The 72089-nt window shown below is 32.3% G+C and overlaps 4 protein-coding genes across 4 annotated transcripts; 1 reads left to right on the top strand and 3 right to left on the bottom strand.

Moving 5' to 3' along the window:
• Positions 1-12517: 12517 nt before the first annotated feature.
• LOC139482588 (toll-like receptor 6) lies at positions 12518-34521 on the bottom strand. Its single transcript, XM_071266501.1, has 2 exons — positions 33778-34521; positions 12518-14959 (listed from the first exon to the last, which is right to left on the bottom strand). Exons 1-2 carry the CDS (start codon positions 34519-34521, stop codon positions 12518-12520), a joined length of 3186 nt encoding a protein of 1061 aa, XP_071122602.1.
• A 1437-nt stretch (positions 34522-35958) lies between these two features.
• Positions 35959-38571, bottom strand: LOC139482748 (putative leucine-rich repeat-containing protein DDB_G0290503). Its single transcript, XM_071266817.1, has 2 exons — positions 37672-38571; positions 35959-36840 (listed from the first exon to the last, which is right to left on the bottom strand). The coding sequence occupies exons 1-2, from the start codon at positions 38561-38563 to the stop codon at positions 36458-36460; spliced, it is 1275 nt and encodes a 424-aa protein (XP_071122918.1). The 5' UTR covers positions 38564-38571; the 3' UTR covers positions 35959-36457.
• A 10405-nt stretch (positions 38572-48976) lies between these two features.
• On the bottom strand, positions 48977-51451 carry LOC139482586 (toll-like receptor 4). Its single transcript, XM_071266500.1, has one exon. It carries the CDS (start codon positions 51443-51445, stop codon positions 48977-48979), a length of 2469 nt encoding a protein of 822 aa, XP_071122601.1. The 5' UTR covers positions 51446-51451.
• An 8345-nt stretch (positions 51452-59796) lies between these two features.
• Positions 59797-62301, top strand: LOC139482585 (toll-like receptor 2). The gene has a single exon (XM_071266499.1). It carries the CDS (start codon positions 59797-59799, stop codon positions 62299-62301), a length of 2505 nt encoding a protein of 834 aa, XP_071122600.1.
• Positions 62302-72089: the final 9788 nt, after the last annotated feature.

The following is a 72089-nucleotide window of genomic DNA, read 5'->3' as shown; positions in this document are numbered from 1 at the left end:
AGATTATTCATATAATGCTGTCAACTATTTCATGGACAATTCTGTGAATTCTATTTTAGAGAAAGAGAGTTTTCATGGCAGTTATGTGACATTACCAAAATCACTAGAAATACTAAATATGAGTAACACTATACTCACAACATACCCTGCAATATTGATTATAATTCCTCTAAACAACAACCTCAAATATTTAGATATATCTTATTCAAGTACAAATATGCCATTAGTATTTCGGGAAATTCGAGTTGAAACATTTATATCTACTGGTTCCTACGAAACTCCTTGGAGCGAAATAATGCGTTTTCCTGACCACAACTTGAAAACAGTTGTATGGAATGAGGCTTATCTTAATGAAGGGATAGAAGAAAAGGGAAACCAGTTGTTCGGGGTATTAACATCTGTAGAGTCGTTGGATATATCTCGAAATAATATTTGGTATTTTCCAAACGAACTTTTAAAACCAATGCCTAATTAATCCAATTTAAATTTAGGTAAAAATTTACTTCCGTCAATTCCGGAACAACTGACTGATCATACTAAAATAAAGGTGCTTGATATGAGAAACAATCTCTTAACAACTGTGAGTTCTGTTATAAGAAATTGGGCAGACAAGATGCAAGCACGGCATGGAATGTCTTTGTTTCTCGATGGCAATGCATTTATGTGCAACTGTGATAATTTAGACTTAATACGATGGATTAACACTACTAAAGTTAATCTTGACAGTCGGTCTTATAAATGTCAATTATCGAATAGAACCATTACTGACTCACTTACTGTCTACAACTCCTTCTCGCACTTGTTTGCGGACTGTAAGAGTGCTATGTGGTTAACCTTTGCTTCAACATTTTTATCTACATGTGCTACAGTATTATTACTACTAGTTTTATATAGTAAGAGATGGAAGATTGCCTTCTCCATTTATGGAGTATTTCAGCGTTTTATTGAGAAAAAAGTTCGGAAAAGATACACGTACGATGTTTATTTGTCTTATGCAGGAGACATTATAATATGGATAAAAGATGTATTAATACCAAGAGTTGAGGCCGAATGGGGACTGACTATGTGTATAAGAGATCGCGATTTTTTAGTTGGTAAGAGTCTTCTTGACACTGAGGCGGAAAGTATTGAAAATAGTAGGTACATCATTTTTCTCATCACACCCGAGTTCAAATCGTCAAACGATTGCTTGTTTGAACTCGATGGAGCAAAATACGAAAAAGTTACGAGAAATCTGGACAAAATAATTGTAATTACAAAAGATATTAGAATTACCGACATTCCCCTTGAGTTTTCGTTTATTTGCAATTATGCATACTTTGTGCAATGGCCGAGTGATCAAAGAGATTTAGATGATACCTGGAGACGACTGAGAATGTTAGTCACAGATTGGTCAGCATCTAACAGACAAGTTACTCCATAGAAACTTTAACTGTCACGTTAACCATATAATGTTTGTGTATCATTTATACGTTAATGTTGTTTCAATTACATATAACTTCAATGAGATTGAAATAGGAGATGTACTGGTTTTATAAGATACGTTTGAACTTTGTTCCCTCTATGTGCTTTCTGTAACTTATTTGGAAAGATTTCACTTCGTATCAATTCCTCTGGTAAAAGAAATTGTTTTCGGATCAGCTTTTTAATTCCTCTTGCAAAATTAAAAGATTATTTGTTTAAGTGAATAAATTATCCCTGCCCATTAACGATGATCAATTCAAAAAGACACTATTATAATTTAGTCGATAGGAAAGGAAATTATTGCGCGGATAAACCGTATCGTGTAGCATTTAAAATTTATTGGGCCTTTTTAGCTCGTATTTAGTGGTTGGAAGTCTGTCCGTCCGTTCGTCCATATAAACGTTTTATGAAATCTTTTTCACTCAACTAAGAGTCTTATTGTTGAAATCCGTACAAAGTGGTACTTTTCCAATAAAGTTCCAAACCCCTAGATAATCAGTCTGTGATAATTCTGAAAAGAGTACTCTACCTCTTAAATAAGTAACTGCCTATACATGCTTATAACAACTGTAAGAATTCTCCAAGATATACTATTTATATTAATCAGTAATTATATAATCAGATAAAATGTCACTCAATCCAGTAGGCGGTACTATGAATAGATGCACGTGTTAAGATAATTGGATTAAAATGTTTGATATCAGTAAATAAAATATTTATCTTTTCATTTTTATTTTTTGGATTTCTTATTAACATGACAATTGTGAAACATTCAGTAGTATTGCTTTTCGACTTACTGAGCCACTTTATTAATATCATATAGTCCTGATTAAAATAACACCTCTAATAATTAGATTAAGAGATAAAGCATATCTGGTGATTAAAAATGAGTATCTTTATACGCTTTCTTTCAAATGATATTTTAATAGTCACAAGAGATTAATACTTGACCCAAACGCGTCGATGTGTAAGAAAAGTGCGTTAGAAAGGCACTAAAGAGAATTAGTTTCTATATATTTCATGGGAAGGGGGTAGGGGAAACAAATGACTGAAAATTTGTTAAACGTGTTAAAGGTAACAAACTTTGTATGAAAGGATAAAAAAGATACATAATAGTAATATGAATAAAAAAAGGATGTGTGTATCCCCACCTGGCGCTATCAATATTGTTCTCCGGCATTACATACTTTGTATCAATTATATGTTCGGGTTTATCTTTACATTTATGTAGTTATCAGTGAAATACGACGTGTATCTTATTTATCATATATGTATATATATATATATAGTGAAATACGACGTGTATCTTATTTATCATATATGTATATATATATATATATATATATATATATATATATATATATATATATATATATATATATATATATATATATATATATATATATATATATATATAGGTTTAAAGAACATCCGTTGTTTGACCTGTTAGTTAAGTGCGTTTTGTTTAAATATACTTTTTTACTTTTTTGGTCTTTTGGAAAATGTTGTTTGTGCTGTTTTTAGACCCTCCTACAACGACATTTGTTTTACATGCACACGTATAAAAATTGCGGTTTTTATCCAACGCAATCATAGGTTTGAACGTAGTTTTCAATTTAGACTCGTTTATATTTTTTGTTTGGGCTTGCATCATATTTTCCCTCCGGTTTATATGATCTGTTCATCCTATATTGACTCTTAAAATTCAAGAGTTTATCTAAAAATGAGGGTACTTTTTATATGGCCTTCCAAATACCGTTTCGATCCCTAACATCACTGAAGAGACATTTATTGTCGAAATCCTGATCTGGTGTACTAAAAAATATTGACACCGTATGTTTGTGACATAACATCGTGGCCAAAAGTGTTTTTTTTCTGTTTAGTATTAAATTTATATACAGATCCATTTTGTTACATCTTGTGATCAATTTTATTTGGCAATCGCCAATGGCAGTCAGCATGGTTAAAGAGCATCAGTTGTTCGACCTGTTAGTCAAATGCGTTTTGTTCAAATATACTTTTTCACTTTTTTGGTCTTTTGGAAAAATGTTGTTTGTGCTGTTTTTAGACCCTCCTACAACGATATTTGTTTTACATGCACACGTATAAAAATTGCGGTTTTTATCCAACGCAATCATAGGTTTGAACGTAGTTCTCAATTTAGACTTGTTTATATTTTTTCGTTTGGGCTTGCATCATATTTCCCTCCGGTTTATATGATCTGTTCATCCTATATTGACTCTTAAAATTCAAGAGTTTATCTAAAAATGAGGGTACTTTTTATATGGCCTTCCAAATACCGTTTCGATCCCTAACATCACTGAAGAGACATTTATTGTCGAAATCCTGATCTGGTGTACTAAAAAATATTGACACTGTATGTTTGTGGCATAACATCGTGGCCAAAAGTTGATTTTTTTTTCTGTTTAGTATTAAATTTATATAAAGATCCATTTTGTTACATCTTGTGATCAATTTTATTTGGCAATCGCCAATGGCAGTCAGCAGGGTTAAAGAACATCAGTTGTTCGACCTGTTAGTCAAATGCGTTTTGTTTTAATATACTTTTTCACTTTTTTGGTCTTTTGGAAAAATGTTGTTTGTGCTGTTTTTAGACCCTTCTACAACGAAATTTGTTTAACATGCACACGTATAAAAATTGCGGTTTTTATCCAACGCAATCATAGGTTTGAACGTAGTTTTCAATTTAGACTCGTTTATATATGAGTCTGAAAGATTGTGTAACAATACCGATAAAAAGATGGAAAACAAAACACTAAAAAGTGTTGAATATCATTGCACAAAGATGGAAAAACTGAACTGATGATATAAATTATACAATAATTGCAAATATTTCGGCTCAACAAATGGCCTTCTTCGGTGACAAAAGTTTTAACAATAATGATATATAATGTATAAGGTGTAAACATAGATCACTAATAATACAGGTAAGTTTTGGTCGATTGATTTTAATCCAAAATCCTGAATATAATAATATAAACACTAGACTGTAAATTTAATTATTTCTTTCTATTGATTCCATCTGGATGGAGGACACCCAGTGTTTTTATTGGCTGACAGGAATATACGGTTTTTTTGTGAGGTCACTCCTGTGGCCATTGAGGCGTTTGTGAAATGGCTGCATAGATCCACCAACATATTGGAGACCACATCTAGGACACTCAAGAACGTAAATCACGTTTGAGCTTTCGCTTATCCCAACAAGGCTGACAATTACCTACAGTATGGTTAGGTTTGGAAAGGTCAGCACGGACAAGTATATTTCTCAGGCTGTTGGGTTGTTTGAAGGCAATCATGGGAGGCTCAGGAAAGATTTTGGATAACTTCGAATGTTTCTCGATTGCTGTCAAATGATTACGAATGGTCTTGAAACTATTTCTCAGGCATGGATGGTAGGTGAGCACACATGGGATTCTTTTACTTTTCTGTTTATCTTTGTAAGTTAGCAGACTGCTTCTGGGGATGGATTCCGCTTTTCGAAAACTGTTTTTGGATGTTTTTGTGTTTATATCCCCTTCTTTTCAAATGTCGTTTGAGCTGCCCCAGACGTTGTTTTGCAGTGTCTTCAGAGGAGCAGATTCGCCTTATTCTGAGAGCTTGGCTGTATGGAATGCTCTTCGTGCAGTGTGGAGGATGGCAACTTTCAGGCGACAAGTATTGATGAATATCTGTAGGTTTAGAGTATATATCTGTGTTTATTATACCTACAGAGAGGGTGCTAGATGTATAATTCTAATTCCACCATAAACTTCCTGGATACATCTAGCACCCTCTCTGTAGGTATAATAAACAAAAAAAACCGTATATTCCTGTCAGCCAACATTTCAGGTTACCAGATCACAATCTGAAAGATTTTGATCACATGAAGATCCTTGTGATCGAACAGGATTGTACATGGCAAAATAGGCAAAGAGAAAATCGGGAGAAGTTTTGGATAAAAACACTGGGTGTCCTCCATCCAGATGGAATCAATAGAAAGAAATAATTAAATTTACAGTCTAGCGTTTATATTATTATATTCAGGATTTTGGATTAAAATCAATCGACCAAAACTTACCTGTATTATTAGTGATCTATGTTTACACCTTATACATTATATATCATTATTGTTAAAACTTTTGTCACCGAAGAAGGCCATTTGTTGAGCCGAAATATTTGCAATTATTGTATAATTTATATCATCTGTTCAGTTTTTTTTATCTTTGTGCAATGATATTCAACACTTTTTAGTGTTTTGTTTTCCATCTAATTTTTAGCACCAGGAACATCATACGCTGAATTCTTAAAAGCATACCAGGTGGAGGAGCAAAAAGGATTTTTCCAATATGAATGGTTTGATGACCCCGAAAAATTATATCATCTCGAATTACCACCGCATGAAACATTTTACAGTTCCCTGAAACAATCTAACATTTCACCTGAAGATTACCAATTGTGTGTCAACGTTTGGCGAAAGAATAATATGTCAACATTCGAAGATTTTTTTAGTATGGTACAACAATCGTGACGTCGGATCCTTCGTAACGGCAGTAGAACGTCTTCAAACATTCTATTTCAAGAAAAACATAGACATTTTCAGATTGCTATATGCGTCCCTGGAATCGCCAGACGCATGCTCTTTCAAGCTAAGAAAGCGGGAGCCAATTTTGCCTTATTTGATAGGCAAAACAAAGATCTTAAAGTTTTTAAAGACAATATCATTGGCGGGCCGAGCATCATTTTTACTCAATATCACAAGGCCGGTGAAACACGTCGTTGGGGAGACCAGATCTGACAAAAAGTGATTGGATTGGATGCAAATGTCTAGTATTTAGAAGCCATTGGAAAACCAATGCCTGTTGGTCCTTTTAGCAGACGGAGGAGGGAGAAAAACTTTAGTCCTGAATGTACATGTAGAGATCACTATATGATGGCTTATCACTGGATTAATTATCTGATTACCTCTGGTCAAGCAAGCATACACTACAAATTGAAAAAAAAACAAAAGAAAAAGAAGCATAAAGAGAGAAAAAAGGGAAAAACAGGCTTATAAAAGAAGAAAAAAGAAGGGGAAAAAAAGAAGAAATAAAAAGAAATTAAAAAAGAAATTAAAAACCAATTGTTCAGAGAACAATTGAAGGTCTTACCACCAGTTAATATCTATTTTTATATTAAAATATTAAAAATCCGTATAAAATGTCAGTTCATATGGCTTTATGATGTATAGATATAAATTTAAAGCAACGGTCAAAATATAGAACGTCAAATTAACCTATGACCTTGACCTCAATTTCAAGCTCTAACTCCACCTAATATCTTTATGTTAGACATTCTTAAGCCTGCGAAGGAGGAGCGGAGCTTAGTAAAGAATAAGTAGACCATCATCACAGACATGTATATTTAGTCATGTGAATCATAAATTAGATAAATCTGAATGTGTAGCACACTGGAAAATGATTCCAAATTGGTGGATTTGAAGGGTGTTTAATTTTCAATGAGAAATACCCTGTACGAGAAAGAAAAATGAATCCCGTGCATTTTCCTTGAGCTGTAGTTTTATACATTTGTTTTTAGGGCTACATAATTTATATTCATTACAGTTTTAAATGACGTAAAATTCAATACATCAGAGAAAAACGTCTTGGTCTCTATTATTGATATTACTTTTTCTAGCCAATCAAATGTTTCTAGTGCATACCTTTTCGAATCATTGTTTTAGGGTGTTAAAAGTCAATGTCATTAGTTTATAGTGACTCTTTCCCAGAAACTATCCAATGATACCCTTGACCTTTTCTATATAAAGATACGAAACGGGTTGGTTCATTCATTCTTGTTTAGAGTTTCTTCACGAACACATCGAATAAGTAAACAAGAGACCATTTAAGATGCAACTAACTAACGTGGTGGTACAAGGCGAGTTGAATTGTTCTATCAATCTGCGGGATCTGGATCTAAAACTAGTAAACATTCACTTCAATCCCCGATCTTTTTCGGCGCTTGTATGGCAGCATAGGAAAATTAGCGGTAACTGTTTGTTATTCAGTAATGGAAAAATAAACTGTAATGGGAAAAGTTCTTCTTTATGATAAGGACGCCGTAGACTCCGAAAATATGTGCGAGTGTTACAGAAATTAGGTAACGAGAAAAAAATTGGAGAACGTTCACTGCATCGGCTTTTCATAAAATAGACGGACCCATTAATCCACTTCATTTACCTCGGGAATTTAGCTATGAACACGAACTTTTCCTGCAATCATGCTTCGTCGACAAGGTATTCATTATCTATGTCGTTTATCAGGGATATTGATGATATAATTTACAATGAACAGGACTTTGAAACAGTATATTCAGTGATTAGGGAAATTGAACGTTTAAGAGAGGCTAATTCATGTTAAGCGATGGATATAGATAGAACATATTGACGTTTGTTGTTGGAAATAAAATAAACGTTGCGAGTTTTTTGTCTATTCTGTTGTGCATTCGAAATGATAACACCCGATTGTGATGTTATATGGATAATAAAGAGCTTGATACATGGAAACACGAGATGATTTCATGGTTTTGTGAGAAAGATTATTAAGAGGGAGTTTCAAGCAAGAACATAATAACGATGAAATATAAAGATTATTCGGAGAAGATATATTACAACCCCCAACACCCAGGATCTTTGTCAGGTGTGAATGAACTATATAAAGCAGTGCGGAAAGAATGAAAGTATGTACTAGGAAAAACGAAAATTAGAAAATGGTTGGTAACTCAATAGACGTTTGGCCTTCATCGCCAAGTGAATAGAACATTTCCTCGTGCTCAAGTAATCTCACCATATATCGACTACCGATGGGATGTTGACACTGCTGTGTTAACAACGTACACTAAAGACAATGATGGATATGCCTACTTCGTACTAGCGATTGATATCTTCTCTCAATTCATATGGACAAAGGTTCTCAGATCCGCCAAAGGAGTGGAGATGCGAGATACATGAGAATCAATTTTTAGAGAGGGTAGAAAGCCAACTAAATTAGCTCTGACAAAGGAGTTAAATATAAAAACCGGGAGGTGGCAAAACTACTCCAGGAAAGAATTATAGACCATGCATCGATGAATTGATGTTTTGGCATCAGTGACACAAAGTTATAATGCTACGGTTCATCGATCAATAAAGATAGCTCCAAAAAATGTGAATCAAAAGTATGAAATTAGGTTATGGAAAATGCAATCTAAAAACTCAAAGAAAGAAAAAGAAAACAACACCTCGGTATGCCTTTCGTCTGGGTGAAACAGTCAGAATTTCAAAATTACGTTACGTGTTTGACCGTGAGTATGACGAGCGTTTGACGATGGAGTATTTTATAGTTGCTGGCAGAGGAAAAAGACAAGGACTCCCCTATTTCGTTCTGAAAGATACGAAAGGTTTTGTTATTCAGGGGACATTTCAAAGTGGAGAACTCAGCAAAGTGACCATAACTGATGATACCGTTTATCGTATAGAAAAAGTATTACGTAAGAGAAGAGGAAAGGTGTATGTGAAATGGATTGGCTGGCCAAGCAAGTTTAATTAATGGATACCTCAAACTATGCTGAAAAACTATAAGAGCCCTTGAAAACAAACAAAAAAGAGTGTAAGACGACTACTATGGATAATTTCTACATTCATCTATACTGCTGGGATTCGATAACAACGCATGTGGATAATCATGCAGGACAGTTTGTGATTGATTTACTAAAATCCTTTTTGTTTGATGGTCATTGGGAATGTGCTATAACGGAAATCAGGTCACATTTTTTCAACCTAAAGATGATTTTAGATAAGTTTGGTCAAATTTGTCATACTGCATTGTATGGCGCAGAATCAAGGTGAAATTAATTGAATTTAAGCATATGCTTAATGCGTTCAAAATCTGACTTGAAGTTGATAAATGATGAAATACCTATATGGTAAAGGTATTCATATGGTCAAGCCATTTTTGAAATTGTGCCTGATCCTAGTAGATATTTGTCAAGTAAGGCATTTTGGTATAATAAATCTCTGAAATTAAGATCCATTAGTTCTCGATCCAATGGTATAAAATGTATTATCTTATATGTTGTGTCATGTGTACTATTGTTTGTCTGTTTGTCTTTTTCATTTTTAGCCATGGCGTTGTCAGTTTATTTTCGATTTATGAGTTTGACTGTCCCTTTGGTATCTTTCGTCCCTCTTTTATACCTAATTTATAAAATATACATTTTTAAAACAACGTTTGAATTCCATGCATTATTTAGCATGCTTAGTTTTTAAATTGATAAAAATTATGTTCGTTTAACTCATTCATTACAATAATGTCACGTAAGATGTGTTAATGTTGAATGCGCTACTGTAACCGCCGTTACAAATGACAAGTTAGCTGTGTAAGTGTTGAATGCGATACTGTTACCGCCGTTACAACTGTCATGTAAGATGTGTCAGTGTTATATACGTTACTGCAATCGCTGTTTCAAATGTCAAGTTAGTTGTCAGTAATGCATTCGTTACTGCAACCGATCTTACAGATGTCAAGTAAGATGTGTCAATGATGTATGCATAACTATTTAATGTCAAGTAAAGCAGTGTAAGTGTTGTATGTGCTACAACAATCGCTATTTCAAATGTCAAATAAAACATTGTCAGTGTTGTATGCGTTATTTTAACCGCCGTTACAAATGACAAGTTAGCTGTGAAAGTGTTGTATGCGATACTATTACTGCCGTTACAACTGCCATGTAAGATGTGTCATTTCATCTGTCAAGTTAACAGTGAAAGTGTTGTATGCGTTACCAGAACCGCCGTAACAACTGTCCAGTAAGATGTGTCAGTGTTGAATATGGTTACAAATATCAAGTTAGCTGTGTCAGTGTTGTTTACGTTATGAATTATCATTGATATGGTCATATTTATATAAATTAACTGTTTACAAAACTTTTGAATTTTTGAAATACTAATACTACCTCAGGAATAGATTACCTTAGCTGTATTTGGTAAATCCTTTTAGGTCCTCAATGCTCTTCAACCTTTTTTTAAACTTTATTTGACCTTTTTAACTTTTTCAAATTCGAGCGTCACTGATGAGTCTTTTGTAGACGAAACGCGCGTCTGGCGTAATAACAAATTTAATCCTAATATCTATGATGAGTTTATTTACATTTACCGCTGTTAAATCAGGTCAAGTAAGATGTGTAAGTGTTGTATACGTTACTGTGACTGTTGTTAGAAAACCTTAAATGTTAATACGGACGTAGAAGAGCTGACAAAAACAAATAAGATCAAACAATCAAAGCCAAATCCGGACAATTAATATGTGAGGTAAATATTACCTTTGATTAAAAAATAATTTTACAAAATTTTAAGCCATACAGAATAATTGTCATATATTTTGATATTTCAGCAGAGTTTACTGAACTTATTATACTGAGCAATGACTTTCAATGAAATCGATGCAAACATATTTCTGATTTTAAAACTTATGGCATTTTCCTCATTTTGATATATACTTTATTACGTCCATCTTAGTTTCTACATTTAATATTATTTTTATCATATTATGCATAATCAAAGTGATTGTAACAGTTGTTGCCTCTGTATTCCCTGTTCTAGTTGATTTTTCAGAATTTTTTGTTATAAGTCTTAATTAATAAAGTTTGATTCACTGACATTAAGATAAATCTCATTACAAAACAGGTTATTAAATGATTGTTCCGATTAAACACCTAGGCTAAACTGTCTGCAAGATAAAACCCACATGTTCAATGATTTATACGTTCGCAGTGACATAATGATTTATACGTGCGGAGTGACAATATTTGTTTTTCTACTTCCTGATAGTTATTACACTGCTTAACCATCACCATATAATCTCAATATATAAAAAAAGAAGATGTGGTATGACAGTATGGAAAGCAGTATCAGTAATATTTATTACACTGCTTAACCATATGCATCATTAACGTAATTATTTCAGCGCTCTCTATCCACTACTTTTCTCGAGGAGTGATCGTAGTGATCGTAATATAACGACTGGATTATTCGGGTTAAACCATCATCATATAATCTCAATATAGTATGGAAAGCAGTATCGGTGATTTTTATGTATACATGGATTATAACTTAATTATATTCTTTAGATTGGATGAGTTTCCCTGAACTTTAATAATATATAAATTGTTATTTTGCATGGGTTATTCAATCAACAACAAAAATTGCTTGAGATGAATTATTTATATTAAAAAAAATGAAACTTTATCATGTTTATGTATACATATATGAAATATATTTATTTTATTTAAAGGCAACAGTAGTATACCGCTGTTCCAAATTCAAAAATCGATAGAGAAAACACAAATTCGGTTAACAAACTAAAACTGAGGGAAACGTATCAAATATAAGAGAACTACAACACAACAGAAACACAACAATAAAATGTAACAAAGACAGAAACGAACTATAATATAACAATGGCCATTTTCCTGACTTGGTACAGGGCATTTTAAGAAAATAAATGATGGGTTGAACCTGGCTTTGTGGCATACCAAACCTCCCGATTTACTTGCAATGTTAATCATAACATTACAATGACAACATTACATGATATGATTTAGGAAAGGATTTGGGCTGATACTAGAGTATTATTACAAAAAATTGATACAGACCAAACTTTGGTGATACATCACGCATTGTTGTCAATATAATGGAATTTGATGCGACTGTCAAACAAGTTAAAGGCTTCGCTAGCTATAAAACCCAGTTCAATCTACCATTGAAGATGCCTGTACCAAGTCAGAAATGTACAGTTGTTATCCATTCGTTTGATGTGTTTGAGCTTTTAATTTTGCCGTTTGATTAGGAACTTTCAGTTTTGAATTTTCCTCGGAGTTCAATATGTTAGTGGTATTACTTATCACTAAATTCCAAAGAATGATAATACAATTCTGAAACAATATCAAAGTAGCAAGTGCAAAACTTCAGCATCATTATGTGTTTCAGTGAACTTTAATGGTATGTACGTAAACTATGTCTTAATAATTTCTATCAATTTGTTTATTTTTCAGTAATTAAGCCATCTGTAAGAAACATCCTTAGTTTCCTCCAAGTATCATTCAAGTCCTCTAGATTGTTCGGCCATTGTATAATAAATGCATAATTCCAAATGTACGAAAACTCTACAGGAATATCAGTAATTGCTACATCTTTTGTAATGATAATAATACGCTCCAGATTTTTTGTAATTCTCTCATATTTTGCCCGGTCAAGTTCAAACTTACAATCAGGTGACGATATGAATTCAGGCGTGATGAGAAATATAATAGACCTGCTGTTTTGAATGCTTTCTGCCTCATTATCCGCTTGGCTCGGTCCACTTAAAAAATCTCTATCTTTTATACACATCGTCAGTCCCCACTCGGTCTCAAGTTTTGGTATTAATACATTTTTAATCCAAATGACAATATCTCCTTCATATGATATATACACGTCATATTGGTAGCACTTCCTGACTTTACGCTCAACAACACGGCGAATTACTCCATAGATAGAGAAGATGATTTTCCATCTCTTGCTATAGGCTACAAGTAGCATTGAGATCGTTATGAATGTCGATAATAATGTTGATGCAAAAGTTAACCACATAGTATTCTTACAGTCCGCAAATAAGTCATATAAAGAGTTGTACGCAATAAGTGTATCGATAACTGTTCCGTTGGATAATTTACATTTATATGATCGGCTGTCCAGATTAACCTTTGTAGTTTGAATCCACCTTATAAAGTCTATATTGTCACAATTGCACTCAAATGCATTATCAGTGAGATGTAAAGTCATTCCATGTAGGTCCTGCATCTTATCTGCCCAGTCTCTGATAGCTGAACTTATACTTGTTAATCGATTTTTCCTAACGTCTAGCGTTTGTACTTTATCATGATCACTCAGTTGTACCGTAATAGACTGAAGTGAATTTTTACTTAAAGACAGATTTGTCAAGTTTGGCATTGGCTTAAATAGGTCGTCTGGGATATACCAAATGCCATTTCCAGATATATCTATTGACTCGACAGATCTAGTACTTTTGAAAAACCGATTACCGAATAGTCTAAATGCATTATCCAGTTCGGCGTTTTTCCATATAATTGTTTTTATGGTGTTATAAGAAGAACGTTGTAATTGATTCCATGCAAATAGATAGTGTACACCATCAGCTATAAATGTTTCCAATCGAATTTGAAGAATGATTATTGCAACATTTAATCTTGAATACGATACATCTAGATATGTAAGACTGTTATTTTTAGGTACTATTAGAATTATTTCAGGGAAGGTATTTGCTACAGTGTAACTGAGATCTATTTTTTCAAGTGACTTTGGTAATATCACACAACTGTGAAATGAACAATTTACATCTGAATTTGAAGAAACTGAATTATGTTTAAAATAGTTGACAGTATTATATGAATAGTCGAACGATTTTAATCTAACAGTTCTATAAAAGAAATGTTTTATCTCATTTAGATTTTTCGCGCTTGCAAGCATAAACCTGTTTTCTTTAAAAGAAATATGTTGTAAACATTCAGGATGATCAAAGGAGAACAAAGATCCAGGCTCATAATCTACTATACCATTCTGTGATAAATCTAAATTTTCTACACAAATAGTTTTCAGGTTCTTCATTATGTCAAGTGTAATTGTCAGAACATACGTGAGATCTTTGCTGTCAATACTAACGTCACTCACATGACCAAAGTTTATTGTCGATATATTGGCATTACGGTATGGGTGTAATAACTGCAATGCATGCTTCAGATGCATAAACGTTCCAGAAAAATCTATCACATGGAGATTTGGAAACGGCAGCAATGCGTTATATTCTGTGACAACAAAGTGTAACCGACAATTTCTGAGAGTCAGCTGTTCCACAGACGATGAAAATCTCTGAAAAGTTTCATTCAACAAGCGAACTAAATAACATGATTCAAAGTGTAATTCTTTAAGAGTGGTCATGTGACCGAATCCACTTCCAAAGTGTGGCAAAGGCATCATATTGATAGCTAAGAAAGACAACTCCGTCATAATACCGAATGCATGATCTGGATAATTATAATCCGCAACAAAGTCTATCGGTTGAGGCATATTTCTTCTTATATCCAACTTAGTTAGGTTTTTAATTGGGTGAAATAGTTCTGCTGAATACACTTTAGATAGATTAAGGATATTTCCAGACATGTCAAGTATTGTAAGTTTATGTAATCCTTGAAATGATTTGCTAGATAAATAACGTAGTTGGTTGCGACTCAGGTAAAGTTCTTTTAGATCTCTATAATTAACGAAAGAATTGTTCCCAATAATTTGCAACCGATTAAAGCTCATATCTAAAACTTCTATATCTCCCGGTAAATCCTGAGGTATAAAAGTCAGTCCTTTGTTTTTACAATCTGCTATTTTTACTTCCTCCTTCTCCTTAAAATCATATTTGATATCACAGTCTGATGCCTGCACAAAATCATTACAGTAAATGATAATAGAAAATACTGAATAAATTATACCCCTCATTCTTTTGATATAAATAAAATCCGTTCTGAAAATGCTATATGTCCATTAACTTATTCGTACTGTGTATTGCACTTTATTAGACAAAGATAAGCTTCAAGTAGTTTCAATATTATTTTCAAGTTTCAATAAAAACACAAGTATCAATAAAACAATCAATCAAGGTTTGTTCAAACATTCATGATCACGATATATAGAAAGAGAAATCTAAAATCGGCAATACAATACCATACTTTAATGGTCACTATAACACAATCAATCAAGGCTCAAACATTCATGATCACGATATATAGAAAGAGAAAACAAAAATCGGCAATGCAGTACCATTCTTTAATGGTCACTATAACACAATCAATCAAGGCTCAAACATTCATCATCACGATATATAGAAAGAGAAAACAAAAATCGGCAATGCAGTACCATTCTTTAATGGTCACTATAACACAATCAATCAAGGCTCAAACATTCATCATCACGATATATAGAAAGAGAAAACTAAAATCGGCAATACAGTACAATACTTTAATGGTCACTTTAACACAATCAATCAAGGTTGGCTCAAACATTTATGATCACGATATATCATAAAGAGAAAACAAAACTCGGCAATACAATACCATACTTTAATCTGAAAGGGGTTGAATTGTTTATCTAGTCAATATTTATCTGCTCTGAAATTTTCAGATGAATTGGACAATGGGTTGTTGGGTTGCTGCCCCACAATTGGTAAGTTTTAAAGAAATTTTGCTGTTTTTAGTTATTATCTTGAATATCAGTATAGATAGAGATAAACTGTCAACAGCTATAATGCTCAGCAAAGTAAGATCTACAAATAATTCAACATGACCTAAATGGTCAGTTACCCCCCTCAAAGAGTTATTGCCCTTTATAGTCAATTTTTAACAATATTCATTAATTTTATAAATGTTTGTAAATTATTTTTCTTCTGTGTATCTAAAGGTCCAAGTTTATTATAGATAGAGAAAATTGTATGTAGCAAGAATGTTCAGTAAAGTAAGATCTACAAACACATCACCATCATCAAAACACAATTTTGTCATGAATCCATCTGTGTCCTTTGTTTAATACATGTATGCACATAGACCAAGGTGAGCGACACAGGCTCTTAAGAGCCTCTAGTTTTCATATAAAGTTATAGATCACTTGGTGTTCTTCTTTTGCTATATATAAGAATTTGCTTCTCCGCCTAGGAAGAATTGAATAATAATTATAAATTTAAAAAATGGGAAAAACTCAAGTGACCAACAAGCAAATAGATTATATTTTTAAAATCTAAAGTTAAAAATTATCTGGAAAAAAATTATCAATAACAGATTACGATGGAATTTTGTGAAAAATAATATTTACTAACATAACATGCCTTACATGGTACACCTCAATGAAATCGTATCAGTCGTACATTGGTAAATACAATGATAAAACGATCTTCCAACATGCTTTAATCATTGTTCTATTTCAAAATATTCAGACAACAGTACTTTTGGATTAGGTGTCGGGAATATTGGTTATATTCACAGCTGAATACAGATATCTTGACATTATTCAGACATGGTGTTATAAATAGGGTTAACCCTAGTTAGATAAATAACAACGAGCCAATACCTTTCCACTGTGTCAATTTCATATCATTCAAATTAGATCAATTAAAAACGATACTATAGTGCTTAGTTTCCTCTAATTTAATCCCTGTCGCTACTTGTGGACTAACAGTCCCTTAATATATCTTTCTAGTATTTATTTATACAGTACTAACAGTAGTGTGCAGCTGCTGCTTCAGGAGTGACAAAACCTTAAGATATTTTAATAGTAGTAATTCATACAGTCCTAAAAGTTGGTCGCGACCGCTGCAAGAGGACTGACAATGCCACAAGATTTTGTTGTCTAGTAGTAATTTATACAGTTCTAACGGTGGATGGATGACGCTGCTTGTGGACTGACTGTCCGTAGAGATATTTATTAGTAGTTATTCATTCAATACTAACAATGGGTCACTGCCGCTGCTTTTGTACAGACAGTCTCTTAGAACATCATCAGTCTAGTAGTCAAGACTCCACTTCTACCATCTACTCGATGATCAAACTCGTAAACCGTCAGTCCTTCGTACTATCACCTGTTAAGTAGCCAGGTTTTCAGTATTAAAACTGGGTTGCTGTCAATGCCACTTAATTGGCATCCCCTAAATTTACAACTTTCTATTGGTTTTTGCTTCAATACTTTTACTAAGTTGCTGCCGCTGTGATTTACTTTTGGGTCTATAGAATGCGAATTTCTACTTAAATCGTGAGGGCAAATCTCGAAATCTATATCAGGCAATTTAAGATAAATATTCATTGTGTTAAGAAACATTAGTTCGAGGCTCTTTTTACGAAAAAAACACTCACTAGCACAATGAATACTTCAGAAAATGAAACTGAATAGCGATACAGGGAGACATGATCCTGCTCTTTACAAACACTACTAACCAATCTGAAGAGAAAGTGACTTTAGAATAAGCTACTACTGTATAACCTGTAGAACTAACGTTCTCATTAGATGTAAGATGTTGAACAATATCTGTCAGATTTGTAAATAAAGGCAACAGTAGCATACCGCTGTTCAAAATTCATAAATCGATTGACACAAACACAGAAGCGCATAAAATGTAAGAGGAGAACTACGACACAACAGAAATACAACATTGAAATGTAATATATATTTATATGTCGTGTCATGATACCATTGTATTTCAATGGATTTCTATTTGTCATGCGCATTATCTAACTAGTAAGTTACTAATTATATATTACAGTGATTTGTGTAGGTGCCAGAGTATTAGTTAATATAGGTTTAGTCATATATGTTATTTTGCTTATTATATTTGATACAGCTATGATGTTCACTCTTTAGTATTCAGTTTCACACTTTCCTTTATTGGTCCTCGGTCATTTTCTTGTCCTGGACCTCATTCAGTGTTGGAGGGAAAGTACTGGTCATTCTATTGGTCACTTGTGAGTTGTTTAGGTATTCTCTATTGATTCCGTTGTTCCATTTAATTTTCTAGTGACAGTATTGTTACTTACATGTTTTATTTGCCTTGGTGACATTTTGACAATATTTGTTATTGGATATTATATACAAATTTATACTTCTGTTGGAATTCATTATTCATTTCTACAGATTATGATATTGAATTGGTTATGATAGAAATCAAGTAGATGGTTCCACGCATGACCCATATACAACGTATATGGTAAGGAATGTGTTACATGTTTTAGTTTGTGATTGTCTTGTCCATTTTATAACTGTATAGTGTTATAGTGTTTATATGTACTTGTCGGAACACATACATTGAGATTGCTAGTGCTTATGCTTATTTATAATACTTTAGAGCACTTGATTATGAGACGTTATTTGTGTATTTCATTTTAATATAAGAGAAGTAATAGCATTAGAATATATTTGACTTATTCCTCATTATCTATAAGTCTGTTTTATGTTGTTATACGTTGTTTATGTAATGTGTATTTATTATTGTTATATATATTGTAGGGTTAAATCATATGCAGTCAGTGTTAATAAAATCACTATTAAGAACCCTAAACAGTCCATTTATAATTATTGAGCCTTTTGGACCTGCTATATGTATCATTACATAAATCATACAAATATGTACAAAGCTATTTAATATGTACACTCGGCCATTGGACCTTTATGTCATTTAGCATTTGTGTGTCATAATCGCAGGACGATTGCCTCTTGTATGTTTACTGTTCAGTTTCATAAATTTTCTAAAATTTCAATTAGTTGGGTCCACCTCATCCAGTTGATTAGAACTCAAAGTGTGTTCATTAACCTCTCGTGGTCATTAAGAAAGAGTCGGTTCCGAAATCATTGTTCAAGGCTAAAGTGGGTTCCATTCTCAATTTTATTAATAAGGTATTGAAGGTTTGTTCCATAAAAATTATAGAAATGGTATCCTAAAACACCAGAGCAGTAATCTAAAACAAGTTTATACAAAAGTTAAACACCGTTTGGAAGGTTTACATAATCTCTCTGTAAGCTGTTCAATTTGTAACAACGAAGCCATCCATGAGCAGCATCCTCAGCTTTCTCCAAATATCATTTAAATCGTCTTGATCCTCTGGCCATTGAACGAGATAAGCATAATTCCAAATGTAGGAAAACTCGATTGGAATATCAGTTATTGTAATATCTTTCGTAATTACAATGATATGCTCTAGATTTCTTTTCTCATATTTTGCTCTATCGAGTTCAAACAAGCAGTCACGTGACGATAAGAATTCGGGCGTGATGAGAAATATAATGGACCTGCTGTTTTGGATGCTCTCTACCTCTGTATCCGCCAGACTCGTTCCAACTAAAAAATCTCGATCTTTAATACACATCGTCAGCCCCCACTCATTCTCAAGTTTTGGTATTAATACATCTTTTATCCAAATGACAATATCCCCTTCATATGATATATACACGTCGTATTGGTAGTATTTCCGGACTTTACGTTCAACAACACGGCGAATAACTCGATAGATAGAGAATATGATTTTCCATCTTCTACTATAGGCTACAAGTAGTAATAAGAATGCGACACAGGTCGATAACAATGTTGATGCCAAAGTTAACAACATTTTATTCTTACAGTCCGCAAACAATTCATATAAGTTGTTGTATGCAATAAGTGTATCAATAACTGTTCCGTTGGACAATTTACATTTATACGATCGGCTGTCGAGATTAACCTTTGTAGTCTGAATCCATCTTATAAAGTCTATATTGTCACAAGTGCATTCAAATGCATTATCAGTGAGAATGAACGTCATTCCATGCAAGTATTGTATTTTATCTGCCCAGCCTCTGATGGTTGAACTAACACTTGTTAGAAGATTGTTACTAATATCAAGCATCTTTATCTTGGTTTGATCGCTGAGTTGTAGCGGAATAGACTGAAGTAAATTCCGTCTTAAAGAAAGATATGTCAAGTTGGGCATTGGCTTGAATATGCCAACCGGAAAATACCAAATATCATTTTCAGATATATCCATTGATTCGATAGATGATAAATATACACTAGTAACCCGAATTTAACTTGATCGGACAAAAACGTGTTAACGCTATTTAAATGAGATTGATCGTTATTTGATAAAGATTGACAAAAATTAAAAATTATATTTAATTCATTTCAATTCATATCAATTCATTTTAACGCCAGTCAAATAGATTTCTCTGCAGTCGATCAATTGAAATCAATTTAGTGGTTAGTTGCGTCAAACTAATAGGCCACGTCCCTGTTAAGCTATTTCAAACATGCATTAATTCGTTTTAAACATGGATGAGACCCGGGCTTTTTACAGGTAAATCACTCAAGCAAAACGACCTCGATGTATCTATCGTAAGTAACGTGTGATCCTTTGCAACTATATAGTAACGAAACTTTATGTATTCCTGTATATTAACCGTTTCTCTTTTTTTTTCTGTTTACTATATTGTACTCGTAAATCAAATTTAGACACGGAAAACTACACAGAAATTATTTATTGTGTACATAATTTAAATTGATGTGTCTTATATTTCCGGGAAGCAACATATAGTCATTCTCTTGCTGTATATTGATATTTGGAAAAGCTTGTAATGAAAAACAAGATATTGTTGAATAATAAAATTGACGAAGATAATGTTGACGTTGAATATGATAAACAGAAAGGCATGCTCAAAATTCTAAATGAAGTAGCAGCCCACTGAACTTTTAAAACTGTGTTAAATTGTAATACCGGTCACTTGCCAAATCGGGCGTTAATTGTGGAAGAGAAACAAATATCAAACAAAAATATTGTTCTTACGATTCTGTAAAAAGATTATTGTGCTAGCATGCACCCTGACGTACTTGTAATAAATGAACATGTATTCTGTATATATGAGATAAATTTTAGTCTGCGATAAAGATGGGTAAGTTGATTTAAGTTTAACGACCTTGACAGGCTATTTGTCGGCATACTCTTACGTTTTTTAATGTTTTAAAAGAAAACATACCTTTACGTTTTGGGCATTTAATATAAGTCTACTTACCAAATTGAAATGAACATAAATATTGTTAAAAAAAACAAAAAATGGAAAAGAAACATTCTGCATTGTTGCTTTCATATAATTTTATTTCCTATATATTTGAGCGAAAATTTCTAAGTTAAAACTGATTGTAGTATAGATAAAATATTCCATCTAGGTGCTCTCGTTACATATTAAAATGAATTTCATTGGTCGGAACGTTTGCAAACTTTCAATCCAGGTGCTCTCATCGAGGTCCGCGTTCATGTTTCAAATCAATACACAATATGAAGTCCAGTTCGGCAAAAAGAAATCAAAGTAAAACTCTACGATGTCCGATTAAACAAAACAGAATTTAGAAAAATAACACTTTTACGATTCTTCCAATCACGACAAAAATATCTATCTTTTTCTCCGATGAAAATCATTACTATTTATATTAGAACAAGTCAAAAGTTGCCGGAGCTTGATTTATGAAGCATACGAAACTTCTATAAATAATTATCCGGTTTGTATTTTTCAAAATAACTATTATATCCGATAAAAATCGAAAAATAAATTATCGGTAAAAAATACCGATTTTTCTATGAGACAAAAATTATCCTTATTGGAGTCAAATTTGTAATAAAGGACAAACCATATCCTCATGTTTTTTTATGCAGCACTAGTAAGCATAGTTCGTCTGTTCTCGCTTCAAACCAAGCCATCATAAATACACCAGAGATTACTAAAATGAAAGTCTTCTCGCTCATTGAGATTTTTTTGTAGGTATTAAGCTTCAATTCGACCATTGAATTTTTCAGAATTACGAATATATGTTATAATCCTTGACCTTCCCGAAGCTTATACTTCGTTCAGTCGATTGTATGAAAGATTTTTTTTTTAAAGAAACCGGTCTTTTACTGCAAAAAAAAAGAAGATAAAAGCGATCTTTGTTTGAAGTAACGAATGTCATTCTTAAAAAAAAGAAAGTTTTCGTGTTTTAGGTCGTCCTGATGCAAACGTAAAGTTGAAATAAAAATTACACTCCGAGATTACACTAAAGACATTTCGCTAGCACACATGGGAATAGATTTATTAATCGTTCATTTGCAAGTCAAAAATAATAATTATGCAAAACTAATGTTTAAACTTTCCAATTTAAAATAGAGAAAAATCCGACAGGAAACCAAAGTACAAAGGTATGGCATTTATTTAAAAACAATCTCCATCCAACTTCAAAATGTGAGGTAAATCGATTAGCTTACGCTAGCCAAGCAACCAACAGACAAAATAAATCTTGCCTCCCCGATGAAGACTATCTATAGACACGGAATAAAAAATAAGGAAATAGCATGTTAGATTGGTTAAAAACACATTTATGCAAACATGAGTCAGCTGTTTCTTTACTGAACTGGTCAGTGGTAATACAAAACCAGGGTTTCAAAAAGATGAAGAAAAAGAAAAAGACATTTAAACATGTAAAAATATATTTAAAAGCAAATCAGATATAGTGTTTAACTGAAATTGAAAAAAAAAGAATCATAATAGTCTATAATATGTAAAAATTTATATAAAAAAGCTAACAGCAAAATGAAAGGAAAATATGTGTTGCTTAAGAACATTGACCTGGGCCGTAACAGCCTCATGTTTGAAATTTTAAAACAAAGTTGAAACAAAGGCTTGTCTTCATATCAAATTGTTTTCACGGCGAATGTCTTGCAAGAAGCAAACTCCCATTACTCCGGTGTCGCCCTTGCATAATTTTGCGTGATCCATGCATGTTTCTGATTTACTTGTCTTTTGTGCATTTACTTTCCTACTAAATGGCTATAGTATAAGTATTAATTTTCATTTGTAAATGTCTGGTTTCGCAATGATGCATGTCCACCAATATCCAGACATTGTGCGAAAAAATATAGTTTAGAAGATATGATTCTATGCTGAATACAGAAAACATTTAGTCGTTTCTTCATGAAGAATTGAACTCTAACCTTACAGAATACCAAACTGGCTCTCCTTTTTGAGTATTTTCATCTGGTGTCTTACATTTAAGGGTTTAACTTGTATTAAGTCGTGTCAACTTACTGTCAAGACAGACGCATTTATAGAAAATAAAGGAATATGGAGTAAAAGTCCACGGGACCTTATCGAACACAAAGTCAGAGCTTAACAAAAATACAAATTATCAATGGTCAGCGTTTTATTCCTGTTCATCTTTATAGTCGCTAGAGAGTCTTCAACAATGAAAGAATCACTTGTTTACCAGAAGAACAAAACGACAATAGCAAGAAAGGATCTGAGAGTACTTAAGTTTCTGACAGCTAGTTCACACTGTTACGTTTGAAGTCTTCCTGTCCGTCATCCCGCAATCGTTATTTTTGAAGACCATAAGTGAATGAGTAATTGGATTTTTTGTCTCAGGACCTGCGCATACATAAAATACTTGCCACTGAACATTGAACCAAGTAAAATCAATACACATCGTTTCATATATAAAAATCAATCTACAGATGATAAAGCATTTCTTTGCTGGTTAGACTCCCTTTTTTTGGGAGTTAAACACTGTGCGGGACAATTTCTTCTCATGGGAAGAAATATTTTCCCATGGGAATATTATATTTTTATTTTATTTTTTTCAGAATTTGTAAAAGTGCTATGAAATATCGATATGGATTGACAATCACTAGTAACCAATGACTGGAAAAATTTAACAGGCATTTCAATAAATTAAAAGTATTTCTATCATACTTTTACACTCAATAGTCTTTTTTTTTTTATCGTTGAATGATTGATAGAAATTCTACCGTTCAGCGGCTGATTTTACAATTTGAATCTTTCACCTTTGTTTTCGGTCAAAATCATCGTGCATTTCATGTAATAGTGTTCGCTGAACTGTCAAGTATCAGAAACAGTCCTTTTGAATTTCAGAATTTAATTCAAGAATTAAAATTATAATTCTGTTTTAATCTATAAACATGGGGAATGACGAATCGTGTTTTAGATTGTTTTCTAATTATAACCTTATAATTTCGTGAATTTACATCATAATCATTATGAATGTACTTATTCTTTTTCGTCTACGTAACTCGATATGCGTGTTTTTCGCCACTAGAAAGATGTGCACTTACATTTTTTGTTCAAATTTTCTAATCATGCTTATGCAATGTTGTAACTCGTCTACACAAAAATCTTTTATTTCAATTCATTTTTGGCAAACACCTTTTGATGTCTTTTCTAGATCTTTTATAACCTCTCGGGTAATTATCATAGAAAATCCAGAGTTTTGCATTTACAGGGACGCGTACGGATGATCTTTGTGATATATTCACTTGTACTTTACCCGTAGGCTGTCTTCGTGTACTGTAATTTATGGTTTAAAGGAATACGAATACTTTATTTCTCATAAAACTTTAATTGCTAGTTATCAATAACATACATAAACATAACTATAAGGTAAAATTATTACATGCATGTGTAAACGATACAATTAAATAAACTTGGAGGACTGACTTTCACATTTATAACTTTTACATAGTTTTTCTAATATTACAATATTTGATGAGTTTAACTGTTGAACAGCTTTAAAGATATAAGGGTTTGACTAACAGTAGTTCCTTAAACATTTCCTTCTTTTTCTATAGTTTAAATGTTTTACAATTCATAATGTAATGGTACTCGTCATCAATGTTGTTTGAGTCACAGAGACGGCATATTCTCTCTTCTCTGTGTAAATCCTGACACCTTCTAGACTCAATCGGCAACTACCACATCTATATCTGCGTAATCATGGTAATATATGAATTAAGAAAGGTAAAAAGGAAAAGTAGTTTTCAAATTGATGATTCTTTTTGAAAATACGACAACATTATGTTTTATGCGATTCTGCAATAAAAGCAAAGAATTCTTCTTGAAACTGGTTTTTAGGTTTTTGTTTAATACATTTTGACACCCATTTATCACAAACAGTGCAGACGGACGGATAACTAATATACGTCCTTGCTGTGCATTATAATTTAAAATAGTTGTAATTTGCAATTGTTTTAAATTTGTATTTTTTCCTCACTAGATAGGTGAAATAAAATTGAGAAAGGAAATGGTGAATATGTCAAAGCGACAACCGCCCGACCATAGAGCAAACAACAGCCGAAGTATGTTTAAAATTTAATATTAATTGCGAAAATGCATTACGAGCATTAATCTATACTTTTAAGTTAGAATTTAGAGTCTCAACTTTTTTCAAAATCTCTGTAATATTACCCATGCATTATTTATGTTTATGTCAAAGGCGTTTGATTGGATAATAGTTAAAGGTAGGCGTGGTTTTTGGTAACTTTCCTCCAATCAACTGGCCTATTCGACAAACCTGTGTGCGCTGATGCGTGTAAACTGGGTATTGTAACGGTACGTGTCTTACATCAGAATCTATCGTGCGTGACCAATGTTTATTGTATAATTTCTTGTTATGTGGTCAAATTATCTGAAAAAGTTACAAAGGTTACAACTTTTTGAAAGATTTTTTTCGGCAGAAACCAACAGCACTATTTGACGAAGACGAAGACGAAATAAAGGATTAAATTTTAACGTCCAGTGACATATATTATAATGATGTCGAAACAGAACTTGAAATTGACAATAGGTTTTCATAGAACCGTCGCTTTTCCAAAGAATTCACGCTTAGTTGCTATTTCACAACTTCGGGTTCGCATTATAGTTATACATGTACAAATAACGAACAATGAACAAATTCTGATGATTTCTGCAACTGTTCTAGGACCTTTTAGTTGTAATATAAATCTGTGATTTTTCTATATTCGTACTTTCGACGAAGCAAAGCAAGTTCGATCTAGATATGGACATTTATGCATTAAACATTTACAATATTCAATAGTTGTACAAATTTTTTGTAGAACATGTAGAAAAATCCGTCTTTTCGGATAAAATCTGAATTTACGTACCATTGTAATATAGAGAATGGACATGGGGAATGTGTCAAAGAGATAACAACCCGACCAAAGAAAAAAAACCAACATTGAGCAGAAGGTCACCAACAGGTCTTCAATGTAGCGAGAAATTCCCGCACCCGGAGGCGTCCTTCAGCTGGTCCCTAAACAAATATATACTATATATATGTATATATATAATCCAGTGATAATAAACGCCATACTAATTTCCAAATTGTACACAAGAAACCTAAATTAAAATAACTGGCGCAAAAATGCGGCGGGGTTAAACATGTTTATGAGATCTCAACCCCCCCCCCCCCCTATACCTCTAGCCAAAGTAGAAACGTGAATGCATAACAAAACGCACATTAAGATTCAGTTCAAGAGAAGTCTGAGTCTGATGTCAGAAGATGCATATACGGACCCTGGATTTAAATCAGATATGATCTGGCGGTTTTTGTCTTTTTTTCAAAATACATATTTTTAATTGTGACTATCTTTAGTTCCGAATCTTTCTATCATTCTATATAATTGATTTAGTTTAAATGAAAATAAGGAACTTGGAATTAAAACACTGTTGAAGAGAAACTACATATTCGGGTTAAATTCACCTCAGTTTGTTAATTCAAGTTTGACATCTAACATCTTAATCCGTAATCCACATTTACCTGACGACCTTAAATTGTTTATTGTTTTATATCAATCGAATATCCTCACACAGGAGACTGAGACAAATATGTTATTTGTAATGGTATTTATCAAAACTAAAATGATTGAAAATATCTTTGTAGAATATGAATTTGCCTAATAAGCGTATAATTATAATACATAGATTTCAACATCTTCAATAGAGAGATTACTGATAAGATTTCCAAAATATATGTACATGTATAATGCGATTAGTGCTATATAGTATGTCAATGATATTGAATGCCGCTGAGTGTAAAATATTTGTCAGCTTAAAAAATTATTTTTGACACTGCTGGTTTTAATTTTCTGACTCAAGTATAAATTTAAGAAAAGTGTATAGTTTCTGAATATTTTTAGATTCAATATTTTATCATTATTATTATTTCAAAGTCTCACCACATACAAACATAAAATGAGAATCACAGAACTGAACAAAACATTTAAACATGTGTGTTGTATGCATCAATCTTTTAAAGATAAATGAGAGACGTATAAGACACAATATATAAATATAAACAAATTTTTACTCATTTAAATTGAAAATTTACAGTGTCCGTATACTAAATGAAATTAAACATCTTTTTCTTTAAGAACAAGTGAAATAAAATGCCGTTTCTTTTCAATAAAATATTGTTGATGTTTTTGGCACCTATTGCAGCAACATTGTCGTTATTGAATAAATATATAAATTGTTAAATTAAAATGTTAAGCTTAATGTAGCATGATACATTTGTATGTCTATAATGGGCATTTTAAAAGCACAGGAATATGAAAAAGAAGATGTGGTGTGGTATGATTTCCAATTAGACAACAGTCCACAAGAGACCAAAATGACAGAGACACTAACAAATATAGGTCACCGTACGGCCTTCAACAATGAGCAATGCCAAATCCGCATGGTCAACTATAAAAGGCCCCGATATGACAATGTAAAACAATTCAAACAAGAAAACTAACCGCCTTATTTATATAACAAAAAAAAATGAACGAAAAATAAATATGTAACACATAAACAAACGACAACTACTGAATTGCAGGCTCATGACTTGGGACAGGCACATACATAAATGATGTGGCTGGTTAAACATGTTAGCGGGCTCCCTATCCTCTCCCTAGTCTCGGTCAGTAGTATAAAAGTACATGTACAACATTAAAACGAACTATAAGAATCAGTTTAAATAGGCTTAACTCATCGATGGACAAAAACATGGAGGGGTAGAATGTAATATTTGTAACTGGTCGTTAAGCAACAATGAATCATTTAATCTATTCTTTATATTTTCATCTCTTTATTCTGTAATTAAAAGTGCTTATCCCATTATCATCTTTATTTCTGTAAACTCCATTTATTTACTTTCATAGCCTCATATATGTACATGTACATGGTATTTGTTACAGGAACAATTTTGACATAAAAAAAATTACAAAGTTAGTGTCCATATTTTCAGGACACGATAAATGACTTGAATTTAGCTAGAAGGTTTTTTTTCTAATAAAATCCAGTTTTTAACACACTTATGCTTAATACTCACACTATCAGCCCACTTGTGAACTTTTGCATTTAACCGATTTGAGCTCATGTTAGTCAATCTACACCACAAACGAATAATACTTTTCCACTGTTTATATCAAAAATAGGTGGTATTCCTAAGTCTCTCGTAACTGCAGCATTTGGTGCATATTTTCGTACTCCGAGAAAAAAAATCTACAAGCCCTATTATGTATAGAGTTAATACAGGAATATGTTTTTTGACCCCATATACTTGCTCCGTATTCTATTATAGGACAAACCAATCTTTCTTACAATTATACAAATACAACGAAACAAACACCACCTAAAACAATCGTTTTACAAAAATCATCAACTTCGAATTACAATGAAGTTTGACTAAAAACCCCAAAAAAAGTATCATAAAGTCAAAATAATTAACCTATAAAAAAAATACACACAAAAAAGAAAGAAATACAAAGTTTTGTTTTAAATCCTACAAAAACAAACAATTATATAACACGGCAAACAAAAAGGTGGAAGCCGTGTATTTGTTATGTTTCTTTATTTCTGCATGGATCAGTGTTTTTATTACCTTGTTAATTACTGGCACGTGTCGTCGGACAAAACCTTTGATGACAGAAAAAATCAAAATTACGGCTTAACTACAATTTCTAATGACTAAAAAATCAGATACATTATCTTCATGAAAAACAGCGTCCGATGGTATCTTTTTTACATTCATAGCACCATCCCATCATAGGCTTAGTGCACTTTCTTGAGCTTAGTGCACCAAAGCGGCCTAGGTGGTGTTTAGACGCTCCCCAATATACCGTCGTATATTACAAAATTAAGAATGGAAATGGGGAATGTGTAAAAGAGACAAAAACCCGACTATAGAGCAGACAAAAGAGGACGGCCTATATTACGGGTCTTCAATGTAGCGAGAAACTCATGCGTATACATACATGCATTATTGTATGCACATGCTTGGACTTATAGATGCATATATATACGTGTACAAGTGCAAATTGTGTTATAACGTACTTCTTATAAAAATACAGGAACATTTTAATGCTAATCCAAACGCACGGGGGTCAATATCTGCAAATCTTCCGGTAATTACAGGTTGTCATTTAAAAAAAAGTGAAATTATAGTGTATTTTAACAAAAAAATAATTATGGATGAATAGATAAATTTATTTTAAAGAATTCCAATCCCTTAAAACGAGGCACCATCATATATACTTATAAAACAGCTCAAATTCTAATCACTGAAGAGACATGTATTTTCGAAATGCGCATCTGGTACAAGAAAATTCGTACCGTTAATTGTATTCTATATTAACCAGTGACACGTGTCCTAATTTTTAAAAAAAGGGATAGAATAAGTATGAAACAAAAATAACCGGTTTTTTAAAACTATATTTTCAAAATGCACTGCATAATTTAAACCGCTTTAATGCGGGGTTCACACATTGCCGATTATTGCTCCCGTTTGAGATCAGACAGCAATACGACACGAAAAGTGAAAAAGTCGGATTAGTATCCTCAATTATCTGGAATGTCCTATCATTGTCTGAACACAGTCGTGTTAGTTCGTAACAGATTCTTACGGGTCGGAAGGGTCCGAATAGTTCGGCAAAGCACCCCGACAGTTAGGTGCGTCCCGTAACATTCGGGACAACTCAGCCGATTTTGTCTAGTCGGATTACAATCGTGGCTATGTCGTGACAGATTCTGCTGTATCGGATCGAATTCCGAACAATGTCTTGTGTATTCTGGACGGTGTCTTGTGGAACGGGAATGATCTGGAGTAATTTTTCATATTTGTTTTTCTGCCGATTGAGTCCAGATTGCATCCAGATCTTGTCGATTGCGAACCGTTTTTTGCCGAAACCGTTCCGAAACAGTCCCGTTATTAATACGAAATTAATCAATGATACCCACGTCAGAGTCCCGATAATTACAGAATACAATACGCCTGAGACCAGACAAAGCCGTTTGCAATGCGATAGAGAGGACCGTGATAGGATTACGTTCCGTCAGTACCTGATCATCCCGAATATGCCGAGAGTTTTCTAACGGATATCTTCCGTCAGCGTCGGTTCACTGTCTGGTCACTGTCTGATCTCTGTCGGATTACGTTCGGTAGAGTCGGGACGAAGTCGTGACATACTCGGTCGAATTTTACCTGGCGAAAAATACAAATCGGGTTAGAAGCCGATTCAGAACGGGATTGTCGGTACTAATTCGCTTAGAAACGGTTGAATATCGTCGCTTCCTGAACACTATCTGATTGTTGTCGCGATCAAATTATTTTTTTTTACAAATTTTGATTTAAGTTTGAATTTCCATCCACGATTCACAGGATCTTGATCAGACTTTTGATAAATTTTAATCGGGAATGGTCCTGTCGAGGACGGTAGTAAAAATCGTGAATGTGTGACCCCAGCTTAAGGTGTTTCATTTTATTTTATGTTTGTGCGTATACGAAAAAAGGATAGCAAGTTAAACTTCAATGTTCATGACTTACAAGTATTATATTTCTTGTAAAATTGATAGATGAGCGGTTTTCACAAATACCGAACATAAGAATATAGCGTAAACGTCAATTAATGGACAAGCAACCCAACGAGAAAAATATAATTTCAGAGGCATCTACATGTACATGTATAACTAGTTTTGAGTTAGAGAAATCATTCAACATGTTCAATGCCATGCTTACGATTCATTTCAGATTTGTCGATTTTTTTTCGATTTACGAATAAGTCAATAAGATACAAAAAAGTAATTGAAGCAAAAAAAAGATACATGAAATAACGAATTAACATAAGTGTACAAATACATACCTAGGTGCATTTACTAAAACAACATTTGTTTTTCTTCATATTATTGTAATTTTATGTTTATGTACATGATGTACCCGATATGGAGCTCTTCTGAAATTAAAAATCACTTGAATGGGTATTTCTGGTGTATATACATGTATAACACGTGATATCTACATGTACAATATACGGAAATGACACGGCTGGGTATTGTAAAGTTACTGAAGGTAGATTACTGGCAGGTGTATATCCCCGGACGAAAAAATTACTGATTTGTGAAAACGGTTAGGTGTAATTTGTCATATTGTAAACGTTTGAATAGCGCTCATCTCTTCTGTTTTATAATGTTAATTGCGCCAATAAATGGAACTTGACACATTCCCCATTTCCATTCTCAATTTTATTAATTGTGTCATATTTACCTCGAAACTATTGCCCAAACTATTAACATATTTACACGTACATGTAACATTATAATACTTACTTCAACTGTTAAATAACTTTATAATTACTAAAATTCGAAATTATGTACTTCTCCTTCCGTATGCCATGTTTTTTGTGTCAATTCTATCTTTCCACCAGGTCCCTAGTGCACTTTTTTGTCAGTCTAAGTGCACTAAGGAGGCCCTTTCAGTTTGCGAATTCTGAACCTACATGTAAATACCGAAAAGGACCTCCTCAGTGCTCTAAGAAGAAACATTTGAAAACAAGTCTATAATATTTGCACAATTAAATGAGTGTTTAATTGGCGCAAATGAATGTTGCAGTTTTTATAATAAAAGTGATAAAAAAATTAAAAAAAAAGAATTCGCGTAATTAACTTGTGGCGCAAATTTATTCTTTTTTAGCCAAACTGGATATCGGCCTTCAAAACATTGTGTATACACAAACAAAGCAATATTTATCTTTTACGCAGTCTAGCCGGAGAATAAAATTTTTTGCAATTTGTGTAGGATTTTAATTTTAGAATGCAATGAACAAGTAAGAAGATCGTTAGAAACCTTAAGTGAATCGGAAAATGAGCTATGCACGATGAAAGGGAAAAGGTTGGTGCGTCGATAAAAATTTCATGGATGCACTTGATAATTGTAAAATTTCAAGTCTTTAAATAACATCCATTTGTAGAACTGATTATTTCGATCCTTCAAATATATGTAGAATAATAATAAAAAAAATATATTATTAAGTCTCTTTCATATAAATACTGTAGATTTGTATTTGATCATCGATTGCAAACATAACGTTCAGTGAGAAATATTTCATGTATTCGTAAAGAGAACAAATCAACTTCTTTCAGAATACAATTGATTGGTTATTGAAGTAAATGATTTGCGACAGAATAAGTGAAACTTGGCCAGCAGCTTACCTCTCAAATAAAGAAATATAAAAAAGGTAGAGTTAATTCTGTATTTCGCTCATACTGCACTCAAGCACTTTTTACAGTCAATACCGAAAATATGAAATACATCGATTTAAATTATGTACACAATAAATAATTTCTGTGTAGTTTTCCGTGTCTACATTTACATACGAGTACAATATAGTAAACTGTATAATTTGTGTATGTATTTGATCCTATGAGCTGTATATTTTCTTACGGAATAAAGAATTATTATAGTAAAACAGAAAAAAGAGAAACGGTAAATATACAGGAATACATAAAGTTTTGTAAATAGTTGCAAAGGACCACACGTAACTTACATGCCACGAGTTTTCATAGAACTTGGCAATTTTTGAAACGCATGTATATATGCGATAAAGATCTAGTGCATTTGAGCAAATCAAAATCATGTTATATATCTAACTATTTTATTTTCAACAGATTCACAAGTTTTGCATTTTTAAACCGCGTGTGCATATATATTTTAATGTTTTTATTTTAATTCCTTATATATGAACATGTCACGTGTATTATTCGGGCGCCCTATTATTCATTCGCTTGATTAAATTGTGAAACATGCGACTTTACTAAGACTGTACGCATTTAAAGTTTGAAACAAAAAACTGCAATTTGCGCAAATTGATTCTGCCCAAACGATAGATACATCGAGGTCGTTTTGCTTGAGTGATTTAACTGTAAAAAGCCCGGGTCTCATCCATGTTTAAAACGAATTAATGCATGTTTGAAATAGCTTAACAGGGGCGTGGCCTATTAGTTTGACGCAACTAACCACTAAATTGATTTCAATTGATCGACTGCAGAGAAATCTATTTGACTGGCGTTAAAATGAATTGATATGAATTGAAATGAATTAAATATAATTTTTAATTTTTGTCAATCTTTATCAAATAACGATCAATCTCATTTAAATAGCGTTAACACGTTTTTGTCCGATCAAGTTAAATTCGGGTTACTAGTGATATAAATAAGCGATTTCCGTGTAGTCGTATTCCGCCACCTATGTTGCCGTTTTTCCATACAATCGTTTTCAGGGTGTTATTAGGAAAATATTTCATTAGATTATAACTATATTCATAACCTCCACCAGTACAGCTAAACGTTTCCAGTCGAAATTCACGAAAAAGTATGAACGTAGTTACTTTTGTATAAGATGCATCTAGGTATGTAAAACTGTTGTTTTTAGGAACTACTAAAAATATTTTGGGGCCACTATTTGCTATTGTGTAACTGATATCTATTTTCTCGAGTGACGTCGGTAAAGCCACGCAACTGTGAAATGAGCAATTATATTCAGAATAGGAAGTAACTGCATTTTGTATAACATAGTTGACAGTATTATATGAATAGTCCAATGATTTCAATCTAACCGTTCCATGGAAAAACAGATTAAGATCATTCCGATTTTTCTCAGTTAGAAGCAAAAACCTGTTTCCTTTAAAAGATAGATGTTGTAAACATTCAGGGTGATCAAAGGAGAACAAAGATCCAGGCTCGTTATCTACAATTCCATTTTCTGATAAATCTAGATTTTCTACGCATATTGTTTTCAGGTACTTCACTATGTCTGATGTTATTGTCAGAACATACGGGAGAACTTTGCTATCAATACTTAAATCACTTACATGACCAAAGTTTATTGTCGATATATTGGCATTACGGTATGGGTGTAACAGCTGCAATGCATACTTCAAATGCATGAACGTTCCAGAAAAATCTATCACGTGAAGATTTGGAAACGGCAGCAATGCGTTATATTCTGTGACAACAAAGTGTAACCGACAATTTCTGATAGTCAGCTGTTCTACAGAGGATGGAAAACTTTGAAAGGTTTTATTTGACAAACGTATTAAATAACATGATTCAAAGTGTAATTCTTTAAGAGTGGTCATGTGACCGAATCTACTTCCAAAGTGTGGCAAAGGCATCATATCGATAGCTAAGAAAGACAACTCCATCAAAATACCGAATGCTTGATCGGGATAATCATAATCCGTAACAAAATCTATTGGTTGAGGCATATTTCTTCTGATATCCAATTTCGTTAAGTTTTTAATTGGATGAAATAGTTCTGCTGAATACACTTTAGATAGATTAAGGATATTTTCAGACATGTCAAGTATTGTTAGTTTATATAATCCTTGAAATGATTGATCAGATAAATAACGAAGTTGATTTTGACTCAAGTAAAGTTCTTGTAGATCTCTATAATTAACGAAAGAATTGTTCCCAATTATTTTTAACCGATTTAAACTTATATCTAGTACATTGATATCTCCCGGTAAATGTTGAGGTATAACAGTAAGTCCTCTGTTTTTACAATCGGCTATTTTTACTCCCCTCTCTTTTTCTCTAATATCATATCTGATATCGCAGTCTAATGCATGTACACATTCATTACAGAAAATTATAACACAAAATACTGAATAAAGTATAATCTAATCCAATCCATTTTGTGATATCAATATTTGAAATATAGTTTTTGATTTTAAGTTAGTCAACTAAAGTATGTGTTGTATATAATCCTACATAAATACGTTTCATGTTACATATTTAAACAAAAACAATTGTGTACGCATAATAAAACACTTTTGTCTGATTTGAATTAGGATATGAGGAAGAGAAACTAAACTCAACAATACAACAGTTCAAAAGTGACCATAATTAATCTATTGTCCGATTCGGTCTGTCTTTGTCTCAACTTTAATACTATAGGTACACGTTTTCGTGGCTTATCAGATTTTAAAACACAACAACCTTCTTCTGATCTGTTGTGATTATTTCCTTTTCATTGTTGTGAAATTTTGTCTTTTGTTTTCTATATTGTCTTTTTGTACTATTGCTTGTCCACTTGTCTTTTTCTTTTTTGTCATGGCGTTGTCTGTTTATTTTCGCCTCTCTTTATCTGGTTGTGGATTGGCATGGCTCTGATAGATGCGTAACAAGAGACAACTTACATGTCAATGTACCCTGTCTCGCAACTTTCAGGTTTAGGTTTTGTGTTTATCTTGACTAGAATCAATCTAATAGGTTCATGAAATTTGATTATCCATCCGTAAAATGTGTTTGTCTCTTATGATATCTAAAGACATGTGGCTTCTAGTATTGGTCAATTTCGGAATATTTTTCCTTTTCATTTATCCATGGTAACACATATACACATTATGAGGTTTCATATTTGTTACAATTGGTTATCATGTGATCTGGAATGCTGTGTCGTTAACGGCTGTTAATTTTACAAATACAGATTTGTTGAAATACCAATGAAATCGTGCGCTGGATTTTTAAACCATTTCATTCATCTTCCTAGTTCAATATTTAGATTAGTTGTGGGGTGCACAGTTTTATCTTACAGATTTCAATTTACCTTAATGGCTCAATGATGTTTTTATAGTTCAGTTTCAATTTTCGATTTAATTTTCAGATACAATAAGTAACAGATCATTTTTGATGGAATATAATGATTATAAGGCGAAATTTTTGATCAGGCTCTTTGTTATTATAAATTAAAGTTCGTTTCATTTTGATAAACGAATCTAATGTAAGGTGCATACGCTTTTTGATACCTAGATAATATTATAATAAAACATTATCAACTGCGTGAGGAGATCACAGAGGATCAAATATAAGACTTAAAGAAGAGCATGCAATATCGTTTAACGATGGATCCTGCCATGGAAATCCTGGGAACTTTGGAGCAGGGTTACTAATGTGAATCTACAGACATGCTTTGTTGGTTTTTTTTTTGCACAAAGGGGATCTATACTTTTGGCAAAACTAATTGCAATACTTATGTTTGAAGTAGGGTCTTTTTTGTAATTGCCTTACTTACTTCAAACCCCAAAGAAGTGATACTGGCAAAACTAGTCGGATACATAAGAATTTCAAAACATATCATGTCTGCATTGCACCAGTGTTTTGTGCGGTTATTACGATTTCTACCATTATCACAAGTAAACTAATTCAATTGAATAGGTCCATTTTCAATATTCTGACAAATTAACCAATGTATGATCTTAACAGAGTCATTGTGAAAACAAAATTTGTTGTTTATCCAATTTGTATTATTGAAAATGTTGACTCGTACGGAGCATATACATACATCTCTGGGCCATTTCTTACAAACACAGTATCATTGGTCTGTAGTCGTTCTGTTACAATGGCGGTAAATGTTATAACATATGATTGTTGATGTCTGTATGCTATAGCTACTACTTGACTATTCTTGTAAACATTATAATATCCAGCATCATTTGCATTCGTAGCCACAAACACAGATATAAGATATAATCCTGGTTTCTCACATGTGAATTTCCCTTCATTTCTGATTGACGTTATGTCGTTAATTCCATGTGAAGTATGCACTCGTTTAAATGGAATAACTGCTGAAGCTGCTACTGTTCCACCAAATGTCAGCCGGGCAGATAAGACAACTGAAAAAAAAATGTTATTTTGTAAAGTAAAACATAGGCTAAGACTTATACACATTATAGGATGTTCGATAAAAGATATAAGAGGAGATGTTGGATATAAGTGAATAAGAAAACCTTACAACAAAAAAACATCCAAACAATATTGAGGACAGCACATGTAGCCTTAGCAATAAACAGGTGTCTATACAATACAAAGATCTGAATCTTTCCGAGGCTTAAAAGGTGTCTGGTATATGACATGACATATAACAACCACTGAGGAGGTCCCTAACTTCGGACATCACATCAGTTCTTATACAAAATTAAAAAAAAAATAATCATTTTAAAAACTGAAAGCATAACCAGTTTAAACTGCCTTAATAATCAGTTGTGAAAACACGTTTGCTTTAATTTAAAAGTATATATATTTTTTTTAAACCGTGATAAGGTTTCATTCAAAAGTTGAACGTCGATTTACAAACCGGAAATTGGATACACAATCGAGCGTCGTTTTAGAAACTTACATGATCATGACATCATATCTGATGCTAATGTGAGGAATGGACGTGGATAAGAGGTCGGACGTCGATTCGAGTCCAACATATACAAAAGTTAATGTTTATTTGACTAAATGCTTAAAATCAAAACAATTACATTTGCTGACTTGATAAGTGAGCTTCACAATCTACACTTATAGATGTTATTTCAATTTCCAACTATTTTATAAAAGAATGTTTTAGTTGACATTCAAATTGGACAAAACAAATTATTAGACTTGTCATACTAAATGTCTGAGCAAATTGCAAAATGCTTTTCAGGAATTTGATATAACGTCCCTTAATAATAGCTTACCTCTATTTGACATTCTGTCTAATTTTGACAATGTGTCATTCAAACCAAACTGTAAGTGCTGTACGTTATTCATCATTCCCTTTTTAACGGCTGTAATACTTTGGCTTATTGTATTATTGATATTACTCTCGAGGTTATGCGTTTCATTTTTCATAAACACTTCCAATAATTTTAATTGATGATTTGTAGCTTCAGTTTTGTTCACTAAAGCTATGACATCTTGCTTTCTACTATTGATATCGCTAACGGCAGTATTAAGCCTGCCATTTGATTTTTTAATTTCATTTTCCAAATGCAATGTCATATTATCGGTTGCCTTAATCTTATTTAAGAGACCAATTATATCTTGCGACCTGGCGTTGGCACTGGACACTATTGTTTGTATGGATTGTTCTGTGTTTTGCACTTTAACCTCTATATGATTGGTCCTATTTTCTAAATTAGAAACAGCCTGCAAATCGGTCACACTTTTCAGCTGCTTTAAGCCATCTATGTCATGTTGTAGACGTCCTGTGGTATTCTCTGTGGTTGATAGACGTTTATCGAGTTTTACACAGTGTAATTGTAAAGCATTGAAGTCCTTTTGAAGCAAGTCTAGTTCATTTTGCAATCGCTTCGTATTGTTTTTTAATTCGTCGGTTATATCAGCGCCTTTGCAATTACAGTTACCTACACTATCTACCTTACTGGTCAGTTCCTGCTGCAGTCGTAGTACAAAATTTTGTAGTTTCTCACGAGATTCCCGCTCTTCCAAAAACAACTTCATAAGGGTAGTGAAATGACTGTCAGAGATACCAATCTCTGCTTGCGGGGACTTTGTACTACCGTCCAATAAAAATCCATCGGAAGACACAATACTGAATCCAAAAACCACAAATATTATTGAAATCATGATGTGTTCTCACTGTTTAACAATTGAAATGCATGTAGGTATATTCGGTTATTAAAACAGATTACATTATCTGCAGTACTATGTACAGTATAATTTGATTGGTAAAGTAAATAGTAACACACTATACGTTATCTAAGTTACAGATGTATTTAAACACGGTCAACATTTTAATTTAGATTGATTGTAAACATGAGTCTTTTGTATTTTTGTTCTTTAAAAAACAAATATGTATATGTATGCCCCTTATTATCACAAAGTTCGTAAAGTGTTATTCTCTCATTTATCCGTTTGTTTCAAATATTTTGCAATGAATGTTTCTGAATAAGTAAACTTAGAAAGGTGCTGCGGATGGTTATAATTTGTAAAATGTCATTTTCCTTTTTACACAGAATGTTTGCTTGACTGTTTGGTTGTTATCTGCTCTTTAGTCGGATTATTGTCTGATTGACATATTCCCCATTTCCATTCTCAATTTGAATTGAAAATTGAATTGATTTTTTTTTATGTATGTTATGGCTGATCTGTGTTAGTTATAATTGTATAGATAAAATATCGTTTAACGCTTCAGTTTATTCATTGCAATTTGTAATTACAAAGGCTTATATTTTTCTATGGATCTATTCTATTGCATGTGACATATATAAATTGTTTTTCTTTTTTGTCTAACATGATGTTTATTTTATCTGTACGATTGACAAATGAGATCCGTTATTCTGAACAGCTATTTCCGGTATGTTTTTTTTTAAACTATATCTCCTTTATGTAAATTTGTCACTATAACAACACTAGTGGTATGTTGATACGATCAGTATGGGCATCAGCAATCCATTCTGTATTCATATAGATGTTAAAATATCCAGAAACCGTTGATACAAAGACATATATTAGGTAGAAAGTAAAATCACTAAAATATTGAACTCAGAGGAATATCAAATCCGAAAGTCCCTTATCACATGGCAAAATCAAATGACAAAACACATAACAAACGAATGGACAACAACTGTCATATTCTTGACTTGGTACAGGAGTTTTCAAATGTAGAAAATGGTGGATTAAACCTGGTTGTATAGTGCTAAACCTCTCACTTTGTATGAAAGTCTCATCAAGTTCCGTTATATTTACAATGATGCGTGTGACATAATAACTAAAATTGTCAAAATATGGGTACAGCAGTCATCATCGTGTTACAATTTTAAAAGAAACAATTTCGCGTGTCTGACGTCAACAAATTTATACGTCACATATTTTTGTCGTTCAATGTTACAACAAACAATTTTAAAATTTCATATGAGCAATGTTAGCATACAGGGTTGAAAAATCAAAAGTATGTAAGAATTAATTTCAGAAATAGACCGAGATTTAAAATAGTTCAAAAGTTCTATAGAATGTATAAGAATCCACAAATGGTTTATTCCACTACTACCAAGGCTCAGTCTGGGGTCCACTTTTTTTTTTCTCATCTTCATTAATGACCTACCTGCAACAGTAACATAAAAAAACACGCTTGTTTGCAGATGATTGTATCTTATACAGAAACATAACAAATCACCAAGATTGTACCATACTACAAAATGACCTAAACAGCCTAGCCAAATGGGAACAAACTTGGGGTATGTAAGATCACAGTCACCATTCAAACATGACTACGTGTTAAAAGGTCACATTTTTTAATCCGTCAGCACTGCAAAATATCTCGGTATCACCCTTTCTCACAACATGTCTTGGGACACACATATCAACAACATTACTGCAAAAGCAAATACGATCTTAGGCTTTCTTAAAAATAAACCAGGAAGAAACAAAAAGTTGAGCATACAAATCCATGGTACGTTCGAATTTAGAATACTGCTCTTTAGTTTCGTCACCTCACACCCAAAAACAAAAAAAACAACATTGAAAAAGTACAAAGAAGGGCAGCACGTCACCAACAGGTACCACAACACCAGTAGTGTCACTTCCATGATTGACCATCTTCAATGGAAGTCACTTAAAACTCGCAGAAGCATCAATCGAGTAACTACCCGGTATGCTGTACAAAATCTCACACCATCTCATTGCAGTAGACCCAAACCTTTACCTTTTACCACAGCCAGTCAAAAACACCAGATTCACTAATTCGTTACAATACCAAACATTTAGCACAAGAACAGATTACTTCAAGTACAGCTTTTTCCATTCACAGTTGTACTGTGGAATTCACTTCCACAAAACGTCATCAGTGTTAACTCCCTGGATCAGTTTAAAATACTGATCCAGAGTCAGTATATTTAGATATACAACCTGTTTGTAAATATGTAAATGTGTTAATTTTTGTTTTGTTTTTGCACTAAATTATTTTTGAATTATTGCACTCATTAGTTATTATATTTTATTAAGTGTCTGTGCGTCGACGTATAGTCATCAATGTACTGATGGATCGTCGTATGATGTAGATGTAGATGTAGATTAAATAATTTTAACATTTGTGGTTCCACATAATTTATAATAGAAATATTACATGACAAATTATAGATCAATAACATAGTGACAGGATCTTTTAAATACAGAGTCACGTTATAAGAACCAACGAAACACAAAAAGTCGCATATACAAAACACACCAGCAAAAATAAAAGATAATACAAACACATTGACGGGATGTATAAGTAATGAGCCACGTTAAATGGATATCACAGAAAACAATTAAACAGTAAAAATAATATTAATAATAGAACAAAGACAACGAAAAAAATATAACACATTGTTAAGATGATAAACAACGTCAGTACGCATAATCTATACATCAAGACTATCATGTATTATTTGTTAGAAGTTGATACGGAATATTTATCAACAAGATCTTGGGACCTTCCGATGGACTGTTTTTTTAGAAAAAGAACGAGACGTTCCTTGACATACCCCTCGTTCATCAACTTTCTGCTCATACACTCAGGACGTTTTACAAAGTCTGAGTGGGAGCTGCAGGCTCTTGAATATCGAATAAGTTGGGAAACCATAACATTGTCAATTTATTTTCGGCTTGTGACTTAAATGTCAGTTTGTTGTCTTTGATCTCTTTTTTATCAATTTACAATGATGTGTTTTACCAAAGCGTTTAATGTACATGCAACATTAAATCTTATTTCTGTGATTTTGTTGTGGCTTATCCCAAACTATTGAGTTATCAAAACTAGTTCGACAATACGACCCGTTCTGTGCATCTGCTATATACAGGAAACTAAACGAGTCTAAGTAATTAACGTTTGTATATCTTTTTAATTGTTATGTTATATCGAGTGATAACGTAATGTGGATAATTTTATTTACAACTTGCAGGTTTTTCCGTACTTGAAGACATCCTTTTTTAACTAAAGATGCCACGTCCACTCAAAACGATATGAACTCGCTTCGAAGTAAATCAACATATTTAATGGCACACACAACAGTCATCGTAATGAAACTAATTATATATATATAAATGAATAACTGCAATTTTGGCTAATTATTAATAAAAAAATATTAGATATGTGTGCCAGTTGTTTGATTACAGAAATTCAAAATTGTATGTACGTTAATAAGGAAGAATAGAGTTCCTTGCATTGTTTGCATTCGGTTTTCGAATCTTCTATTTAAATTAGATGCAGTACGATTGAGGCTATCATTAGTATTGTGTAGTTCATCTTTCAGTTCGATAGTCACTTATTTTGAGTTTATTTGACAATGCTAAAAAATCTTGTGATCTAGCATATGTTGATGATAGAACTGAATGTAACGTATATTTGGTTTGTTGTTGTTTTTTTATTTCGATATTGGTGGTTTGGTTTTGAAAAACCAAGATTGGTTTGTTTTTTGTAATTGTTTAAGGCCTGTAATGTCTTTCTCTGAATTATTTCTAGAATTATATTCTGCCAAAACCTGTTTGAGTTTTATATGTGCATTTATAACATGTACGAAATAATCGGTTTGCTGTAAAACGTCTACTTTGTATTCCAACTGTCCGATCTTTGAAGTTTTAAAACCCTCCTACGATACAAACATGTTACAATACGTTTACGTTTTCAGTTTTTTTTACATTTCTGGGTCGATACCTCTGTTGGTGGAGCTGATTTCATAGACTTTTCTAAAATTGTCCGTTTATTAATCTTTAAATTATTAAGAAACTTATGTTTCAACTCCCTCAGGCAAAGTTAACTTTAGATGAATTTGGCTATCAATTTTAGATATGTTTGTTCTATAGCTCTTCATCAGTTTTGGTACTTATACATTTTCGGATTTCAAATGTTTGGCTTTGAGCATTTCTGAAGAAGGTAAATCCAGAAAAGCGCTTCGGACGCTTTGAAATTATTAAACGTGTTGTTTTCATTTTTTTACAAAGAGTTTTAATTTTCAATGATGCAAATAAAAATAGTCGGTCTATTAGCTAATATTAATTTCTCTAGTTGAAAATAAATCGATATTAGTTTTGATTATGTATTAGTGTAATTCATTCAGTGAACTACTTAGAACACGAATTTGTATAGTATATCTGACAGCTTATTGTGGACGGGTACTACATATTTATGTTGTTAAAACATGTTCATATTTAGCAATTTTAAACAATTTAAATGAGCAAAATGAACGGCCTGTTCTAATGTAAACAAAGCAACAAAAAAATGAAATAAAGAAACAAACGATGTTGAATCATGATCATCTGAACAATGACAGATAAATACACAAAGCGGCGGGGACAAAAATATTGGTTGCGCCCAACTATCCTCTCTCTTTGGACATTAATTGGTGTTACATCATCGGATAGTCATTATCATTTGATTGGCTCATTAGATCTATTTAAAAGAAGAAAACAAAATGCACAAAATATCGATCTTAGAGTACTCGCTGGTACCGAAAGGAAGTCAAAAGCCAACAAAAACGAATCAAAATTATGTCTTTGACCATTATGGTTTTTAATCAAATTCAATCTGAAACGTGTTTCGAACGTGCTAGATTTATGTAAAAAAAAATCCAAATAGCTTACCTTCAGTGCATAATAAAGATAAATTTGGATGGTTTTACATTTGTGATAACGGGGTCTTTTATAGCTGACTATGCGATATGAGGTTTTCTCATTATTTAAGGCCGTACGGGGACCTAAAGCTGTAAACGTCTGTGTCATTTGCTTGCTTGTGTAGAACTGTCCCATTGGCAATCATAACACATGATTTATTTTATACATTTTAAACGTCGACTACATGAATAGAACATTATGTCACATGTATTAGGGAACTGGTGATGGGTATTTTTAGAAAATTAAGTAGTATTATATATATGAACATGAGATAATAAAAAAATCATGTTATGGTATAATAATTACATTAGATGTATGTTTCATTATAATACGTTATTCTGATTGGCTGACTAGCAATCTCGTGATATTCGTTAATCAATTGCATTACACAATGCAACTTTTTATTCATGACACGAGATCCCACAATAAAATGCACAGATAAATGAAATAAAAACTTGATAAAAGGCTTGTTTTTATGATCCTATAGGTAAAAATGTAATTATAAGTATTGAATGCTTTTTTTTTTTAACTTTATAGGGTTGTAAAATCGTTGATCGTGCGCATATTTTTAGTATGAAGCGCTTCCGCGCTTCATACAAAATGTACTTCGGTCAACGCTTTTACACCCCAATAAATTTACAAAAAAGAGCATTCAATTCTTAAATAATGATAATATCGATATACATTGATTCTGACAAAATTCAAAATATGAACCATTATAAACAATCAAGACGGTAAAACAGGTGTTACAATAACTCAACGATACAATATCAATCAGAAATCTATGTGGTGGAACAAACATCGTGATAAAGATCTTAAACAGCTGATTACTCCGTGATCTTATAATTTGTTAACATTAATCTAAAAATTAACAATAAGTTAGAGTTCTATAAAAATTATGTGATTAGAAATAAAAAATGATAATGAAGGTTATATATCTTATAATAGAGAACTACTATAAGTTAATTAGTACAGATTGCCAGAAAACTATATTGATCTTAAAGGTGATGTTATAGTGCGTGAAAGTGCAAGAAACGATAGAGCTGCAAAATGGATCGCGAAATATGTAAATAAGCGAATTACCTTTTTGTTTTTTAGTTTCCAAAAATGTGATTAAGATTTTTTTGTATCATTTTCTGTTCCTGCAGTTTTTGTAAAAGAGGGACGAAAGATACCAAAGGGACAGTCAAACTCATAAATCTAAAACAAACTGACAACGCCATGGCTAAACATGAAAAAGACAAACAGAAAAACAATAGTACACATGACACAACATAGAAAACTAAAGAATAAACAACACGAACCCCACCAAAAACTAGGGGTGATCTCAGGTGCTCCGGAAGGGTAAGCAGATCCTGCTTCACATGTGGCACCCGTCGTGTTGCTTATGTGATTACAAATCCGGTAAACAGTCTAATTCGGTAGGTCACATTCATGAAAGGGAAGGGGATTGTAGTTACGACGTAAGGAACAACGCTTGTGAATTTCTAGTAAGAATGTTTTTACATTTTTGTCATTGTGAAACCTATAACAGTAAATATGTAGGGTATGAGTTTAGTTTTTTATTCTCTACGATGACCTTTTGCTGAGATTTCAACCGTGTCAATCTCTAGTTGGTCATTGTCTCAATGGAAAATATTCCTCATCTGGTTATTTTTAATTAAGGTATCTAATTCAACGACAAAAAACTGCTTACCTTAATTTGTCTTCAAAATTAATATTTGATTTATATTACAAAATTCAAAAGGCCTGCATTTTGACTAAATAAAAATTAGCAATGGGAAGTGGATCAATACAGTTGGGAGGTCAATAAATAAAAGAGACTTTAAAATCCGACCGATATCAAAAAAAATGTACAAAAAGAGTCAGGCTACAAAATCCTTTGTGTTCCATATTTAAATTCAATATTATAAAAAATATGACAAATACAAAAATCCATGTTAATATAAAAAATGCCGACTACTATGCTGTTGTTCACCCTTGAAAGTACATCATTACGATATCTTCCTGTTTTAAACACTGAATTTAAACACACTCTTCCTTCATATATGTATATGTTGTTATCTGCAATATATTATTTTCTAAAAAATGATGTATCCTTGAATCAAATCATCCAATGAATAATTCAAGTTTGTAGCACTGCAGTATTTAATTTGAACTCGAAAAATTTAAGTCAATGCACTAAGATTAAATAAGTATGGTCATAGGACTGTTAAAGATTGAATAACACAAAGATATGTGTTAACTATTTAAATGACCAAATCCTCCGGTATCACAATGCTGGTTGTTTTGTAAGGTAACACGGAAGTTATTATTCAAAAGTCGACAATGAAAGCATTGTAGTGTCCTGCGTTTTTATGCCATTTATATGGGTACTTTATTTTTCCAGTATTTGCGAAAAAGTATGCATACAAACCTTTGTTTGATTTTAAAAAGAAAACATGATCATCACTCTAAGAATCCACTCCAAATGTCTCTATTTTTCTACATCAATAACCTATAGTTTTCACTATTTCAGTAATTTCCTTTTTTTATTTTCAGGGCAGTAGAAAATAAACTTACTAAAAACTATTATCTTATATGCAAGAATATGTGTCTCCCGTCATCTTTTCTCCTTTTTAACCACTATTCTCACAACTAGACAGTGTATTACTTACAAACACATTTCATATACCTTTTCAATATATTTTTGAATGTACTACATGTATGCATAAAATAGTACATTGTAGTTTGATATTGCAATGTAAACACAATTCGAAAAATGTCAAAAGAATGTATTTCTGCAGTTTTAAAGCTAAATTCAAGACTACCTTGCTCATTGTTCAATTTTTTTTCAAGTACGACCTAAATTAATGTTTTAATTCTTTATATTAATATAATTTAAAATTTTAGATATGTAAATATGCTATCCTTCATGATGATTTTTTGTTTACACATCGTTGTCAATAAATGGAATTTTATGCGTCTGTCATACAAGTAAGAAGTTTAGATAAGTATAAAATTAAAAATGTAGGTCCAAAATTCACCATTTTCAACAAACGAAACTGGCTGTACCATATGGCAATTGTTATCCTTTCGTTTGATGTGTTTTATATTTTGATTTTGCTATTTGCTTAGGAACTTTCCGTTTGGAATTTTCATCCATATCCAACTAAGTTAGACATCACGTGACTTTTGTGACGTATTCTAGCCGCCATTTTGTGTTACATTTCCCCATATAAAATGCATAGATGCTTCAATAAAGTTTAATTTTCTCATAAACCTGACCTGTTTTCGAACTTTTGCAAATCAATCCTTGATATTCAAACATATTTCTATCAAACAATGTTGGTCCTGACAGTTTAATTTTTTATTAAAGTCTGTCACTTTTCTCCGTTGCCTCCATGCTAAATTATTGATACCCATGAATTTGTACAACAAAAGAAATTCCGTACATAAAAAAAAAAAACTTTGCAAATCGTTTAAGTATATTAAAACATATATCTGGCGAAGAATACTACTTAAAACAGTTTAATTTCAAGTCAAAGTCTGTCAAACATTGATTTAAAAAATGGAATTTTTCGGGATTTTTCAAAATGGCGGATGATGTGAAATTCGGATGTTGTATATGGAAATGTTGTATCAAATCAAGGATTTGTATAGTAAGACTTTCCTAGAAGTTATATTAATCTTTTCATGCAGAATCTCTGGTGTTTCTGTTCTTTTCTTTGGTGATATTTCGATGATTATACGTATAATACGATTGCTCTGATTTCAACAATATTGTATACCCTATAATATCTATCGACAGAGTTATCGGTCCTGAATAGGACTGATATAGTTGGGTATGGGAGTTTAATATATTTGTTATAATACTGTTTATTGTGATCTTAATCTCTTTACTTTTCATTCAGATAAATCTTACATTCACACAGAGTACATGGTTATGAAGACTGTTCCTAATAATCTGTATATAATGTAAAAAATATTATTTAGACTTTGAATCAACGGATGTGAAGCAAGCAACAATCAACCGATCCCCTAACTAAAACACATGCAATTACTAGATAAACAATTACAATAGATTTATTATTTATTAATTTGGTCGTTAAAAAAATATAAAGGAAAATTATCAACATTTTATGATAGTGATATACGTAGTTTAACTGTTTACATATTTGTAAAATTTGACAAAGATTTTTTTCGAAAATGTCTGATCCATTTGTCTATTTGAACAATTAGTTATGTGTAAGCTATAACAACTACAGAACTAATATAGTATTTATTTATAATTACACGAGACAGCTTAGGTATATTTTCAAAGCTGGAAAATTAAATTGGCGAGAGGAATAACTAAACACTAGTGAAAGAAAATAAAAAATACAGATATCTATATTATTTGTAATAAAACAATTTGTCTCTAGCAGCGTGTGTTCTAAAATCTCATTTTATGTAGTCTGTTCCTCCAAAAAAAAGCTACTGTCATCTTTTATAATAAAAAAAAACTATATTGAATAGTTTGTTGGATATTGTAAGCAACTATAAATTACAAAATGAAGAAAGCGCAATAACTCCAATTTGTATTTACATATATGTTGTCGAGAGCCCGGATAGCGTATTAATTATTTTTCTGATAATGTAATGGATACTCAATATTACTTTGTTTTGTATCAGCATTTTGTAACATTCAATGTTACTAATTGTAAAGCATCGGGTGGTTTTCTTTCAAAATCAATATATCTTCGTTTATGTTCGAAGCCATAAACATATGGTGAACACGAAATGTGTTGTCAATACAATAACTACTTTGTACGACTTATAGGTTGAAAGCGGACCCGATGTGTGGATGTGCGACGATTGGCCATATGAGTGAATGTAAAAACCCTACGTCATATGTGTTCGCATGATGGGCACGAATATATGTTATTAGGGTTGGACATATAAACATTAATTATTTGACGATGATAGTGTTAAGTGAAGGTCGGAATCATGTACCACTGTTCTTGATTCATCGTCATTAGGTGCTTCATCTATTTGCGAAATATTAAAATCTTAATCAAAATTAAATATTCCAAACCATGAAAGTTGTCCTAGTGTATTAGTCTAAGATAAATTAAATATATTATACAAAAATTACAAAGCAAAAATACAAGTGTTTATTTTCAAATCAAGGATTGTTTATGGCACAACAAAAGAGAGGAGGAAAATTAAAGACTGAGCCACATGAAACTCAACAAAAAACAAAGGTTAGTGTGTAACCCAGATTTGTTTTCTCTCAATCGATTAATAACTTTGAAACAGGGGTATACTACTGTTGCCTTTATCTATAATAGAAATCTAGTATCATGCAGCCATTGTACTGCAAATTAAATTTATTTCATGGATATTGAATTTGATTTTTTATAAAGAGGTTTACTGGTAAGAAACAGAGCCATCTGTGAGAAAAATTGATAACTTCCGCCATGTATCATCCAAATGTTCAGGATCATTAGGCCATTGAACAAGATAAGCATAATTCCAAATGAAGGAGAACTCTACTGGAATATCAGTTATTGTTATATCTTTTGTGATGACTATAATACGCTCAAGATTTTTTGTTATCTTCTCATATTTTGCTCTGTCGAGTTCAAACAAGCAATCATGGGAGGAATTAAATTCAGGCGTGATGACAAATATAATACATCGGCTGTTTTTTATACTCGCTGCCTCGATATCTGCTAGGCTCGTGCCACTTAAAAAATCTCGATCTTTTATGCACATTGCCAGTCCCCACTCATCCTCAAGTTTTGGTATTAACACATCTTTAATCCAAACAACAACCTCTCCTTCATATGACACATAAACATCATATTGATAACTCTTCCGGACTTTACGTTCCACTGTACGGTGAATTATTCCATAGACCGAGAATAAAATCTTCCATCTCTTACTGTACACCACAAGCAGCAGTGATATCGTGACAAATGTAGATAATAGTGATGACGCCAAAGTTAACCACATTGTACTCTCACAGTCCGCAAACAAGTCGTTTAAAGAATTGTAAGCAATAAGTGTATCAATAACTGTTCCATTTGATAACTTACATATATATGATCGGCTGTCAAGATTAACCTTGGTTGTTTGAATCCACCTTATGAAGTCAATAGTATCACAGTTGCATTCAAATGCATTACCATCGAGATTTAATGTCATTCCATGAAGTTCTTGCATCCGATCTGCCCAGTGTGTAAGAGTAGAACTTACACGTGTGAGTAGATTGTTTCTAACATCAAGTGTGTTTATATAAGAGTGACCAGTTAATTGGATCGGAACAGACGGAAGTAGGTTTTGGCTTAAGTACAGATAGGTCAAATTCGTCATTGGCTTTAACAGCTCATCTGTAAAATACCAAATGTCATTTTGGGATATATCTAATGACACCACAGATGCTAGATATTTGAAAAACCGATCACCGTACTTTCTTATCCCATTATTTATGTGCGCGTTTTTCAGAACAATATTTTTCAAACTGCTATTTTGAAGTTTTTTTAATTCATGCCAAGCAAAATCGTACCTCGTCCCGGCAGAAATAAAAGTCTTAAGTTGAATATAAGGAATAGACATGAACAAAGTTGTATTGGAATAAGATATATCTAGAAATGTAAGGTTGTTATTTTCCGGAACTATCAACCATACTGCAGGTACGGTGTTTAGTACTGTATAACTAATGTCTAATTTTTCCAGTGATGTTGGTAAAAACACGTAACTTGCATCAGCACTTAATAAACTCATGTTTGGAGTTACTGATTTCTTCATATTATAGTTAACAGCGTTAAATGAATAATCTAAATATTTCAATCGTATAGCTTTTTTAAAAAACAAATTAATCTCATCACGCTTTTCCAAGTTATACAGAACAAACCTGTTTCCTTTGAATGAAAGATGACGTAAACATTCCGGATGATCAAAGGAAAACAACGATCCAGGTTCGTAATCAACTATTCCATTCTCTGATAAATCTAGATTTTCTACGCATATTGTTTTCAGATGCTTGATTATATCGGATGTAATTGTTAAAGAGAAAGGGAGGTTACTGCTATCTCTTATTGGGTAACTTACACGACCAAACTTTATTGACGTCATATTTGCATAACGGTATGGGTTCAAAAGTTGCAGTGCTGGTTTCAAATGCATAAATGTTCCAGAAAAATCTATAACACGAAGATTTGGGAACGGAAGCAAAGCACCAATCTCAGTAGTCACAAAGTGTAACAAACAATTTCTGAGAGTAAGAACTTCTACAGAGGAGGAAAATTTTTGGAACGTTTTATTCTCTAGACGTTTTAGATAACAAGATTGAAAATGTAATTCTTTCAGATTATTTAATCGACTGAATCCACTTCCGAATTGAGACAAGGGCATCATGTCAATTGCTAGGAAAGACAACTTTCTCAGAACACTAATTGCATGATCGGGATAATTATAACCTGTACCATTATCTGATTGATTCATATTATAACTTATATCCAATGCCGTTAAATTTTGAATTGGAAGAAATAACTCTGCTGAATAATCCTGAGATAAATCAAGCATATTGTGAGACATGTTCAGCACAGAAAGTTTGCTTAATTCTTGAAAAGTTTTTTTAGATAAAGAATTCAGTTTATTATTTGTCAAGTTGAGTACTTGAAGATCTGTAAATTTCCCAAAAGAATCTGTGTCAATTTCACTTAAATAATTTGAACTCAGATCTAATACGTTAATATGACTCGGTATATTTTGAGGTATAGTCATCAGTCCACTGTTGTTACAATAAGCTATCGTGACTTTCTCATTAAAATCGTATTGTATATCGCATTGAAATAATCTTGGTAATTTAGCACACTGAATAAAAATACACATTACTGAATAAACTATAATTCTCGTCATATTTTTCTCTTAATATCAGAGACAGTTAAACCGTTCATGTTAAATATTAAAATCGTTGTTACAACTCGCACTTTATATCCAACAAATACAGTTCAATAAATGGATGTAGTTAAATCAATATTCATTAAGGTTCAGCTATTCATTTGCCTAAATTTAAAGTTCAAGTTATAGAACTTCCTTATTTTAACTCGTTTACATGGTTCCCCTATTCTCCAAATAAGGCGAAAAAAAAACCGTAGATAATTTGAACTCGTAAATCGGAAACAAACTGAAAATAACCATACACAGATCATAACATAGAAAACGTTAAACTGAGGAACATGAATCAGACCTCAGAACCAGCGATAATCACCTGTATTCTGGTATTCATGTACTTCTCCTCATGTTGTGCGGCTCATGATCAGTTTAATACTGCATATTCTGAGTTCTTGAAGAATGCACTTGTCAAGTTTAAAACTTAATTTTCATTGCATACATAGATGCAGTTTAAGTAGTTGTTCAGTTATGATTACACGTCCAGTATTTTGTTTGAGAAAGTGATGCCTATTTTCATAAAAGCTCGAATAGTTTTCCTTTAGTATTTTTTGTTTCAACAGTTCTTTTTATCGGCAATTTGTACATTTTCCCGTTGATATTACTTACTTTTTTAAAGATGTGAACAGGGTTTGATACTCGTAAATGCGGTCTTATAGAGAAAAAAAAAGGATTTGTGGTATGACTGCCAATGAGACAACTTTCACAAGAGACCAAATGACACAGAAATTAACAACTTCAGATCACTGTACGGCCTTCAACAATAAACAAAGACTGTGCTGCATTGTCAGCTATAAACAGTCCCAGAAATGACAACTGTAAAACAATCTTGTCTATTCTCAATTTATCAATGAAATGCACTCGTCTCTATTCTAACACCAAAAACAACCATCATGACATGTAATAGACGTAGAAGAAGAGTCTAACTAAATCATTTCATCAGTTTGGAATCCCTTGTTGGCTCGCTTGATATTTTTGCTAATAAAGTATCAAGAAATCAAGACCAAAAAAATCATTATAATAATATTTGTATATATATGACTCTCAGGTATTCAGGATATGTGGTTTGGGTGCATGTGGCAACTGTTGTGTTTCGCATGTCAGTACAAAAACAGTGATAAATCCTATTAGGAAGGTCACATTAGAGAGAGAAAATAAATCAGACATGAGTGTGGCAAATTCAAATTAAGCGCTATACAATATGACAACGATTAAGAGTTGTTTTTACAAATGTTAATCAATAAAACGTTTCAAGAAATCTCGAAAACTATGTCTTTATAAGTGGATACTATCTTATAATCATAAACCCAACAGTAGTATACCGCTGTTCGAAAGTCATAAATCGATAGAGAGAAAACAAATCCTGATTACAAACTAAAACTGAGGGAAACACATCAAATATCAGGGGAAAACAACAAACCAACAAAAACACTTAAGTGGACCAAAACACCAAACGACAATGCAACACACACAGAAAAGAACTGTAAGATAACAATTGCCATTTTCCTGACTTGGTACATGGTATTTCAAGAAAACAAAGGTGGGTTGAGCCCGGTTTTGTAGCTAGCCAGACTTCTCGCTGTTATTGCAATGTTAAAAATAACACTAAAATGACAATATATCATGACAGGACAACAATACAAAATGTAAGAACATACACAAGCTGCTGTCAAAGTGTTTTGCAAATCCAAGATAGTTAAAGAAATTTACCAACATTTATGTTATGTTATCTGTCAGAAAAACTACCTTCATTTATAAGGGGAAAAAATAAATTAACAGAATCTTTCTTTACAATAATTAATTATAGATACTATCTTATGATCATGAATAATGTTTTGTTCAAGGTTGGTGCAAATCCAGGGTAATTTGGAAAAAAAAATTAAAATTTCAAAAAGTGATATTTGTGGCCGCCGTTGTCGACAAAAAAATGTAAGGTCACTATGTCTCGTTTTTTTCGACAAAAGTCACCTGCTCGACAAAAAGTGATAAACAGGATTTTTATTTTATAAAATTTACTTCTGGATACTTTGTGATGTTGACAAACTAGCTTCTGGTACACATCCAGGATAGTTTCATAAAGTTGTTAAAATTTTATGAAATTAAACCATAGAATGAATGTTATGTTAACAGATAACAAAAAGTCCATTTATAAGTAAAAAGGGATACAAAGTATTTTTTTTTTACAAAAGTCGCAGACTCGACAAACAGTTAAAATGTATAATGTGAGACCCAAACTTTCTTATCGAAACCCTTTTTCTTTATAAAAGTTATACAAAACAATTTCCTTTTTGTTTTTTTGTTTATTTGTAAATCATTTATAAATAAGTAGAAGCTTTCAACCGAAAGAAATTGTGATGATTGTATAGATACTTGAGACTAAAGATACTAAGGAAATGAGTAGAAGCTTTCAACCGAAAGAAATTTTGATGATTGCATAGATACTTGAGACTAAAGATACTAAGGAAATATTTGAAATAAAAAACAAAAAATTGAGAGGAACTAACAACGTCATGGGAGTTTCGGATTAAACTTTGTCTCTTTATCAAGGTCTTTAATTTTTTTACAAACAGGTTTATGATATTTTTAGTAATTTAAGATTTACATTGAAAAGTGAAAGGTTCAATTACAAAATCTGATATTGAAAGTTTACCTATGCAAATATTTGCCTTTCAACTTCCTGATATTCTATACCTGTATTTGTCATCACCCTACATTGTTAATGTGTTACGACATTCAAGATGTTGTTACGTTTAAACACAGTTGTAAATAATATTCAAAATGAATGATAAAAGTGATTAAATAAAACAGACAAGGGTTGCGTTCAATATCGTAGCGGCTACATAGGGCTACGTAGATGTATGAATATTTAACGTGTAGCTAGCCTATAGCTTGAACATATATATTGATAACAGCTAGGCAAAAATCTACTAAGCTCTAGGTAGCCGCTACGATATTGAACGCAACCCAGTACATGATTTGAAAAAGAAGTGACATCATTTATGACGTAACACGAATCGCATATATTATTATCAACGTCATATCAATTGTGGTAATTGGTAACATTTCTATATCACATAATTACATTACCATGTGCACTGTTTATAGTTTTTATTTGTAAATATATTAGTACTTATGGTCCATAACTGAATTTTAAGATTCAACATCTTTTGAACATACTCACACATTGCGCAATCCGATTTCAGCAATAGTTATCTTGGATATAGTGTTATGCTATATGTACATGTGGTATCGTTCAGAGCAGGCTTTGGTAAAATTCATGGTTTTATCAAATCTTGAAAATGATGAAATGTTCCTAATATTAAGTTTATGAAATCCATCGCAAAATATGCAACTAATGTATATACTAAGACTGCCATTTGTTGATTCAAAGGGACAATAAACAGAATATTACAAGATACCGTTGAAACAGTCCCTTACTGGCCTGGTAATATCCTTTACTCAAAATGAAAGATCAAAACGTCAGATAAATCCTTGGGTTTAAAATACCCGGCTTTGAGCGTTCCGGATGAATATAAATTCAACAAAGCGCTTCGGACGCATTTAATTTACAATATGTTATTTTAATGCATGTATTTGCACTTGATAATGTGCTATATTACACAATTGGAAAACTCTTAGACTCTTTAATAAATTCAAATACATTCTTTACAATTTTTTTCATTTTCAACATTAGTGAAAGACATATCGCCGGAGGTTAAGATGTTTAGTAGAGAGTTATCTGGTAACCAATGTAGATTATTGAATAATTTGGTTTTTTATATTCGCATAATTAGGACAATAAAAAAAGAAGTGACGTGAATCTTCGCACTTAGCACCTTAACTACAAGACGGATCTGAAATAATGTTGACACTGTTAAGATCATAATTCAAAAATGAAGCTGAGCACCTAAGTTGTGTCAAAATAATGTTGAGTTTACGATTGCTAAAGTCATAATGTTTTGGTACTTGGGCTTTTGAATTCAATTTAAGATTTCATAGTTCGGTTTTAAAGTTACCTAAAGAGTCAATGTTGCGTTCCACCTCATTGAGCTGGTTCAGGATTACAGTTGACTTGGATAAGTGAGTGGGGTTTCGATGAGTTAACATATCTACACTAGAAAACGTGTTGCAATCTATTATTATGTATGATGAGGTTTTGTCTTATTTTCAGGCCAGTACAAATGTATTTCTATTGTTCCGTTGTTTCGTCATATAATAGTATAGCACTGTTGCAATTACTAGCGTCTTAAAGAGGTTTTTATTAGGGGGAATAAAAAATACGTTTTATGATTCTTTGGCAATTTTTGCCGATATAGGCAAACAGTTTTGTGTCAAAAGATGAAATAAAAAAAACTCCAAGGGAAATTCGAAACGGAAATTGTTTTTTTATAAAATGGAAAAATCAAAAGCTCAAGCACAAAGGTAAGATATCAGAACTTTAATTCTTTTTATTCATACGAGCGACATGTGATACACATATCGGTTAGTAAAAAGGAAATATTTCACTTTCAACTTCCTTTAGTCAGGAATATGACAAGTCTTGTCCATTCGTTTTTGATGTGTTTTGTCATTTGATTTTGCCATGTGGTTATGGACTTTTCGATTGGATTTTCCTCTGAGTTCAGTATTTTTGTGATTTTACTTTTTGTTCATTTAGTTGCTGGGTCACACTGTATAGTTCATTTTGTTATGTACATGGAATAACCGTTAACCTTGGATTTACCGACTGGGGGAAATTCAAGATTAATTTCATATTGCGAAATTTATATATTTGAAACCGTATGCCTATTTTTTTCAAAACAGATTAACTGATTATAAGTACAGGTATAGCATTCATACTACACCTCTTCTTTATATAGGAAACCACGCATGAACAATGTGAACTAGCAGTTTCATTTCACGTTTGTTTTTTCTTCATTTTTTTCTTCATTTTATTTACTAGTAGTTGTTTCTTCTATTGTTATTAATCACTCGTTCTATTTTAATTTTATTATTTCCTTTTTTTTTATAATTTCACAACTATGTCTTTATTTAGCATTTATCTGTATTTCAACATTCCAACCATATTTCTAGCAGGAAGTGTATATGATACAATGGATGTCTTCTTTAAATACTGTTTTTGATATGGATTACTAGTGCTCGGGAAATATATATCGCATTTAATGATCCTATAGGTCAATGCAAGTACTAATAGTTCAAATGACGTGTCTATATACACATAATTCCTATATTTTCAAATCGCAATTAACAGTCGTGCCCGAAAACAATTATAGTATGTTTCCTTTTTTGTTATAAGGGTGACGCCATCACATTAAGAAATTATTTACCATTAAATGAAAGAAATTGTAAATATCTATCTGTAGTTAAGAATCATATGATTTAGTCCATTTATACATTTTTGCTGGATGACGAAAAGGTCAAATTCATCACGCATGACTAAGATTGAATAGTGTATCTTAAACTGTCACTTCTTTCCAATACACATTTTTTAACAGTTTGCTCATTATATTCTGACATAAGACAAAACATGATAATAGCCTTTGGAATCCTAGAAATAACGATACCAAGAGACCCCGAATAACTACTGAATGGCTCAAATATGTTTTCAAATGAACTCATGGTACAAAGGTTCATTATTAAATCTAAAGGTTTATAAACTTATTATTCACACAATAAACCTGTAAGCATTTCTTCATATAAGTTGCATTGTTTCTTTCTTTTTCCAGTTTATTACGTAACTCCACTGACATTATCAATATTTGCAGAATGTAAAATGTAAAATCACAAAAATATTGAACTACGGAAAATCCCTAATCAAATGGCAAAATCAAAAGCTCAAACACACCAAACAAATGGATAACAACTGTCATATTCCTGACTTGGTACAGGCATTTTCTGGTGTACACAATACAACAGATGGAAGGTATTAACGACATTGCCTGGCTATACAGCCCTGGTTCCGTCGGTAAAATCGAAAAAATGTTGAATTGAGCATTGTTTTATAGTTGCTTAACCTCTCACTTGTATGACAGTCGCATCAAATTCCATTATATTGACAACAATGCGTGAACAAAACAAACAGACATTATAGATAAAACAAAGGTTTAAAAAATACAGCAGTCAACATTGTGAAAAAATCTTACTCACTCAAACACAAACAAATATGTAAATTAACTCATCATAGATACCAGGATTAAGTTTTGTATTTACGCTAGACGCGCGTTTCGTCTACAAAAGACACATCAGGGACGCTCGAATCCCAAAAATATAAAACGGCCAAATAAAGTACGAAGTTGAAGAGTATTAAAGGACCAAAAGTCATAATAGTTTTGTCAAATACAGCTAAGGTATTATATTCCTGAGGTAGAAAAGCCATAGTAACAAATAGGAACAAAAATGGCAAATATACCAATCATACATTGTATTAGCACACATTAAAGACAAGAATACACACATTTACCATAGTACAATAACAAATTAACGGGATGTATAAATACAGGGCCACATCATATATGTTACAAAGCATCATGAACAATAATGACAGGATGTACAAGTACAAGTACCACAAGTATCTAAATCACAATAAAAACATACAAATATTTAACAAGAAGCACGGACACAAAAAGTCATATATCAAATTCAACAACCTCATTCATTGCTTTCTTATTTTTGAATTTGTATTTATGCATGCCAATTTCACTCATAAATGACCGAAAGACCTTTAGCACTGGGATCGAATGGCCAGACTAACATTGATTCTAATGTAGAACCGCGCGCTAATAAAACAGAGCATGCTTTTTTATTTCTTTAATGTATTTAATTTAACACGGAAACAGATTAATATAAACTCTTGTTGCTTGTTTCTCAATCCATTTTGTGAATGTGAATATAAAATGTACTTGTATAATGCATAATAAAATATTGTTTACACCAACGACACGTGTCATACAGACAAAACGAACATATTATGTTTTCATTGAAGTTGCAAACTATTGGATAGTTGCCTTTCGTATGTGAAAGAAAATAATCAAATGGTACAACTGTTATCATTGATATCCTATCTAAGATAATCCGAAAATAGCTTAGATGTGCATGCTGAGACATGTCGTAAGTCGGTCGTAACTTTATGATAATGACTGTCCTAAGAATACCTTATATGACCAATTTTAGGACCGTTTCGATAAACAGGCCCTAGTTTTCATAAGGTTGTTATGTAACAAAGATTTTTTAATTAAAATGAATAAATGTCGCATTTATATTTTAGGCATTACGCGTATTGCCTGCACAAATTTTCCAGGAATTAAGCTTAAATCCTAGGATTTAAGACTAATGCCTAACATCATATAGGCAATAGACTTACTGCCTAGGCATTTGCTTATTGCCTAGGATTTAAGCTTAATGCCTAATTTCACTTATTGCCACTAACATATACACTACATATAAAACAATATTTGACTTAAAACCACCGACTGAAGTCTGAGACTGCAACATAAATGTGTACCTATTCTACAAATAGACAATTCAGTCAATTCAAAATCTATTTAACATACAGAAGAATTGATGCATTGTTATACCTTAATGATGTGGCTGTGTGTTGCAACTCCGGATCACGACTGTTTTATTTTTATCATCTGTGTATATCGAATATTTCTTTTAAGGGCAAATTTTGCAAAACAGGGGGTAAATAAGTTAGAAGCTCAAACACATCAAACAGATGGATGACAACTGTCATATTCCTGACTTGGTACGGGCATTTTCTGTCGTAGAATATGGTGGATTTAACTTGGTTTTCTAGCTTTCTTAACCTTTTATTTGTATTACTGTCAAATTCAATTCTATTACATTGACAACGATGAGTGAACAAAAAAATAGACGTATAGGTACAAATGTCAATAAAGAGGTATAGCAGTCAACATTGTGTGATTATTTTATTCATCTTAATATTAAACAAATATGTAAGAAAGAAACACAAAAAGGCATAGAAAAGAAATTACAAATTATATAATGTGTTTTATTGATGCGTGCAAAAGTACTGTCATTACATGACTGTGTTTAAATGTGTAACTTAAAACCTATCTGTGTATGATAGAATACGATGTAAACTACGGAGAATTACTTAACATCTAGGTCTTTAAGAAGTGTATTTCAGATATTCAGGTCACAATATGGAGGGGATTACTTAACATCTAGTACTTCACGAAGTGTATTTCAGATATTCAGGTCACAATATGGAGAGGATTACTTAACATCTAGTACTTCACGAAGTGTATTTCAGATATTCAGGTCACAATATGGAGAGGATTATACTGTATTCAGTATTATCTATTATCATCATCTGTAATGAATTCGTACATGCATCAATCTGCGATATCAAATATGAATTGAAGGAAAATGAGGAAGTAAAAATAGCAGATTGTAAAAACAAAGGACTGACTTTTATACCTCAGAATTTACCGGGAGATATTAAAGTTTTAGATATGAGTTTTAATCTGCTACGAATGATTTGGAACAATTCTTTTGTTAATTATAAATACTTGCAAGAACTTTTCTTGAGACAAAATCAACTTGATTATTTATCTAACAACTCATTTCAAGGACTACACAAACTTACATTACTGGACATGTCTGAAAATATACTTAATCTATCTAACGTTTATTCCGCAGAACTATTTCATCCAATTAAAAACTTAACGAAATTGGATATCAGGAGAAATATGCCTCAACCGATAGACTTTGTTGCTGATTATAATTATCCCGATCATGCATTCGGTATTCTGACGGAGTTGTCGTTCTTAGGAATCGATATGATGCCTTTGCCACACTTTGGAAGTGGATTCGGTTACATGACCACTCTTAAAGAATTACACTTCGATTCATGTTATTTAGTTCGCTTGTCGAATGAAATCTTTCAGAGGTTTTCATCCTCTGTAGAACAGCTGACTATCAGAAATTGTCGGTTGCACTTTGTTGTCACAGACGATAACGCATTGCTGCAGTTTCCAAATCTTCATGTTATAGATTTTTCTGGAACATTCATGCATTTGAAGCATGCATTGGAGCTGTTACAACCATACCGTAATAAAAGTATTACGACAATAAACTTCGGTCATGTGAGTGACGTTAGTATTGACAGGGTTGATATCCCGTATGTTCTGACAATTACAGTGGACATAATGAAGAACCTGAAAACAATTTGTGTAGAAAATCTAGATTTATCAGAAAATGGAATAGTTGATTATGAGCCTGGATCTTTGTTTTCCCTCGATCACCTGAAATGTTTACGACATATTTCCTTTAAAGGGAACAGGTTTTTGCTTTTTAGCGAGAAGAATCTAAATGAGATACAATATTTTTTCCGTAAAACTGTTAGATTAAAATCGTTCGACTATTCATATAATGCTGTCAACTATGAGATGAAAAATTCAGATACTTCAAATTCAGATTTAAATTGTTCATTTCACAGTTGTGTGATATTACCAAAGTCACTTGAAAAATTAGATGTCAGTTACACAATAGCAAATACTTTCCCTGCACTTTATTTATTAGTTCCTAAAAATAACAGCTTTACATATCTGGATGTATCTTATTCAAACATAAATGCTCCTATGATTGATTTTCAAATTCGACTGGAAACATTTATTTCTAATGGTGGAGATTATTCATTTGCATGGAATCAATTAAAACGTTCTCCCTATCACACTCTGAAAACGATTGTATGGAAAAACGCCGACCTAGATACTGCAATTAGACTATACGGAAATCAATTCTTTAACAGTATAAGATCTATCGAGTCAATGGATATATCTGAAAATGATATTTGGTTTTTTCCAGACGACTTATTAAATCCAATGCCAAACTTGACATATCTTTATTTAAGTAAAAATTCATTTCAGTCTATTCCGATACAACTGAGTGATCATACTAAAGTACAAATGCTGGACGTAAGGAAGAATCGATTAACAAGTGTAAGTTCAGCTATCAGAGACTGGGCAGATAAGATGCAAGAACTCCATGGAATGACTTTACATCTCACTGATAATGCATTTGAGTGCAATTGTGACAATATAGACTTTATAAGGTGGATACAGACTACAAAAGTTGATCTAGACAGCCGATCGTATAAATGTAAATTGTCCAACGGCACAGTAATTGATACATTTATTGCGTACAACTTTTTATATGAGTTGTTTGCTGACTGTAAGAATACTATGTGGTTAACTTTTGCATCAACATTATTATCGACATTCATAACGATCTCACTGTTACTTTTTGCCTATAACAGGAGATGGAAAATCATCTTCTCTATCTATGGAGTTATTCGCCGTGTTGTTGAGCGCAAAGTCTGGAGGATTTACCAATATGACGTGTATATATCATATGAAGGGGATATTGTCATTTGGATTAAAAATGTATTAATACCTAAACTTGAGACCGAGTGGGGACTGACGATGTGTATTAAAGATCGCGATTTTTTAGTTGGACCGAGTCAAGCGGACAACGAGGCAGAGAGCATTCAAAACAGCAGGTCCATTATATTTCTGATCACGCCCGAATTCCTATCGTCACATGATTGCATGTTCGAACTTGACAGGGCAAAATATGAAAGAATTACAAAGAATCTGGAGCGTATTATTATCATTACAAAAGATATAACAATTACTGATATTCCTGAAGAGTTTTCGTACATTTGGAATTATGCATTTATTGTACAATGGCCGGAAAATCTAGAGGATTTGGATGATACTTGGAGGAAACTGAGGATGCTGCTCACTGATGGGTTGATTACAAACACATAATATCGTTATAAAAATTATTAAGACAATGCATATACCATAAAAGTTCATTGAAACACATAATGATGTTGAAATTATGCACTTCAAAAAAAGTACACAGAACGTTTATTAACAATAATTTTGTTAGTTATAGCACAGGTATAATAAAAATCACTGGTACTGCACGTCCATACTGCAATGATAATACATGGTGATGACAAAGCAATGTAATATATCACTGGTACTGCATGTCCACACTGCAATGATAATACATGCAAAGCAATGTTTTAATATCAGGAAGTAGAAAGGCAACACATTGTCACTGCTAACATATAAATTATTGAGTATATGATATTTGTCTTGCAGATCTGCTTTAAAGCTTGCAGTTCGGTGTCAGCCAAGGCTCCGTATTGACGACCGTACTTAGGCCTACAGTGGTTTAATTTTATAAATTGTGCCTTGGGTCGAGATTTGTTTCATTGACACTCATACTACATCTTCCTATATCTATATAGAAAAGTTAAGAGCAATACTTGTCAATACAACTTAAACAGAACTTTAAAATAGTCTAATGTATCTGAGGCAAACTCAGCCTTACCAAGTTAGAACGTAATTTTCTACATAATTTCTCAAATGCAAACCGACTGTCCAGATCAAATGTTTAAATTAGAAATTTCAGTATGCATTCAACTTCATAATAGGTAAGATTTTTTAATCTTTATTTATTACCAATGCTCATGCATTCGTCGAGCTATCAGTATGTCAAAATGAGGAGCATGCATTCTGTTTAAGAATCGGAAATATGATTCATATGTCTCAAATGTGTTAAATGTTTTTGAATTAAAGGATGAAGTCCGGCATAAATTAATTGTCCAGATTTGGCTCTATTCATCATCTCATTTGATTGAACCAGCTCTTTTTACCTTTGTATTTAGATTTTGTTTTTAAATATTTCAGTCCCAATCATCATTGGACAGTAGTTTATTGTCAAAACTCGTACCATTTTCATTTCATTTCGTGCATTTCATTTGATAAATAAATGTGATGTTTATAACTGCATGGTGGTGTTTTATATATATTACAAATAGATGCGTTCTATTAGAAAAATTGTTCTCCGGCCAATAACGCTTATCCATATTCAAACAACGAAATTAATAGAATTGAATGAGCTAATTATCTTATTGATTTATTGCATCAAAAATACATTTATTTGTTTAGTGTGTCTAAAATGTTCTTCAGTTCATTATTTACAGTTCGTCAATTAAAAGATGGGCAAAAGATACCATAGGGACAGTCACACTCATTGATCGAAAATAAACTGACAACGCCATAGCTAAAAAGTTAAAAGACAAACAGACGAATAAAAGTACACAAGACACAACATAGAAAACAAGAAACAAAGCAACCCTTACCCCATTAAAAACTGGGAGTGATCTCAGGTACTCCGTCGGGGTTGGTAGATCCAGCTCCACATATGGTAACCGTCGTAATGCTCATATTAATACAAACCCGATAATTATTCTAATTCGGTAAGTCACATTCGTGGTGAAAAGGGAGGTGGATTGTAGTTACGACATAAGGAACATATCCAATATCATCTGTGAAACGGTAATTCCATAACGGTCCCCCAATTCATGGTGGCGTCTGTAAAATTTACAAAGGGATGATGTCTACTTCACAATTTGGAACTCTTTAATAGTTTCCTTGTGAGCAGCAACCATCTATCAAGGATATCATGATATGAATTAAAAGCCCTGGAATACTGTATCAATTGGGATATATATATATATATATACTCTGTATGCAGGCGCAGCTGAATGTTGCTACATAGAAATGGAAAGTTCACAATTAGGAAACTGAAATGATCTCTTTTGTCGTAAATGTTTTCAACCGACCATCATTGCTAATTTCTAGAAGTAAGTCAAGATATGAAGCATCCGTATGATTGCGATTGGTGCGACTGTCATACAAGTGGGATATTTAGCGCTATAAAAGCAGGTTCAATCCCCCATTATCTACATTTGAAAGTGCCTGTACCAAGTCAGAAATATGACAGATGTTGTCCATTCGTTTGATGTTTTTTTTCATTAGATTTTGCCTTTTTGATTAGTGACTTTTCCGTTTTGTATTTTACTCGGAGTACAGTATTTTCGCGATTTTACTTTTTACATGTAACTGTATCTGTTGTGTCCCTTATCTCTAGTTCGATGGGATAGATGCGTTCATCATGGTCAACGAAGTTTTAACAATTTAGTGAGAGAACATCATCTATATATCCTTGCAACTATATACCAGTATTCCAACATACGAAATAATATGCTTTGATGCGCCTCGTAGACTTTGGTCATATTTAAACACGTGTTCCCGTTCAATATTTATTCCATGGTTATTTTTCAACAAGATTGCACAACCCATCCTTCTTCCCTTTAACATACACAATTGCTGCTGTTTTTAGTTTATTTTACAGATTACATTGTGAATTGTTTCATATGTATTGAATGTTACAATTATATTTTTATGTATCATCAAATATGTCAGATGCTTTAACAAAAAAAATGTCTATCGTCATGACGTTCCGTTCTATATAGAAAGTGTGTTGGATGTCATCATCAGCATGATTCAACTTGCAGTGATTTATTCAAATATCGTTCATTAAACTGTTATGGATTTGTCTAGCAGCTAGACATTGTTTTGCATTCACAGTTGTTTCCCTTCAGTGACCAATTGTCATTAAGCTTTAACTTGTTAGCAAGTTTGTTGATGTCAGTTGTTTGTTGGTTTATATTGCTGAATGGTGTTGAATAAATGCCATGACAAATAATCAGTCAAATTTCAAATTTACTTGTTGTTTGTTGTTTACATAATTCCTACTTGAAATCAAACAAAACAAATATGTAGATGTATATTCATTGCGCACATTGAACATACAATAAATCAAATGAGTGTATCAATGATTTTATTTACTTATGGCCAAATAAAATAAAAATATGTATGATAAATAAAGGTTATGATATATGAATAACGTTTGGACAGCTCAATATCTGTATCTTATTCTAGAATTATCTCTTTTATAAATCTGTTTTACTAGTAATTATTCACTAAAAGTTATTTAAATCAACACAACTGACCTATTTGTTTTGGGTTTTTCCTCTACAGTTAAAAGTGACCGTTGAAGCTACATCATGTGCATAATAGATTGATAATTTACGGTGATGACACAGTAATGGATTTTGATATGATAGGGAGTAAAATTCAGATCCTGAGATTGATTTGAATAGACATTGTTTTTGTAATTTCTCACTCTTTCTCAATAATAAATGTTGATGTATGTTATGTGTTTAATATAGCACATATATTCTGTTCCAACAGTACCGCATATATGGGTACCACCTAATATGTGTAAAGGTAGTTATTTGTACAGAGCAGAGATATTTACTTTATTACATAATTGTGTTATCAGTTATTCAGCTATTTTTTTTTACATTCTTACGATCATTAAGTGTAACAAAATCTTACCATTATCAGACTGTGATATCAAATATGTTACTTAAAAAATCCAGGAAGTGACATAAACAGATTGTAAAAAACAAAGGACTGAATTTTATACCTCAGAAGAGATTTCAATGAGAGATATCATTGATTTAGATCTTAGTTCGAACCAATTATCTGCTACTGAAAATGATTCCGTCGGTAATTATAAGTACTTACAGGAACTGAATTTTGGAGAACAAATTGAATATTTATCTAGTGAGTCATTTACGTGGTAATATAATATTGTTTCTCTTGACAGGTATATATTATAATGTTTATCCCGCAGAAATATTTCTTACAATAAAAAACTTATTAAAATTGGATATCAGAAGTAATATGCTCCATCCAATAGACTTTGATAAGGATTTTATTTATCCCAACCATGTATTTATTGTTCTGAGAGAGTTGTCATTCTTAGAAATTGATATGATACCTGTGCCACAATTTGTTCGGATTGGCAACCAATTGACAATTTGCTGATAGTGTACTCATACAACATATACAAATATGTGAATCTTGTTAAGGTTAGATTAACGTACTTCAAAATTGCCATTAAAATATTAAGCGTGAAACTCGTGCTTGCACAATTCCCTCGCAAAAGGGAGTTATCTTGGTTTACGTAAGTAACGTATCGGACGTACGTGTATTTAGTTAGTTATCAAAGGTACCAGGATTATAATTTAGTACGCCAGACGCGCGTTTCGTCTTCATAAGACTCATCAATGACGCTCATATCAAAATATTTATAAATCCAAACTAGTACAAAGTTGAAGAGCATTGAGGATCCAAAATTCCAAAAAGTTGCGCCAAATACGGCTAAGGTAATCTATGCCTGAGAAAAGACACTATTTGTCTTGATTTTCTGATATAAAAAGCGTGTATTATTTGCAATACGTTTATTTTAAAAAAAAGAATGCTGTTTTACAAGATAAAACAAATGCTCGTAATATTGTGGAAATGTAATACGTGCTCTCTTTGCGTTCGTTCGTTCGTTTCGTCAAAATGTAAGAAAGTTCTATCAACATGGTAAGATGTAAGAAAGCTCTATCAACACGGTTAGATGTAAGAAAGTTCTATCAACACGGTAAGATGTAAGAAAGCTCTATCAACACGGTAAGATGTAAGAAAGTTCTATCAAAATGGTGAGATGTAAGAAAGCTCTATCAACATGGTAAAATGTAAGAAAGCTCTATCAACATGGTAAAATGTAAGAAAGCTCTATCAACACGGTAAGATGTAAGAAAGTTCTCTCAACACGGTAAGAAAGTTCTATCAACACGGTAAGATGTAAGAAAGTTCTATCACCACGGTAAGATGTAAAAAAAAGCTCTATCAACACGGTAAGATGTAAGAAAGCTCTATCAACACGGTAAGATGTAAGAAAGTTCTATCAACATGGTAAGATGTGAGAAAGTTCTATCAACACGGTAAGATTTAAGAAAGTTCTATCAACACGGTAAGATGTAAGAAAGTTCTATCAACATGGTAAGATGTACGAAAGCTCTATCAACATGGTAAGATGTACTTTAGTAATTGACTATATATTAAACTTTAAATAACTGTCCAAAATAACAAAATATAATTGAAATTGAGTATGAAGAAAGAAATAATGAATAGGTACGATATAGAGATTATAAAAGTCACGTGTAAGTTATTTATTACATCAATTTCATCAAAAGAGATTCTATATATATTTTCGCTTTGTTTAAGGACCATTAAAAGGTTGATAATTTATTTAACTATTTTGAATACTTGCTTTGTCTCTTGTGTATGAAATTTCATAGTTTTTCTGAAAAATTAAGAATCAGAATACTATATTAACATGCATGTCCCAATTAAAAATTACACGGCTGTTTCCCCATAGAAAATTCAAATATTTTGTCATTTGATAGAGTAAACGGTTAATAAATTTGTTACCAAGAACATACAGGAAGTCTCTTCATGTTTAGAATCAATATACTATCTTAAATAAAGTAAAAAAATAAATACAGTTGTCCTTTAAATTGATAACAATTTGAGATGATTAAATTCCATTTTTTGACCTTTGTGTCCTACATAAAGTGGTGTTGACTTGCAAAGCAATTGTTAGAAACCATGTGGAAGTTTTTGATATCCATGTCACAAAATGGTGAGGATTATTATTTATGCAGTACTTTGTACTGTAGTTCAGTGTGATGTAATCTCTCGATCATCAGACTGTGATATCAAATATGTATTTAACGGAAAACTTGGAGTTAAAATAGCTGATTGTAAAAACAGAGGACTACAGTCTGTTCCTCAAGATTTACCCCCGGGATATAAGTTAACCATTCGGATGTAACTTCAAATTATTTAAGGAGTATTGAAAACAGTTTGCTGATTACTTATATACATTTCCACGAACTTAATGTGAGAAAAAATAAGCTGAAACATTTATATAAGGAGTCATTGCAGGGATTACACAATCTTGTCGTGCTTGATATGTCTCATAATCTGCTTGATCTATCTTATGCATATACAACACGTAACGAAATTGGATATCAGAAGTAATATGCCTCAACCTCAGAATTATGATAAGGAATTCGACTATCCCGATTATGCGTTCCATGTTTTGAGATAATTAACTTTCTTAGGAATTAATATGATGCCTGTGCCAATCTTCGGAAGCGGATTCCGTCAAATGAAGAAACTTCGAAAGTTATACTTTCAAACTTTTTATTTAGTGCGTCTATCAAATGAAACATTCCTGAAGTTTTCATCGTCTGTAGAAGAGCTTTATCTCAGAAATTGTCGATTAAACTTTGTTAAAACAGAATATGACGCTTTGGGTCCGTTTCCACATCTACGTGTACTAGATTTGTTTGGAACATTTATGCACCTATCGCGTGCCTTACTTCTTTTGCATCCATACCGTTATAGAAATATGACCACGATAAACTTAGGCCATGTCAGTGACCTAACCATTGATAGTGACGACCTTCCGTTTGCTCTGACAATAACATCCGATATAATGAAAAACCTGAAAACAATTTGCATAGAAAATCTAGATTTATCCCAGAATGGAATAGTTGATTACACACATGGCTCTTTATTTTCCTTTGATTACCCAGAGTGCCTAAAACATCTTTCATTGAAAGAAAACAGGCTTTTACTAGCTCATATAAAAAATCACGGAGAAATTGACTCTTTTTTTAGAAAAGCTTTGCGATTACAATCTTTAGATTATTCATATAATTTTGTCAACTTCTTCATAGAAAATTCAATGACCTCAGACTCTAATTTTAAAAGTTCTGGTGGCAGTTACGTTATGTTACCAGCTTCATTAACAAAATTTGATATCAGTTTCACAATAGTTAATACTTTACGCTTTCTATTTATAGTTCCGAAAAAATAATAAGCTTACTTATTTAGATATATCTTATACAAATACAACTGTTACCGTGCTTTTTGTTGAACTACGGTTAGAGACATTCATTTCTGCTGGAACAAGATACAGTTTTGGTTGGAGGGAAATGGACCGTTTTCAAGAGACAAAGAAAGAAGATTTAATTGATACATGGAGACGATTGAAGATGTTGATAACAGATTGTCAAGTTCAAAACAATCAAGTAGCTCAATAGACATTTCATCATTAGGTGACAACATTATAAGACGGATGGCCAAGTTCAAAACAAACAAGTAGCTCAATAGAGATTTCATCATTAGGTGTCAGCATTATAAGACGGATGGCCAAGTTCAAAACAAACAAGTAGCTCAATAGAGATTTCATCATTAGGTGTCAGCATTATAAGACGGATGGCCAAGTTCAAAACAAACAAGTAGCTCAATAGAGATTTCATCATTAGGTGACAACATTATAAGACGGATGGCCAAGTTCAAAACAAACAAGTAGCTCAATAGACATTTCATCATTAAGTAACAACATTATAAGACGGATTGCCATGTTCAAAATAAACAAGTAGCTCAATAGACATTTCATCATTAGGTGACAACATTATAAGACGAATTGACAAGTTCAAAACAAACAAGTAGCTCAATAGAGATTTCATCATTAGGTGACAACATTATAAGACGGATGGCCAAGTTCAAAACAAACAAGTAGCCCAAAAGAGATTTCATCATTAGGTGACAACATTATAAGACGGATTGCCAAGTTCAAAACAAACAAGTAGCTCAATAGACATATCATCATTAGGTGACAACATTTTAAGACGGATTGCCAAGTTCAAAATAAACAAGTAGCTCAATAGACATTTCATCATTAGGTGACAACATTTTAAGACGGATTGCCAAGTTCCAAACAAACAAGTAGATCAATAGAGATTTCATCATTAGGTGACAACATTATAAGAGGGATTGCCAAGTTCAAAACAGACAAGTAGCTCAATAGAGATTTAATCATTAGGTGATAATATTATAAGACGGATTGCCAAGTTCCAAACAAACAAGTAGCTCAATAGAGATTTCATCATTAGGTGACAACATTTTAAGACGGATTGCCAAGTTCCAAACAAACAAGTAGCTCAATAGAGATTTCATCATTAGGTGACAATATTATAAGACGGATTGCCAAGTTCCAAACAAACAAGTAGCTCAATAGAGATTTCATCATTAGGTGACAATATTATAAGAGGGATTGCCAAGTTCCAAACAAACAAGTAGCTCAATGGACATTTCAACATTAGGTGACAACATTATAAGACGGATTGCCAAGTTCCAAACAAACACGTAGCTCAATAGACATTTCAGGACAAGTGCCAACATTATGATTTATTATCATTCAAACGGAAATGTTTGTATAAACGTCAGGGAATTATAATTAGTCAATGAATCTGAAATTGAATATTTGAAGATTTTATGACGTCAGGAATATTTTTGTCGAGTTTATATGCTTTCTCAACAAATGTTCACTTTTTTTTAAATCAATCATTCATATTCATATCAAACTGTTCGATTTTTAGTGATAGATCAACCAGTCAATGTTGTATGCAACATTTTACCAAATTCTGTAGAACATGTAGAATAGCTAAATATACTACATGTAATCTGACTTTAATTTTTCTGTGTCGAAACTATTATTATTTCCATAAATACTGTGTTATTGAAACACAATGATTCCATTAGATATTGCACACAACACAGGTAAATTGACATACATATTATCATACCGAATAACACGTCGCTCAGGATACAAACCTGTCAATTTGATGTTGTCAAGGACACAAAACAACCTTTTTATCAGGTCTCCCTACGATTATCTTAAAGGATGTAATGAAAATGACACATGATGTACAGTCTTCTGATTCCTCATTATACTATACAAATTCAGAGAAGTTTTTTTATACTTGGTACAGTATTCTGTAACTTTCAGATATCTAAGATTACAATAATAGCTTACACTGTTGCTCTTTTTCTTAATGTAACCATAAATGTTTTAGACCATGTGATGTACTTATATGTAATACCCACTTTCAAAGAAAGTTGACCATTGCAAGGTAAAATTCACATAGTTATGAGGATTTAAATTGTTCTGCTTCAAATAGTGTGTATGATTTTGTATGAGCTATATACATCGAGGAAACTCTACAAAGACTCATTTTTTGAACTAATAACCATCGATCTAATGGTAATGATCCCAATAACAGTCAATTAATCTATAATAAAATTGAGAATGAAATGGGGAATGTGTCAAAGAGACAACAACCCGACCATAGAAAAAAACAACAGCAGAAGGTCACCAACAGGTAAGCATTTTAATCAGCCTGGTCATTCATTTGTTTCAATGAACGTGCGGATCATAGAGAAAACAAATGACCTTATATTGAATTCATCATATCGTCTACATAGAGAAGACTTTTGAATAAGAGAGTTGGGAACAGCCATTCACTATGGATGCAATGACAAAATTGATGATGTAGTTAATTTTTCTAGTCCAAGATGTAGTACAGTCAATAAATTACAGTTCTTTCAACACTTTTACTCGATGAAATATGTGACCCGCCATGACATTTGCAGGCTTATGGAGGTAGAATGTCATTGTTAGAAAAATTATAAACATGATAAATATCGAGATTCAATGAAATACGTATTTGTGAAGAAGAGATAAACACTTTCCCTTGCTTCTCTTTTGCGGACGCCGAAATATACATCATACATCATACATAAGTTTTTAAGAAGTTTTACTTTAACGTTTGAAGTGAAAAATATTTGAATCTACATTTTAAACTGATACAAAATCAAATTTCTGCTCTATAGATTTCCTTTATACTATGTATAAAGACATCTTTTGCATAATAAATTTA

Source organism: Mytilus edulis, chromosome 7 (assembly GCF_963676685.1).
Source record: "Mytilus edulis chromosome 7, xbMytEdul2.2, whole genome shotgun sequence".
Taxonomy (NCBI): domain Eukaryota; kingdom Metazoa; phylum Mollusca; class Bivalvia; order Mytilida; family Mytilidae; genus Mytilus; species Mytilus edulis.
This window is presented reverse-complemented; position numbering and strand designations above follow the sequence as displayed.

Coding starts and splice junctions, on each gene's coding strand:
- LOC139482588 (XM_071266501.1), bottom strand. CDS start 34,521: ATGTCTGAAAATATCCTTAATCTATCTAAAGTGTATTCAGCAGAACTA. Junction 14,960..33,777: donor ATCTGTTTTTCCATGGAACG/GTTAGATTGAAA, acceptor GATTTTGTGCAG/GCATCAGACTGTGATATCAA.
- LOC139482748 (XM_071266817.1), bottom strand. CDS start 38,563: ATGATTTCAATAATATTTGTGGTTTTTGGATTCAGTATTGTGTCTTCC. Junction 36,841..37,671: donor AGACAGAATGTCAAATAGAG/GTAAGCTATTAT, acceptor TTTTTTTTTCAG/TTGTCTTATCTGCCCGGCTG.
- LOC139482586 (XM_071266500.1), bottom strand. CDS start 51,445: ATGTGTATTTTTATTCAGTGTGCTAAATTACCAAGATTATTTCAATGC.
- LOC139482585 (XM_071266499.1), top strand. CDS start 59,797: ATGGAGAGGATTATACTGTATTCAGTATTATCTATTATCATCATCTGT.